We start from the raw sequence: 72,089 nt of genomic DNA, 5'->3' as shown, positions 1-72,089 counted from the left end.
ATCTTTATAGAACTTTTGGAAGAGGTGAGTCTGTATGCGGCTTTCAAAGATTGTCAATGATGGGGATTTCTTTATTCCCAAGGGAAGATCGTTCCACAGAGTTGGGGCCATGTAAGCAAATGATCTCTGTCCATACTTTTTGAGATCTATTGTGAAGTTAGTGAATGAATTCTTCTATGTATTACACCCGTGAAGGTCCGGCTTAGAATATTGATCTTCAGTAACCCATACTTGTCGTAAAAGGCAACTAACGTGATCGTGTGGTCAAGCTCGCTGACTTGAATTGGTTGACACATGTCATCCGTTCCCGCGCAGATCGATGTTCATGCCGTTGATCACTGGCTTGTCTGGTCCAGACTCGATTATTTACAGACCATCGCCATATAGCTGGAATATTGCTGAGTGCGGCATAAAACTAAACTCACTCACTCTATGTATTCCAAAATGCAGATTATAGATGTAATGGTATTTTTCTAGGTCCACTGAAGGATTGATAAATGGATTCTGTTCGCCAAATTATTATTGATTCGAATTCGTCGGTATCGTTAAATAGATTAGTGTAATGTTGGACCTGAAGCACTGGCCCATAAAGACATGTATGTGTTTGTGTAATTTTTATTCCTTAACCATTGCATCTACTATGATGAAACTGTCATTATGGTTAGGTGTATATTTTATGGTGGCTGATTAGGGCCATCGCTTTCTCGCCTTAAAATTCGGAGGCGAGAAAGCGAGAAAGCGATATCACGAGACGAGAAAGCGATAACACGAGACGAGAAAAAGCGATAGCACGAGACGAGAAAGCGATAGCACGAGACGAGAAAGCGATAGCGCGAGACGAGAAAGCGATAACACGAGACGAGAAAGCGATAACACGAGACGAGAAAGCGATAGCACGAGACGAGAAAGCGATACCATTACGCGAGAAAGCGATAGAGCGAGAAAGCGATATACCAAGGCGAGAAAGCGATATACCAAGGCGAGAAAGCGATATAGCGAGAAAGCGATAGAGTGAGAAAGCGATAGAGCGATAAAGCGAGAAAGCGATAGAGCGACAAAGCGATATACCAAGGCGAGAAAGCGAGAAACCGATAGAGCGAGAAAGCGATACAGCGAGAAAGCGATGGAGCGAGAAAGTGATATTTCACATAATTCTGCCCTGTCTGCACATGACGTCTAACCTGCGTATGATTTAACCCAACAGGAGGCTGTATTGTCATTTGGTTTAATCGTATAGAAACAAAATGAACATGCTTTCGAATTCTGTGGCATTTTTGTAATTAATCCTTTGACTTGTCCAAATAATAATCCAACAATAACACCAGAAACCGAGTGTGTTTTCGTTGAAATAAATGAGCGCTCTTAAAAAGTCTGTAAAAAGGAAAACAATCATTTAATTTATCACTAATCACTAATTAGGCTTGGATTAATTCCTGGCTTGCATTTCTTTATTGTCATTTCCCTTGTTAAATGCTGCCATTGTTATATCATTATTCATGCCGGGATTAACAATCCCTGGCTTCCATTTGTCCATCCACCCTACCAATTTAGCGTTAATTAAGTACTGGCTTCCCTTGTTATCTTAGCACTGTTGTTTCAAATGTACGTCTTTAGCTTTCTCTTCCTAGTTTCTAGTCTCTTCATTTACCTGATGAAGGATAAGAATATACTCCGTAACATCGTGTTTCAGTCCGGTGTTAAACAACAAACCAACCAAACGAACTCCCCGTCGGGCTTTATTGTATCAGTGATGGAATTTCATACACTCTGTGCCTTTCATCTGGTCTTTTTATGTGTGCCTATTTCACACATATATATTTCCACTATTATGTGAAAAAGGTATTGTTCTAAATGTATGTGCCATCGTCTCCCATACTTCTACAAGAATGGCTTGTCTACATACTTATATGTCTGTCTGTCCCCATATCCCAACTATATACTTGAGACAGTGCCACAAGTCATCGACCGACGTGATAGGTGTGTTTAACAAAAACGTAATATAATTATTACTTGGGGAATAAAGCACTATATCATAAAACACCTGTATATTGAAGATAATTTACAACATATGTTATATTTGGGATTACACTTTCTTAGTAAAGTACAAATTCTAACCCACTCAGCTACCGCGACTTCCACAAAAATGGAAGTCGGACAACTGGTAGTCTAGACTGCCGGCTTTGTGTACCCCTCTGATAAGTTTTAATTGGCACGGCTCCCACGGCCGAAAGCTATGATTACACAATGCCATTTAGAAAGTGGGTTAGGCGGCTGACTTTGTGTGCTGGCGATTAGGTGCCTGACTCTGAGGGTGTGAGTTCGAATCCCGGATGGGGCTCAACTCAAAAAGTACTAGAATTTGTACTTTACTAAGAAAGTGTAATCCCAAATATAACATATGTTATCAAACAGAAACAAATATCAATATCGAGTTTAACAAACTGTCATTGTAGCTTTACACTCTGACGGATTCGTTTGACCGCGTAATGATACACTGACCGACTTCGAAGTTGTGCGGCGTGGCGAATTGGAAGCAGATCTCGTTGTTGAATTCTATTTATTTGTGATTGTTTATCGTGAAATTTATGGAGCAGTTGTTAACACACCACGGGGCAGAAAACCGCCAGACGAACCCGCAAACTGCGAGAGATTGAACTCTTGTGAAAACGAGCAATTTTCGGATATTGGAAATCCGTTGGGTAGTGAAGTGACATTGCCAAAATTAAAGACTTGAAACAGGTTCGGTCGCGAAATTGGCATCACCGCTTGCAGCAAGGTCATTGGGGTTCCTTGAAACCGAAGCGGAATTTTGAAAGTTAGGGCACTTGTCGGACGCGTTGTCAGTGAGATTTTGCAAAACTGTGCTCAGTTGCTGTTTTTAGTCATTCGAAATGGACCTATTGTACGAACGAATACTGGCTTCGTTCCTGTGGCCAGATAAATACATGATGTGCCTCAATTCAACGTTTGCATCAGCAAGTGCCTGGATGGCTGTTGCTCGGACACAGTGTGGGGTGTATACGCGACTGAGGCCACATTCTTTTGATACTGTTCGGATTATTTGACCCAGTTGGCGCTCGGACATGGGTTTTCCCGAATACCAAACTGGGTCATTAAGCGTGGCATTTGATTTTGGAATGCAGAATAACTTGTCTGCTTGTGGTGGCAATTTGGAAATCAACAATTTCAGATTAGCAACAGGGCATCGCGATGTATCGGACGCGTACATACGTTTATCAGGAGTGTTGTTCAACGGATCATGGAGCCCTCCCTGAGAAGTTTTCTGAATGGTCTCGTGAGTAATAGCCGCGTACTCCCTACCCTCATCATCAACACGAAATTCAAACGAATTGGGCTTTAGTTGACTGTGAAATTCTAAACCTCTGGATACGAAATGGATTGACAGATCAAACCAACATTTGTAAAGTGAACAAGTTGGAGATTCATGGTCAAGATAAGCTTGAATTTTAACCATATCACCATTGTCAATAACCGGCTTGTGTTTAGATCTAGTTGGTTTTGACTTTCCTTCGCGAACAGAAGCTTTTAATTTTCCATTGAGCAAGTCGTTTGCTCTCTGGAATTCTCTGTTTTTTGACAATGTCAATTGGACTACCCAGCAGTCGGAGGTGTCTGTTCAAAGCTGCTCTCAGATTTTTCAAAGTGTTGCGATGGTAATCCTCGGACGAGGAAACTGTGTTAGCCTTGCCATTGGATACTTGTGGGCGTGTCTCTGCGTAAAAATACCTCAGGAGATCGGCCAATGCAGTAGGAAGGATAGTTTCCCAATTCACCTGGATATTCCTCGTTTGGAATGACCAATCTGTAAAAAGTTTTAAAAAAGGTACGTGGTTATTGCTGTTTCTTGTGGGTTGTCATTTGAGGTGTCATATTTGTGGATATAGGTATGATGTATACTTTCTCATTGTTGTATTTTCAGTTTAGGTTTGACGTAAGCATTGCAAAATTTTAGAATTAATCTATAATTTAGGCCTAATCCATTGATGTAGGGTAACAAGGGTTTATTGTACTTAGTCACAATGTAGGTCTACTGTGTATAGATAGGCCTTATACCGTATGTTTATACCTCTGAGGTTAGATTTTTAAGGCTACAAAACAACTTACCATTGAACATTTTTAGTCCCCACCTTGTATTTTTCATTGTCGACTGGCTGTGGCGTTGTTGTTCAAGGCTTTGAAGTTTTTCTTCCGAAGAAATTACAAATCTTGATGTAGATGTGGCCTTTTGAGGACCGATTTTGTCATCAGTGGTCACGGGCGTTTCCATTTTTATGATCTGGTCATTTAATATCGAATCCGCAGATGTAGGACAGGTCCCCTCATCAGTCATCTCGGAAAATAGTTGCTCAAGATTCACATCTTGCAAAAAATCCATATCCACAATATTTGCGGTGCCAATAGAAAAATTGCCGTAGTCGACGCCGATGTTGTCAGCCATGACTTTGCAGTAGCAGACGACAAACGAGCGAAAAACATTGTTTTTTAATAAAGAAATATTAAAAATATCATTTTATTTGATTTATGAACTTTGTTATATACAAGAACAACTAAGTGATATGTAGAAATTAAAAGGAGTGTGAATACAAATAATTGTTATTTTGTTTACGTGAAGCTGGACAGAGAGTATCCTGGGAAAACCCGGAAAGTAGTTCCGGCAAAAGTTCACATGACCTAGATCGGCTGGAAAACGTTCACACACGTATGAACGATTTGAAGGGTTCAAGAGATATGAACCTTGAATTTTAGATCACATGACCGCTCTCTCAACCAACCAACGTTCGGGAATCTGTGTAAACTTCAAAGCACGAAATTATTTAAGAATTGAATGTCAGTTTGTGTGTTTGCACTGAAAAATGAACGATGTCAAAGCGGTGTTCAAACTATGCGGATCATCTACATAACATCTAAGGCGGAAAAGAAGGAAAATACGTTTTTTAATAAATATGTTCAAACGTTGGAGCAAACAGTTGTGCAGAGAGTATAATGTTGATAATACCCCAGCTATTGACCTCTTTGGCAAGTACAATAAAGGCAAACCTTATGGATAGCAGGTTCTTTATTTCGCGAGAGTGACGTTGAAAGCGGCAAGTTAATTTATATGTTTGAACTCGCTCGTTCACACGAGTTTGAACAACGCTTTGACATCGTTCATTTTTCAGTGCAAACACAAAAAACTGACATTCAATTCTTAAATCGTAAAATCAGGCAGATTTGACGCCCTTTTCTCATTTGTCTGCATCCCAGTGAATGTCACCTATTGCTCTCATTCGATTTGAATCGTTTTGACATGAGTTGACCAACTTATAAACAAGATGATACAGGTAGATAGTTCCATGTATTGAACGAGTTTCAAGTCCTCCTCTGGAAACGAAAATGTTACGAAAGGTTAATTGGATACACGCGTAACCAATCACTTTTTTCAAAACCTATGCGACCACGTCCAGCTGTAGCCTTTACTTTACTTTTATTCTCAATAGACCACCAATGGTGGTATAAGAGTACATATCACACACATCAATTATTACATACAGTCAAAATGGCGGCGGAGGGTAACAATATATTGTAGAAAACCAGTTGTTGGTATAACATGTCTATTATCTAACTTTTGTCAGAAGAAAACATGGCGGAAAAGATGGGTTTTGATAGATATTTTGATGGCAGAACAGGTTTGAAATTGGCGGACCAAAATGTCGCTTACATTATAATAAAGGAGTTGTATATCCATATAACTTTCCCCGTTGTTAAGCACACCAACTTCTAAATGCCATCCAAAGAAGTTCACTATATATGGCTAGACCAGCGTTTAACTGCGTACTATTTTCAGCTTTGATTAGACGAACGTTTGACTGCATCCTTTTATTTGCTTTGATTACACCATTGACTGTGGAATGGTTCTGTTACTACATTGAGGTACCAAGGTGCTTTACTGTCACGTGAGTCTCCACTATCTTTGGGTAGGAGCGAATTGGGTTCATGTAGGTGAAGTTCTTCAGTTAATAAATTTCATCGTCTTTATTAATTCAAAGAAACTACAGCTGTATTTTGATCACCCTGAAATACAATAAAGTGACATAAACATAAACGGTTAAGTTCCCATGCCTCATTTCTAATTCCTCCACCTATAACCAAACAGCGAGAACTGATAATTATTTTTGAATTGTCTACATACGGCTCATTTATAGTGCCACATACTTCAAAACTCTCTGAATGTGATGTATATGTAATAAACTGAGCTGCAAAAGAAACGCAAGTTTCAATTTGTTTGAAATGTAAGTGTAATTCACCATTCCATTAAGTAGGAATTGAACTGATGGCGTACAATATGGCGTCACAAGACCATCAACAATGAACCTAAAACATGAATATTGCTCTTAGGCGACATATGTTTCAATTCACACACTCATTCAGTGATTTTATTTTAGGATGATGGTTTGGATGTGGTTGATTGTCTTAGTGGTGGCCACTCGTGATGGAAATCACCATGAAAAGATACTCGTCACAGTGCCTTATTTGTCATAGGTCCGTCCCTTTCATCTGGCACTCCCGACACATTTGTCACACAACATCATAATTCAAAGAAAACCATAGAAAAGAACCAGTCAGACTACAAAATTCGTAAACTTTTGGAAGCAGTACACATCTTTTGTATATACATCCACCTGGCCTCCTATAAATTCTAATTCAGTCCTTGTATATCACCATTCTGGCTTCCAATCAACTTACTCAATCTCTTCTACAAGCGTTGTACATCAACCTCATTTAATGTAGAAACAACTCATTCCCTATCTACTGTAATAACAACTCATGTATATTTTCTCTCAATTTGTTACTCATGTATCACTTGCTTGACAACGACATTAGAATCTATGTCGAAACGTCGCCTCCACAGAATAAAAGAAGTTGTATATCCAATATAATTGTCATTATTCTTCATCAACTCAACATCTAAAATGCCCATCAAAGAAACAATTCAATTGGTTGGTGTGATTAAGTTGGTTAAGACAATTCGAATCCAGTCATGTCAAAAAATATGTAATTCCTTAAGTCACATCACAAAATGAACGTTTCCGTTATTTCACGATATGACTATTGCATACGTGCAAATTGCATGTCAAAGGAAAGTCTACATCTCTATTAGATATTTTCTAAACGTCAAGTCATACACCGCCATTCGTGGGCAAGAACATTACTGAAAACCATTTAATACTATCCAGAAATTACGATGGCGACTGAGCTCCCGTTTGCAGTCGATCATGCGCAGACAGCACTGAATTGTGGGTAATATCGCTTTCTCGCATAATGGTATCGCTTTCTCGTCTCGTGCTATCGCTTTCTCGTCTCGTGTTATCGCTTTCTCGTCTCGCGCTATCGCTTTCTCGTCTCGTGCTATCGCTTTCTCGTCTCGTGATATCGCTTTCTCGTCTCGTGATATCGCTTTCTCGCCTCCGAATTTTAAGGCGAAAAAGCGATGGCCCTAATCAGCCACCATAATATTTGTGTTTTTATGTATTATTATGCAAACTAAATGATGACCCCTGTAGCGTTTGATTAATATGGTGCTATGGTACTTATCGTATTACTATATTATATTATATATTAGTATATTACTTATGATACCATTCATGACACATTGTACTCGTATGTGCCCGGTCTTTGCTACCATGGATATTTTGTTTGCATTGAATACGTGTGTTTTTTCTTCTCCACATAGTCATTATTTCTTTTCTCTTAGCCTATTTCCACTTCATTGAGCAGAGATTACGTTAACTGTGTTAGTTTTCTTTGTCAGGTTTTGTGTAACGCCGCACTCACCAGTCTTTCAGCTTTATGGAGGCGGTCTTACGACAAGCATGGGTTGCTGAGAATCGATTCTAACCCGAATTTTGTTAGTAATTAGTATAGGTGAATGTATGTGCATTGTTATTGATGTACCTATGTATAAAGTAATGTATTGTTTGAAGTGAAGTGTTGTACACACTGACATGTCTTTTTGTGTGTAGAACAAGACAAGTGACAAATTTAAGATATAAAAACGAAGAAAAAGATTTTTCAAGTAGTGGTTTGGTGGTACCGGGTATTTTAGTCGGCCCTGAGTTTATCCCTGATGATATAGGGTACAATTACTGACTGTATGACTTAATTGTTTCAATAGTTTTATTGCTATTGGGGCCCGTGAAGGCCCGGGTTAGAATATTGATCTTCAGTAACCCATGCTTGTCGTAAGAGGCAACTAACGGGATCGGGTGGTCAGGCTCGCTTACTTGGTTAACACATGTCATCGGTTCCCGATTGTTAAGATCGATGCTCATACTGTTTATCACTGGATTGTCTAGTCCAGACTCGATTATTTCATCCCACCGGATACCTATTTTCTGCAGGGTGAACAGAGGCATTTTTTTAACAAACTCACTAAGAATAAGTTGGTTCGAGGATGTTTTGTTCTTAATATCTTATTTTCATCAATACATGCTATGCGGATCATCTACATAACATCTAAGGCGGAAAAGAAGGAAAATACGTTTTTTAATAAATATGTTCAAACGTTGGAGCAAACAGTTGTGCAGAGAGTATAATGTTGATAATACCCCAGCTATTGACCTCTTTGGCAAGTACAATAAAGGCAAACCTTATGGATAGCAGGTTCTTTATTTCGCGAGAGTGACGTTGAATGACAACGGTACAAGAATCTGTATCGAAACGTCGCACTCAAGAAATATAGTTATCCATAGAGTTTGTCTATATCCCAGGATATAGAGGTTATAGTGTGACCCAATTTCACTGCCAAGTAATCTCACTATTTGTTTTGTATGCTTCAAATGTCTATGTAACCAGCTTGCGAGTACATTATGATTACAAATATTCATAACCCTTTATCGTCAATGCGAATCAAGCTGAAACCATGTGTACCAGCGAACTCATACGTCATTATAAATTCTACCATGACTTCACTAAACACTGGATTGTGATTGGTTAATTAAAGTCATTCAGAGGTATATAATCACGTTATACAGGTCTCTGTTTTCCGTGCGCAATCATACATGGTTTACGGTAATGCACTATTTGTGTCTGCCCACCAACATGGCGGACACCAAACAACCTACCGATGCATCAATAAATTACGGCGATTTTACTGTTGGAAATTACACATATGTCTTTAAAGATGGATTTAGCGATGACGGGCTCGACTTACTACTTGCGTAAATCACAGCAATAGGTGTTTATACATACAAAAGTACTTCGAAAGCATGGAAACAAATATTCAGTCGAACAAGATCAAAACATCGTCTGCTTTCCGAATAAAAATTCAGCAAAAAACAAATATGTTTGCGTTGATTCTATATTATGTCAGAATAGATCCAGCAATAGACTGCTACATAATTTCCGTGTTAAATTTATTATCAGCTTTCGTCAACGATATCGCCACTGATCTAGATCCGGTAACGGAGGATGCATTAACATCGAACGCCGAAGACTGACTGACTGAATTTGGTTTTACGCCGCTTTTAGCAATATTCAGCAATATCACGGCGGGGGACACCAGAAATGGGCTTCACTCATTGTACCCATGTGGGGTACAACGCTTTAACCACTAGACTACCCTACCGCCCCCGAACGCCGAAGAAATTCCGTCCACATAAATAAACAGTTGGGTTATCAATTCAAACAAAATGATATTTTGAAATTTGTACTGTTTCAAATTTAGCGGTAGTACAACACAATTACAGAATCTGCAAACCGTTCTGTTTAGCCCAACATATTCTTTTTCTAAAAGTATAATATCGTTGAAAAAGTTATTTAGCTTAGTCATGATCCCTCTTATCCATTACACTGCTTGATCTAAAGTAGTCTATTAAAGTATAATTAATTACCTTACCGTGTTTATGCCAGAGGTACACCCTTATGTCCTGATCCATCCTTTCGGAAATATCACCACAAATCTGGCTCTTTGTCAACAGACTCGCGAACATGCCAGCGAATCCGATTCAATTTGAATTCACTACACTTTGAAGCCACTAGGTCACAAAACACTTTCCAAAATGTTGAAAATAATATCCGTAGAATCGAATTTGAGCACAAAGTACACACATGAGTGTGTAAGAGTCACCACAGCTGTCGCACGCAGACGTAGAGGTGCGTGAAATCGTCAAGTTGACAGGGCGCAAAATTCAACAGTATCTAAATTCGCTACAACACGGACTTCTCGTTACAGCAAAAGCGCCTCTACTCTTAAATTTTGTACCAGTACCAGTAATTAGATATCAAAGACTATCTCAGTCATACAATCAGGTTAACCTTGCGCAAACTGTCAGATGCTCTCCTGTCGCATCTTTCCAAATTTGCACGTAAATGTAAACAATGACTTCCGAGAAAAGGTCAAGGCCATGAGGTTGCTGCCATTATTCTGGTGGGGTTAGGGTCTACGGTGGAATTTTCAAATGTGAACCAAGCTTTTTAAACTTATTTGATATATGTTTTCCAACTTATCAGTTAATGATTGATGATTGATGCATTGAAAAAACAAAACGTGATTTGTTATTACTGAATCTGGAGTTTGTTAGTCATTGGCGATTTGCCACCAATCACCCCGTTTCGGGCGATGCCACTTGAGATTGGAATGCAAGGCCGCTTCACGTATTGACTCGTAACCAAAGAAAGAGCTCCACCTTAAACTGTTCATAAAATTATCATGGTAGAATGGAGATAAACCTACTGTGTTGGAAAATCAGAGGTATATAACGAAATTATAATAGCTCTAAATTTGTTCATTTAAAAAATTATAATTTCGTTATATACCTCTGATTTTCCAACACAGTAGGTTTATCTCCTAAATCTACACGCGTGAGCAACTTGTTAATGTTTGAGGATTGTTAATTTAACTACCACGTTAGTTTTACGCCGCTTTTAGCAATATTCCAACAATATCATGGCGGGGGGACACCAGAAATGGGCTTTACACATTGTACCCATGTGGGGAAACGAACCCGGATCGTCAGCGTGACGAACGCTTTAACCACTAGGCTACCCCATCGCCCCTAATACCACGTTAGCGTAATCCCCACAGTGCGAGATGATTAAATAAATAGGCTATGTCCATGTAACTGACTAAATTCAAACATTTATTTAAAACATTATCGCCGATTTGGGGATTCTTAAGTGACTTTGCATTCCTCAACGACAAACAACTATTTATTTAGATGTAGAAAGAGGCTGAAAATGATAACAGCCTAGACCTTGGTTGTCGGGTAAATGATAACAAACACCCTTGCTATCAGATACACGAGTCAGTTGGTGTGACGACGCTTTCAAAACGAAACTATAGATAAAGTTGTTCGTAGCAGTTGGTTTGTAGATGTAGCCACAAGTTATATACAATATAAATTAATTAGTTTAAATCAAAGATGTTACAGTTTGAGACCTGATATGCTCTTTGACGTAATATTTTATTAGATCTGAGTAAAGCAATGCATGAGAGATAGATAGATAGATAGATAGACAGATATAGATAGATAGATAGATAGACATATATAGATATAGATAGATACATAGATAGAGATAGATAGATAGAGACAGACAGATAGATAGATAGACAGACAGACAGATAGATAGAGATAGATAGAGAAAGATAGATAGCCATAGATAGATATATATAGATAGATAGATAGCTAAAGATAGATAAATAGATAGATATATAGATATAGATTGATAGATTTTATACAATTTTATAGCTAAAATACATGGGATTATCATGAAATGGCCCTCCCATTATCAGAAATTTGCGGGCCGCTTCTAATGATATTGGACCGCTCAGCCTTAACGACGGGACACTATCAGTTCTGTTGCCAAGTGACGCCATAGTGGGTGCGTGGGCTTACGGTTCATTCGACATTGGCTTTGGACTGGCAGATATTCTGGGTCAAACAAGTCAAAGCAACCCGAATTCCCTCTTTAAATAGCGATAATATTGGCTTTCTTGCTGGTGCTAACCTTAGCAATTGCACTATTAACGTTGTTGTTGGACCAAAACCGAACACTGACATAGTTTGACATGTTGCAGGCTATGGCCTTGTCAAAGGCCAAGGTCGAATATCGTCACTTTCTGTTGTGACGTCACTTGAATTGTTCGATGACGTAATTGTATTCGGGCAGTCAACCCCGTCAGAAGTTGGTTTTTAGTAAACTTACAGTCAAATTCCTTCATTGTTTCCTTTTTCTTTTCAACACAAATTCAATGTATTTTAGCAATAATAACGGTAATGCTATTTTCGAGGGCATTATCATTTGCAAAAGTCCTCGGGCAGTTAATGGAAAACCTCGGGCTTCTGCAAATGATAATGCCCTCAAAAATAGCATTACCCTTATAATAAACTGGTGATGAGGTCAATACCTGTTTTTATTACCCACGTGGTCAACGTATGGGTAGTTGCATACTAATCTCGTACGTCACACGAGTGTCGTATCGCGTTGACCTGTGTCGTAACGACTTGACCTGAGATTCTAACGATTTGATTGGATAACCGATGACCTCTCAATTACGTCACATTCTGACGTAACTATTCTTCCATTCATAACAAACACGTGAATTCATTCATTCTACAACTTAAATGCATTGTGGGAATGTAAACATCGTTGCCGTGTCGCTGTTTAATTGTGAGTCGAACAGAGACATTATATCCGTCGAAAAACATAAACGCAATGTTTCCACCAGTGATGTTAGCCGAATGAAGCAACTGCAAACCAAGACACGGGGTGCTACGGAGTAGTTTACTGTAGGAGGCTGTACGAGGCGATGACAACTGACATGCATCGTGACGTCGGTTACCAAGGCAGTGACGTCATTGCAGTGTGACGTCATGCAAATATTGTTTAGGAAATAAAGTTCGCTCTACCCCAATGTGTTTTGTAATAAAGTATAGTTTTGCCCTGAACTATTAGCACGAGGACGGTAGTCCGAGTGCTTTGATGTTATAATAGTTCAGGGCAAAACTATACTTTATTACAAAACACATTGGGGTAGAGCGAACTTTACATCTTTTCTAAGATGCTAAATTTAATACTTTCTAAGGATAATTACGATTAATTTAAGGCAGAAAACAAACGACGGTGTCGGTGACCTAAATTAAGAATCCTCGCACAGGGCTAACTGGCGCGCTGTTCTATTGATATGTCTGCCCCCCTACGTTAAGACGAACGTTACCAGAAAAAACCTAAATGATAACAGTTTGATGACGGTTTACGTTCGGATTAAATATCTTCTCTGAATTATTTTAATTACATCTGTCATTAACGTAAACCATATGGGGCAATATGAACGTTGCATTTCTACTACCAACGTAAGTTTAGATCAGTACATCCAGATGAAGCTGAGTAGTCAAGCGACATTCCACGATTGCATTGTGGGAATGTAAACATTACGAACGTTACCGTGTCGCTGAAAACTTGTGAGTCGAATTGACACATTTTAACCGTCGTAAAACATAAACGTAATGTTTCCACCAGTGATGTTAGCTGCGTGAAGCAACTGCAAACCAAGAAACGGGATGCAACGGAGTAGTTTACTGTAGTAGGCCGTACGAGGCGATGACAACTGACATGCATCGTGACGTCGCTTACATTGTGACGTAATGTAAAATGGTTCGATTACGAGGGGGCACACTAGAATGGCGCAGTGACGGGAAAACGTCATCCAATTGTTACGTCATCAAAAAACTATACCTTTATTGTCTGATAATGTTTGTTTTCTTCGATTGTTCTAACCGCTAGGCATCTTAGAAACTACAGTGCAAAACTCTTCCGCAACCTCTTTATGAAACCGGTTTCGCTTTGAAACCAAAATATTAACAAAAGTACGCTATTTTGTCAATTTAATGCATGTAAGACGTGGGTAATAAATAAAATACCACACTCGGTCTCATTACATACGAATTATACGAAACTCGTGACCTTCCTATGGTATCTGACCGAGCGAAAGCGAGGTCAGGCCCCGATTTCTCGAAACAAACTTAAGTCAGAGTTTTGACTTAAGTTCGAGTTTTTACTCAAAAGAGAAAATGCATTTAGCAGAATGAACTGAAATTGATATTAAACTCAAACATAGTAGACAATTTAAGTTTGGTGGATGGATTACTTAAGTTGTTTGGGCTTTTTTTATTTTAAAAATGCAGTTGAGTTAAAAATTCAGATGTTTCAAATTATCAAACTCAGTTTGATATTTGACCTTAAGTTTGTTTCGAGAAATCGGGGCCAGATACCATAGGAAGGACACTCGTTTCGTATAATTCGTATGTAATGAGACCTCGTGTAGTATTCTCTATTTGTGGACCCGCGCAAAGCAATATTGATCGAGGACGAAGTCCATAAAAACAGGTATTGAGCAAGTTCGCCAGTCTGTAATTGTTTTATTATGTAATTTCCGAAAAAAAACTTCTAAAATCCAAAACATGTCCATTTAGTCAAGAAAAGTAATTTTATTTTGTCTACAAACCAATAACGTTATGTCAACAATACCCTGACATGTAAACAATAGAATGACGTCATAGCTTGACGTGAATGACGTCTTAGCTTAACGTCATAGTAACTCAGGGTGCCGTTGTACAAAGCGACCTTAGCGCTAAGGTGACCGTAACTCCCATAACTTAGCAATAAACGCAAGGTAGCCTTAGTGCTAAGGTTGTTTTGTACAACGGCACCCCGGTCAATATCACTTTTGGTGGGACCTGGGTTGGAGTCAATATGCTTTTCTGTCGACGGTCACGTGACCGCCTCTAGACCAATCAGGTGGCCGGAAAATTATTCTGCATAATAATATTATACAATTATAGACTCTTGTAGAGGTCGATATCGGTTTTTATTGACCTGAGTAAAACAATATCGACCGAGCTTGCTCTGTCGATATTGTTTTTCTCAGGTCAATTGGTTTATTTTTGCATTACATCCCTATGCTGCTTCAGTATGTATAATTCTAAGATGCCTAGCTGTTAGAACAATCGAAAAAAAAATACATTATGAGACAATAAAGGTATAGTTTTTTGATGACGTAACAATTGAATGACGTTTTCCCGTCACTGCGCCATTCTAGTGTGCCCCCTTTTATCGAACCATTTTACATTACGTCACAATGTAAGCGACGTCACGATGCATGTCAGTTGTCATCGCCTCGTACGGCCTCCTACAGTAAACTACACCGTTGCATCCCGTTTCTTGGTTTGCAGTTGCTTCACGCAGCTAACATCACTGGTGGAAACATTACGTTTATGTTTTACGACGGTTAAAATGTGTCAATTCGACTCACAAGTTTTCAGCGACACGGTAACGTTCGTAATGTTTACATTCCCACAATGCAATTGTGGAATGTCGCTTGACTACTCAACTTCATCTGGATGTACTGATCTAAACTTACGTTGGTAGTAGAAATGCAACGTTCATATTGCCCCATATGGTTTACGTTAATGACAGTTGTAATTAAAATAATTCAGAGAAGATATTTAATCCGAACGTAAACCGTCATCAAACTGTTATCATTTAGGTTTTTTTCTGGTAACGTTCGTCTTAATGTAGGGGGCAGACACATCAATAGAACAGCGCGCCAGTTAGCCCTGTGTGAGGATTCTTAATTTAGGTCGCCGACACCGTCGTTTGTTTTCTGCCTTAAATTAATCGTAATTATCCTTAGAAAGTATTAAATTTAGCACCTTAGAAAAGAAATACAGTTCCTCGTGCTTTAACTATAATAGTTCAGGGCAAAAGTGTGTTTTATTACACCATACATGGTGGTAGAGCGAAGTATACGATATAGTCTGAATTGTGCAACCCGCTCATACATATGGCATTAGTTTGTAAATAATGGAGAAGACATAAATCAGAAACACTACACTAAAAAGCATCATGGAAACAACTGGTTCATGTATCTGTTTACACCTACCAGCATCACAAATGCATAAAAAACCATATCACACAAGTCACGGTTGTTTCTGTAATAATAAAAGATATTGAGTTCAAGGGAATTGATAACGTGCAATAATCATAGTGGTATAAACTCCAGAACAGGTGTGAGTCCTGCAGCGATGGTGCCACGTCTGTATCAACTCACCAACGCTCTCTGGTGAAGCCCACTACGTATCAAAGGGGGGCGGTGGGGTAGCCTACTGGTTAAAGCGTTGGCTCGTCACGCCGAAGACCCGGGTTCGAATCCTCACATGGGTACAATGTGTGAAGCCCATTTCTGGTGTCCCCCGCCGTGATGTTGCTGGAATATTGCTAAAAGCGGCGTAAAACCAAACTCAGTCTGTCAGTCAGTCGTATCAAAGGCTAAGCTCACTGACTGACCTCATGCAAAAATGGTGATGGGACACCCAAGTTGGAAGAACCGACATTTTGGACTAAACAATAATAACAAAATCATGAAAATTTGCAATATTGTAATTTACAAAATGACGATGTTTTGTCAACAAAATGTATCCCTGTACAACTATGGAGTTGTTTGATCAGCATTCTAGAAGTTGGCGAGTCAACGAATGAAACATACAACTCTATGGATGACAACTTCTGGTTTATTTGCGTTGAGCGACGTTTCGATGTAGATTCTTACATCGTTATCAAGCTAAAAGTGAGTACATCCAAATGGCGAGGAGCATATATACATGGTATGTTGTGACAAGCAGTAGATTAACATTAACAACAGCATGTAATAGAAATAACAAGTGGTACATATTTGGAAGAGGCCAGTAGGAACTAAAAACAACAAATGGCACTAGTGATGAAGCCAATAAACAGGGGGATTAAGTAGTAACAACAACCAGACAGGGTGCTATTGATGGTCTATAGCTTGATTAGTTTTGCATAGGCTGATGGGATGTAGTATCCTTGGTCACGGTTGATCAAAGGTTTGTGGCGGCGGATTTCAATGGCTTCCGCCGGGATGTGTTTTGACTATTGATTTAGCAAAACTCCTAAACAATATTGAAAGGGAAAACAGTAAAAAATAGTAGTCATCGTTACAATTCAAGATTTATCATTAGGTAAGTCACTAACTTAAAATATGTTAAGGGGTGCTTTAACCCGAATGAACTTAATGAACCATTTTGAACAGTCAAACGATTATCCTTTCAATAGTCAAATTTCTGATTGGGGAATTACTTCTGTGTATTACAACAGGAAATCGGAAAAAATTTCACATCAATAAGAAGTCTCTGCTAACAGTAGCCCGTTTCTGGTTTCCCCCGCCGTGATATTGCTGGAATATTGTTAAAAGCGGCGTAAAACTAAACTCACTCACAAGTTTCAGACAGTTACATATTGGCTGACATAGCGTTGACAATGAAAAGGGATAATTTGATATCGTTTACTGATTATTCAACGCGAATTGAATATGGCGTTTCGATGGGCATAAAGTAAAAGTATTAGTATGCCACGTGCAGGTTTCAGACACAAATGGAGCTAGGATGGACTATGTTGTGTGTTTAATGAACAACTCGTTGAAACTGTTTTGCATATTTGTGAATGCTGATCGGGATTTCCGCGACCGTGTAACCAGTCATGTGCGTGATTGGACTTATTAGAACATTGTTGCATTCAACATTTGGACATGGTGAGTACAGTCAAAATCCTTTGTTTGTCGTTTCATAGCCTCGATCTTGTTAGACTAACGCTTAGTCTCTGAATATATATCATTTTGATTGTAACAAATAAACCCATTTAAACTGACAAGGAGCCCTTGAAATAGGGAAATCTAGACTTGCCTCATTTAGGGCTTTAGCATTGTAGGTAAGGCAAGGCTGTAGGGGAATAATATGGTTCATGGACTGTGAGACAGACTACGATCTAGTCTGCCTAACATATTTTCTACGAGAGTCAACCGGTTGCTTAATTTCGGCTTTTTTTGGTACATTAATATGAAACAACTCGTCGTCAAGACATGTCATGAACATGTTACCAACACCGTCTCTCTGTAACACTCAAGCAACATTCACTACCAACGATCTGTGACCATCAACAATTCGGCAACATCCTCTCTCTGTTACACTCAAGCAACCTTCACCACCAACGATCTGTGACCATCAACAATTCGGCAACAGCGTCTCTCTGTAACACTCAAGCAACCTTCACTACCAACGATCTGTGACCATCAACAATTCGGCAACAGCGTCTCTCTGTAACACTCAAGCAACCTTCACTACCAACGATCTGTGACCATCAACAATTCGGCAACAGCGTCTCTCTGTAACACTCAAGCAACCTTCACTACCAACGATCTTTGACCATCAACAATTCGGCAACAGCCTCTCTCTGTAACACTCAAGCAATCATCACTACCAACGATCTGTGACCAGCAACAATTCGGCAACAGCGTCTCTCTGTAACACTCAAGCAACATTCACTACCAACGGTCTGTGACCATCAACAATTCGGCAACAGCGTCTCTGTAACACTCAAGCAACATTCACTACCAACGGTCTGTGACCATCAACAATTCGGCAACAGCCTCTCTCTGTAACACCCAAGCAACCTTCACTACCAACGATCTGTGACCATCAACAATTCGGCAACAGCGTCTCTCTGTAACACTCAAGCAACCTTCACTACCAACGATCTGTGACCAGCAACAATTCGGCAACAGCGTCTCTCTGTAACACCCAAGCAACCATCACTACCAACGATCTGTGACCAGCAACAATTCGGCAACAGCGTCTCTCTGTAACACCCAAGCATCCTTCACTACCAACGATCTGTGACCAGCAACAATTCGGCAACAGCGTCTCTCTGTAACACTCAAGCTACCTTCACTACCAACGATCTGTGACCAGCAACAATTCGGCAACAGCGTCTCTCTGTAACACTCAAGCAACCTTCACTACCAACGATCTGTGACCATCAACAATTCGGCAACAGCGTCTCTCTGTAACACCCAAGCAACCTTCACTACCAACGATCTGTGACCATCAACAATTCGACAACAGCGTCTCTCTGTAACACTCAAGCAACCTTCACTACCAAAGATCTTTGACCAGCAACAATTCGTCAACAGCCTCTCTCTGTAACACTCAAGCAACCATCACTACCAACGATCTGTGACCAGCAACAATTCGGCAACAGCGTCTCTCTGTAACACTCAAGCATCCTTCACTTCCAACGATCTTTGACCAGCAACAATTCGGCAACAGCGTCTCTCTGTAACACTCAAGCTACCTTCACTACCAACGATCTTTGACCAGCAACAATTCGGCAACAGCGTCTCTCTGTAACACTGAAGCAACCATCACTACCAACGATCTGTGACCATCAACAATTCGGCAACAGCGTCTCTCTGTAACACTCAAGCAACCTTCACTACCATCGATCTGTGACCAGCAACAATTCGGCAACAGCCTCTCTCTGTAGCACACAACCAACCTTCACCACCAAAGATCTGTGACCATCAACATTCTGCAACACTGTTAACATTATTTAAGAAGTACAGTTCGCGCTAACCCCAAGTATATTGTAATAAGTAACACTTATGCCCTGACCTATTATAGTTAAAGTACGAGGGCGCTTAAGTTATCTTGATGTCATCTTGCGAGAGATGACATCCATCTGATCAAAGGTTATTGTCATTTTTCATCTTTCTAGGGGCCCTAAGGCATTATCTTCAATTATTTTTGCATTTGAAAGATACATGTTTTACACTTGATTTCTTTGATTTGTATCGTTTTTGTCTTTTTCGTTGATGAATTGTTGATCCTCTGATTTTTAATATTAACATGTTAGTTATACATGTAGCATATTTTCTGTGTGTAGAAGTTATTTTTTTCTCTTTTTCTAATGAAAATCTTACGGTATCGTTTACCATTTATATATACTTTGGATCGTGTGGTATTGAATTTGTTAAATTTCCAAAAGCTTTTGCTTCATATAAAGACAGCGTTAGTGAAACTAAGGATTGATCTGATCTGTTAAAGTACGTCAAACGCTCATTATCATCTGTTCAAGCCACCAAACTAACCTGACCACAATGCACTAACCATGTCTTTATATTGGGGAAATCTATGTTCATGCTGCCAATCACAGGGTTGTCTGACTCAGACTTATTCATTTACAGACGTCCATACTGACTAAATGCTGAACATTGTTGATATTGCTCTCACGCAGATGGTTCACCACCGCTATAAGATTAAACGCACACAGTGGAATATATGGTCGTTTTATATCACAGTTAGATGCACTTATATTTATACAGGCCAGACAAAAAGGCGTAGACATTTTTTAGCTGAAGCTGTAGTTCTACATGGCTATATCCAGACCATCGACGGTTGTCATTCAGTACCAGCAACGGTAAGGCGAGTAACGCAGTAATGTATTCACAAACATTGAAATGATTATTTGTATTTATTAATTTCAGTCAACGCAGCTCTAGCGTCAAGCGAGATGAAATAGACCAAACCGTTCTGTACATACGTGTGGCTTTCAGCTTGTTCGGGAGGAAAGAAACACAAGCGCCACGTCCATCAGTTCATCTCACTTAGAGGGGTACGTTGTGCCGTTGACATTGTATCTCTAGGATGGAAACAGAGGCTGTCGGCTCAGATCGACCAAACAATGGTGGGATTTCATTTAAATATTCATACTTAACATTATGTACTGTATATTCGCTTTGGAAAGAATGTTCATGTTCAAAGTTTTCCGACGGAGGACAACATCATTATGTACGCCATACATTTGCAGAAATGTAAAATGTTCTGTTTCCAGAGTACACAGAAAATATAAAAATCTTCCCCGTTAGGGTGTGGTGTAGCATATATTGCCACCATGTCACAGTGTATACATGGCAACAATGAGATTCATATATGGTTCCTTGAAACATCATATCCAGACACGTGTTTAGGCTTCTTGACGTATCTAATGAAGATAACCTGAATTGTACTAATATCTTCGAAACTTTCTACACACATACAGTATGATGATATTTCTGATTATGCTGCACCTAAGCTACGCAAATTCAAATTGTAACCTAGATGTTAAACTAGGTCATTTACTCCCTGTGCAAAAAGCTCAAGTGTCAGAATTAATTTATGTTTTCTGTCTCTATGCACGAGACTGACCAAAGTTCACGGAGTTTTGAAATTTGAACAATGTCTACAAGATCAATATCAGTTTCATCACCAAAAAGAGAAAGCAGACAAGGATGTGAGAAGATTTTTACAAACTGATATCTAATGCATCGTGTGTAAAGACGATGAGGATGAGGAAACAAATTAATATCAGATCAGGATTTTTTTTTCTTTAAATGAGACAATCAGTTATTGAAAGTATTTATTGAAGTTTTATTTCTCAAAGGGTGTCAGATGAAGAAGTCCTAACAAACATAATATAAGTGGAACTTTCTGCAGATAGATAGGTCTGAAGAATCTAAATATTCTAATCTAATCTAACCCGCTTGTGAGATCACGAAATGACAACGCGTATCTTGTTCAGTCTATACATGGAGACGCTTAATATTCTGACAGTGGCAAAATGAAAGAAACCGTGTATCAGGATCGGTGTGATGATTTATATGTTATAATGTTCATATTCTTAAAACATAACATTGTTAATTTCATGAAACGATATGATATGCACAACAATGTTGTCATCAGTCTGGAATCCTAAACAGAATTGTCATGATAAGGCTAATGTAAAATTAAAATGCTACATAAAACCTCACATTTACCTAGTATGTATATATGGCAATTGTACATGTGATGACTATAGATCCATGTGTGACAGTTTAACCGGGAGGCTATGTTCTCATATGTGACTGGCCTACATGACGCTTTTGCAAATAATTTCATCTGTCAAGTTGCACCGGCACTGGGGAGTTAGCAGAGGTTAGTTTTATGTGTGCAGTGAGTGGTAATGTTGACTGTTGTGTCCTGATAAATATCAAAATATCTCTTTTGGTTAGTCATTTTAGTTTCAAGACCTAATACCTAAGCTTAAAGCTTGTTTTCTGAACTGACAGATTCAAAACTGGAAGTGCTCATGCTTTAAGGATTTATATTGTCACTGATGAAGTTACCTCGTTTCTGATAAAGTGAATTAATTTGAACAGATAAAAAAAAACAATTAAAATGTTTGGTCCAGTGATCACATGTTCTGTATAACCAGAAAAGGAGAAGTAAATGGGCATCCATATACTGTAAACTGGTAGCTCTATGTTTCTGTTTGCAGCTTTACTTTTTGTTTAAGATCCAGGGAAGACATTGTACGGGGAGTACAATGGTAATTGCTGCGACGTGAAGAAGAGGTTGGACTTCTTGGACTTGCGTAGGACAGATCCTTTACACCTTGCAGTGTCGTCCAATAACAACACGACGTTCCGCACCCAGCCTGCCGGGCACGAGGACTTCCTGCGTGACATCTTCAAGGTCATCATGGAGGACATTGTCCAAAAGGCCGGAGATCGAGAGGGCAAGGTCAACGAATGGATGGCTCCTGAAGAGTTATCAGCCAAGATGGACCTGGAGCCTCAGCCTATGAGCGAGAGCCATGAACACCTGTTGGGCAGGGTCAAGGATGTTATCAAATATAGCGTCCGAACCGGCCACCCTCATTTCGTCAACCAGCTCTACTCCAGTCTGGACCCATATGGTCTTGCTGGTCAACTCGTGACGGACGCTCTCAACTGCAGTCTCTACACCTACGAAGTCGCTCCCGTCTTTACCGTCATGGAACTGGCGGTGTTGGCGAAGATGAGACAACTGATTGGCTACGAGGGCGGGGACGGTATCTTTGCTCCTGGTGGATCCATTGCCAACATCATGGCGTTGAGCTGCGCCCGACAGATGGCGTTCCCCGAGACAAAGAAACGGGGTCTGTTCGGGCTGCCACAGTTGGTGTTGTACGCGTCTGAGCTGGCCCATTTCTCCATCACTAAAGCGGGATGTCTTCTCGGATTCGGGAAGGATAACGTCAGACTGGTCAAGACCGACCCTCAAGGTCGGATGATTCCTGAGGACCTCGAAGCCCAGATTGAGGAGACGAAAAATCAGGTACGACTTGTTGTTGCTTGGTCCTAACAAGAAATCCGAACACTCAGAAATACCATGCTTACACATAATACTATTTTGTGTTTCAATGAGTTACCAGCTGGATCTATCAAAATAACTTGAGAACCATTACGTCTATGACCATTTTCAGATCAAGAGTTAGCTTCCTTATATACCAAAGAAGATGAAAGACTCCCAGGATTAGAATATAGTGAGTGAGTGACTTTAGTTTTACGCCGCACTCAGCAATATTCTAGCTATATGGCGGCGGTCTGTAAATAATCGAGTCTGGACCACACAATCCAGTGATCAACAGCATGAGCATCGATCTCCGCAATTGGGAACCGATGACATATGTCAACCAAGTCAGCGAGCCTGACCACCCGATCCCGTTAGTCGCCTCTTACGAGAAGCATGGGTTACTGAAGGCACATTCTAACCCGGACCTTCATGGGTAGAATATAGTGGAAAGGCCCAAAGGGTTGTAGTACCCAGTAGTACCTTCCAGAAGTAAATATAGCACACCACTGCACATCACTGACTATCCACATAAACAATGTTTTACACATGGAACAGTTTTACGCAATAAATCAACAACGCTGACACATAACACAGACGTATGGTGGGTACGAGCGTTACGGTCTTGAAAGACAAAACATGGGTCAACATAGTGTGCAGAGGGCTTTAACTTTGGCACCAGTATATTGTCTCTGTAGAAATGTCTGTTATACCCTCCTTGGACAATATGCAGTGTCGTTCGGAGAGGAACTTTGGTGCCCATGTCCAGTGTTTGGGATGTGTTTTGACGTTAGGTTTCTATCAATGGCGTTCGTTAAGTTCGTTTTTCACGATCCTCTACTATTTGGGGATGACATATAGTAAAAAGCGTTGTAAAACGTTACTTCTTCACTCCTGTGTTCTGAGGGTAATCGGTATGGTTCATTGTCACCACTGGGATCTAAACTATTCCAGGGTGCACGTCCGTTCTTAGTTGTGGCCACAGCAGGAACAACAGTGTTTGGCGCCTTCGACCCCATCAACGACATCGCCGATGTGTGTGTCGCTAATGGTTTATGGCTTCACGTGGATGGTGCTTGGGGAGGTGGCGTCCTCATGTCCCGACGTCATCGTGGGTTGATGGAAGGCGTGGATCGCGCAGATTCAGTCACTTGGAACCCTCATAAACTTCTAGGCGCTCCACAGCAATGTTCAACCTTTCTCACCAAACACAAGGGCGTGCTGCAGGAGGCTCACAGCGCCCACGCGCCTTACCTTTTCCAGCCCGATAAGTGCTACGACGTCAGTTACGACACTGGCGACAAAACGTTCCAGTGTGGCCGTAGGGTCGACGTCTTCAAGTTTTGGCTCATGTGGAAAGCTAAGGTAGGCAATAGCATCTTAAGAATCTTAAGTTACAGAAAGGGACAGATTTGTCAAGATTTTTATTACAGTATTAGAGGCCCCCAGCCCAAAGTACATGTTTTGTCTGACAAACCTCCTTTCACAGAAGGTTTACATAAAAGTGAATGAATACAAACAAATGGTACAAATACAATATAAATAGTGAAAAACAATGCAAGAGAACATTTCAAACAGCTTTAAGCAGCATATGGAAAATAATCTATTTTATGAACGCTTTAGTCACTTTTGATATTAAATTTATCTCCCTTGAAAAGACTGTTCCTCTCCCCCACCCCCCACCCAGAAGTTCTGCTTTGCATGGATAAATAGTTATTTCTCTTTCTTGTGGCAGATACGATGAATTTTGAGCTTTCAAATGGAAAGTTATATATAGCTTTGGTGAAGTTTTCAATGCCTATGTGCTTATTTCTCAGATTTGTGTGTGGTTTGGAAGGGACGGGTTTGTGTGTGGTTTGGAAGGGACGGGTTTGTGTGTGGTTTGGAAGGGACGGGTTTGTGTGTGTGGTTTGGGATGGGACTGGTTAGGAAGGGGCAGATGTGTGGTTTGGAAGGGACAGATTTTGTGTGCTAGTGTGTGGTTTGAATGGGACAGATTTGTGTGTGGTTTGGAAGGGACTGGTTTGTGTGTGGTAGTTTGGAAGGGCATATATGTGAGCGACATGATTGTGTGTGTTTGGGAAGGACAGATTTGTGTGTGGGGCAGATTTGGGTTGGAAGGGACATGCTAGTGTGTGTTTGTGGACAGATTTGTGTGTGGTTTGGAAGGGACAGGTTTGTGAGCGGTTTGGAAGGGACATGTTTGTGTGTGGTTTGGAAAGGGCAGATATGTGAGCGGTTTAGAAGTGACATGTTTGTGTGTGGTTTGGATGGGACAGGTTTGTGTGTGGTTTGGAAGGGACAGGCTTGTGTGTGGTTAGGAAGGGGCAGATTTGTGTGTGGTTAGGAAGGGGCAGATTTGTGTGTGGTTTGGAATGGACATGCTAGTGTGTGGTTTAGATGGGACAGATTTGTGTGTGGTTTGGATGGGACAGGCTTGTGTATGGTTAGAGACAGATTTGCAATGACAACATATGGAACCTAATTAAGCTATGGAACCTAGTTAACCAAGACCGTGCGTAACCGTCTCAAGGCTGTCGGTTTGTGGTCAAGAAGAGTCTTCAGGCGTCCAACTCTGACTGATCGACATCAAAGGCAACGTCTGCAGTGGTGGTGTGGTCGATGGCTATGGAACCTTCTGACCTGGAGACGGATCTATTGGTCAGACGAAAGTAGGTCCCTGCTTCATGTTACGGATGGTCGTCTGAGAGTTGGAGGCACATTAACACTACCTATGTACCGAGTAACATGTGTCCTACTGTTCCCTACTGGTGGAGGCTCTGTTATGGCGCTACTGAAACTCTCCCTTGGCCTGCAATGAGCCCTGACCTGAACCCCATCGAGCACATCTGGGACATTCTTGGTCGTGGTTTGCAGGCAAGGGTACCTCCCTCACAAAATGTGAGTGAATTGAAGACATCATTGCATGAGGATTGGCGGCAGTTGCCTCGGGGACGTATCCGTCGGCTCACTGGTGGCATGGGGATGCTGTCAGTCAGGTAGGTGGCATCCTCGGTAATCCCCAGGGTATACGTTCCGATACTATACCCTGGATGCATGTACGGCTCGAGCCGATGGTTTTATTACCTCCCATTGCTGGCTCCGCATTCTCACAGTAGCCAATCAGATAAACCGCCGTTACAACCATGCTTGCCAGTGTCAACAAAGATAGAGGTCGCAGCCGCGAAAGTTTGTTCACAGTGCGACTCAGATTTTTTGGGGAAACATACAGACAAATTGACAGGTCAGAAATCTTAAAACAGATATGCAAGAATTCCTTCTACCTCTTTCAGAGTACCTCTGCAACAATATATTATTGTGTTGCCAAGTTTAATCGGTTAGATAATTTAAAATGCGAAAGTGGGTTGTGATTGGCACGCTCGACTTCCCAGCGTAGACACCTGATTGGATAAAAGCCAACCAAGGGAGGTAATGAAATCATCGGCTCGAGCCGTAGATGTATCCAGGGTATAGTGGAGATTTATCGGAACGTATACCCTGGAGATTATCGAGGATGGCAGGTGGAGGATACACGAATAACTGATGTCAAACACCTCGGTAGATTTTCCTATACTGACAGCGAAATCCGACTTGCGTAAGTTGCGTCGTAAGTTCCATGTGTACACGTGTGTGGCGTTATTGGTTCAAGTTCCACTAAAACATCGATGTTTTCAATATGTAATTTGGAGGAAACAGTAACTGCTATTATACATGATTTATTTTCGACTCAAACTGCAGCTTTCACTTATTTTTCAGGGTACTTTAAACTACTTTAGTGGATTGCACTTACATATCGTGTGTTCACGACTGACAATGCGTGTACGAAATGTAAGATTTCATCAGATGTGAAAACGTGTGTGTGTTGTGCATGTGTGTGTGTCGTGCGTGCGTGTGTGTGTGTGCGTGCGTGCGTGCGTCATGCATGTGTGTTAGCTGACTTTGCTTCGGTTTAACACGGTTACTCCACCATGATACAGTAGTACTGATCATGACTCAAAGCCATCCAGTCCTTGTTTTAACCCCAATATGTCAGGGCAAGGTAACAACAAGAACCGTGTTTTAACGTATTTTAGTTCATTACTTCATGATTGTATTGTTTCCAGGGTACACAAGGTTTGGAGCAACACGTCAACACTCTGTTCGACAACACCAAGTATTTTGTAGAAAGACTTAAAGTGCGAGAAGGCTTTCAATTGGTTGTCTCAGGACCACAACTGACCAATGTCTGCTTCTGGTACATCCCGCCATCACTGAGGAAAGTCCCGGAAGGCCCAGAATTCCGTGCACGACTCCACAAGGTGGCGCCACTAATCAAAGAGCGCATGCTCCGCACAGGGTCCATGATGATTACCTACCAGCCACAGAAAGAGCATGTCAACTTCTTCCGGTTGGTGCTGCAGAGTTCAGGGACAACGTTTGAAGACATGGACTATTTTCTCGACCAGATTGAGAAGCTTGGACATGACATAATTATGTGAACTGAAAGTATTCTCCTAATCAGAGGCTCTTGTGGTCAACGTAGTACCTCAGCAAAGGTCAGCGAGATGGGCCGATTCTTCATATTTTCCTCAGCCGATTTATTAAATCACACGTTTCATTTTTGAAAAGTCTATACATTTCGACTCTTGCTTGTCATGAAATGGTTAACTTTCACTGACAAATGTCCTATTAAGGTGAAATACTACTTCCGTTTTCTTATTTAGGCCTTGTTTACTGTAGTTGTGTAGTTCCCTTGAAGACATCAAAGTCCCTCAAATATCCAACGAGGCTTCATACAATAGTGATGTATTGTCACATTTATTCCTGTGGCGAGGAGGTGGCGTAGCACATTGATTAAGGCGTTCGCTCGTTACGCCGAAGTCGTCATATGGGTACAACGTTTCTGGTATCCCCGTCGTGATATTGCAAGAATATTGCTAAAAGCGGAGTTAAACTATACTCACTCACTAACGTGATGTGGCCATTAAGGCAGCATTTGTTAAGAACTATGTAAGACAATCCTTAAACTGTTGTATACAATCAACATAAATTAGCTCGTGGCACACAGATGTTGCGAATGGAATCTGATTGGTTCTATCTATTAATGTTCATAGATTGCATTAACTTTGATTATATCCTGGTTTTTTATTATTCTTCCTGTTTTGAATGATTAAGACCTTTAACAATATAAATGGACTTTATTAAAATGCATTCTTAGCTGAAATTCAAACAAGTATTGTTATTTCTAGCTTACTGGAAAAAGTACACGAACTTAATCAAAAAGCTTTCTACGGAAGAATTTTGTATGCATTAAGCACAAAGAATCTTGTGAACGTTAAGCACAATGCATTTTCCCGAACATTATGGGGAACAGGGTGTCTTTTTAAAACTAAAACCACTGCTACGTTGACAGCTGTCTCAGTACTTAAGCATGGCTACCCTCGCTGTCAGTATCACTCATCTGTTTATGTTTGTATTACATGACTGAGTGGAGGTTCGTGAGGGAAAATAATCGACATCGCGAGAAATAAATGATAAAATAATCAACATCCAGAGAAATAAACGCCAAAATAATCGAAATCACAAGAAATAAACGAGAAAATACTCGAATTTCGAGTTTGGGGAAATCGAAAAAACAACAACAGAAATTACGAAATTATGACTTCATAATATTGCCAGAAAATATTTCAAGCAAAGGTAAGTTGCTGAAAGTTGCGAAAAACTATGTGGAATAACGTGTAAATAATCGAAGCAACATTAAAACATTTAAAGTTTTTGGAATGTACTTAAAATATTGAAAAAAATAATCGAAACTATAACTGAACTATAACAAATATGAAAATATTTGTTGACGAAACCAACACTGGCTAACAGACCTAGAAACAATTAAGGAGACTCTGGGATTCGAACCTCCAATATCACGGTCAACGGAATACAAGTCCGCAGTGAAGTGTAGCACCTTAGACAAGTATGCACCCTTGACTTTGAGTTAAACATCATGCGCCAGAGAGGTCGTAATCATCAATGGAATTAGATTTGGGAACATCAAGAGTCCTCGTCATTCAATAGTCGACAAGGTAGATGTGGATCTGTGGTTGTCTTTCTTTGCTGGCATACACGTGAATGAATGAGTGAGTTGGTTGGTTTGACGCCAGTGTTACAGTTGGGCACCAAATATACGCTTCACAAACACTTGTTGGAAATCGACTTGACTCGATGTGCCAATTCTTCTATCACTCGACTACCAGATCGCCCCAGACTTAATCAAGACACGCTGCTTGTAAATACTTGTAAATAGTATATAACGCCAGAGAACTACCTGTCTCGATGGTCGGACCAAACAAATCCCATTGTGCGTCAAAGCCAAACTAGTGGTGAAGATTATATGAATGGTTCGTTGAATATCAGCGATGTCCTTTTCATGTTGGACTGAAACACCCGTGTTTTCAGAGCCAGCTGAAAGACACCAGGTACACTGAACAATAAAGCAATTCCGCAATGAGATCAAGCATGTTTTATTTTTTAAAAGAGAAACTTGCTGTGGGTTTTGGGGTTTTTTTCCTTTTTTGCTATTTGTGTATACAATTCAAGCTTCCTTATTAGCTGTAGGCGCTGGGGTGATGAAGGTTAAAAGTCCTCATTTTAACCTACCGGGTATTCGTTCCCTGCTGGACCTTGAACAAAGTCATTTACCTACTAGGGAGACCAATCATGTTTAATGTGTTTCAAAATGCTGATCTCTCAGGAGTCGATGAGAATTACCCATCCAGCTACTCTCCGCAACCGACGGTTGCTTCATTTGCCTGATCACAGTATGTTGATCACAGTATGGATGAGTTTAAGTCAAAATACCAGCAAAGTAGTTATTCTGGCAATAACAAACGCAAAATGTTTATTTTGAATGTGAATAACAGTTTTGTGTTGACGCTTGTTTTCTGCTAATAGCCAACAACGTGACGTGACAGCACCCGCTTCATCAATCCACGTTCATAAATATAGACCCAGCAACCATTTGCAAAATATCCTCAAAAGACAAACGTTATTGTGACACTCAAACAACAACAGATGCAGTGTTAAACTTCGAATGAAATGTTATGACATGGATAGGGAAACGTTCCTAGGTATGGTAACGCTCAACAGACCATAAGAACAGCGCACCTGACATATGCAAATGAGCCAAAACACAAGACGGTGTTCCCATGACAAGTTCGAGTATGTTCACCTTATGCATTGATGCAGGCCATGAACCTTCGCCTCGTAAACGTCGATGAAAGTCCCGGAGATCATTCCATATCCGACTAATCATTTGGCAGAGATCCTACCGCATAGTTATAGAATTCGGATGACATCGTAAACGTCGATCCTTTTCAGCCCCATACGTGTTTTAACAAATCAGGGGACAAGCAGTTCCAAAACAAGCTCATTTTGAGTAAAGTGAGCTGAAAAAAGATAACCTACACAACCCGAGGTCAAAGATCAAAACGACGAAAATTGATTCACTGGTGAAAATATACAATAATATATTGTTCGACTTTATTAAATTTAAAACCAGTAAATTTGGTACAAATAATTATAGAATGAAAATGAAAATCGTTGTTTCAATAACATTTTGCTGTTGCTGAAACGAATATACTCTTAGAATATTCCAACGTGTTTGTCTCTTGGTTTGGTTCGGTGTTTGGATAGGGTAGCCAGGCTCGCTGACTTGGTTGGCACATGTATGTCATGGTATCCCAATCGATGCTCATGCTGCTGATCACTGGATTGTCTGGCCCAGACACGATTATTTACAGACCGCCGCCATATAGCTGGAATATTGATGAGTGCGGTGTAAAACTTAAACTCACTCACTCACTGTTTCGATGTTTGTGATACACTGTGTCAACACCACTTTGAGGTAAAATGTTCCCATCACCGCTTTCATAACGAAAACAATCACATGACCTTTGTCATAAGTTTGAACAAGCAGGTCAATGGTATGATCTCTGTCATATTTCCCATGGTGTTTCGTTGGATAGCTGTCTATTTAGGACAGGAGTCTGTCAGTTGGTCCACATCACTGTATTCGTGAGTTTTACGCCGCACTCAGCAATATTCCAGCTGTGTGGCGGCGGTCTGTAAGTAATCGAGAGATGGACCAGACAATCCAGTGATCAACGGCATGAGAGAAGAGGACAATTTTTTACTTCTTTATTCTGTATAGGCGACGTTTTAACATAGATTCAAATGTCGTCGTCAAGCAAGTGGTACATGAAAAGTAATTTGGGTGATATATATATACATGAGATGTACAGAATATAGAAGTTGTATATCCATAAAAAAGTGTCCTCATCCTTCATCTCCTCAACATCTAGAATGGCAGTCAAAGAAAACAGCATGAGCGCCGAGCTGTATTCGAAATTTTGATATGTGTCACTACATACTGGAACAGGAATGGTCGTCCAGCCGATTGCCAGCCAACCTGCCCAGCCACTGCCCAACAGTCAAGTCCCGACCAACGCAAAACTTTCTTAGTGAAATTCACTGTCGGGTACTCCCGTATCGTATATCTGTGCATGTATAGACAGCCTGCAGTGCCCAGCACCTCATACACAATCTACCCTTATGGCTAGCCGGTCTTTATCTGAGGTTAATTACAGTTAACTGACCGACACGTGACTGCGCTGCTGACCATAGTCATAACGGTCAAGCTGCTGTTAATTCATTTGTATTGCAGCCATGTCATAACTTTGACAGTGAGTGAGTGAGTTTAGTTTTACGCCGCACTCAGCAATATTCCAGCTATATGGCGGCGGTCTGTAAATAATCGAGTCTGGACCAGACAAACCAGTGATCAACAGCATGAGCATCGATCTGCGCAATTGGGAACCGATGACATGTGTCAACCAAGTCAGCGAAACTGACCACCCGATCCCGTGGGTTGCTGAAGACCTTTTCTACCCCGGATCTTCACGGGTCCATCACTTTGACAGATATAGTTAGTTGAATATAAACTCAGAGATTGATAGGACTTATACGATACATACTCACGTATTAAATGTGAATATTAGCAGAACATAAAACCTCTACTTGAAAGACAGGTGAATAGTTAGTATTTTGTCAAGTCACCATGGGCAGCAATGTAGGCTTCAATGAGGTTGGGCATACTACTTATCAAAGAAGTTAGAAAGTCGTGGTCCGTGCTGTCCCAATATCGGACCACCTCAATTTCATTTCAGCAATATTTGTCAGATTTTTCTTATTTACACTTTCCTTCATAAGTCCCCAAACAGTTTCCATTGGATTTAGGTCAGGGCTATATCTTGGCCAATCTAATAATGTGATATTTTGGGTCCGAAAACAGGCCTGTGAATGCTTTGAACGATGTTTTGGGTCGTTGTCCTGCTGGAAAATCCAAACATTTCCATAGAACACGAGAGCAGATGGAAGTAAATGTCCCTCGAGAATCTGTGTACCGCTCAATGTTCATATTCCCCTAGAATACACAGAGGTGCGTTTCCCCTAACACAGATATGCCACCCCACACGTTAAATTTCGGACTGTACCTCTTGGCGCTGATACAAGGTTTTTCAGTTTGTTTGGTCTCGAATTTCAGTGTATTAGGAAACAGCCACACAGAACTTTCATCTGAGAAAATCACATTGTCCCAGTTAAAATTTCTATGCTGTAAGCACCAGTTCAACCTTCGCTCCTTTTGTTCAGGTTTCATGATCGGTGATGGAATTCCTCGACTTTTCTGCCAACCCATTGCATGCAGCTCAGTTCTAATTGTCTCCTTACATACAGCCACAGCTCCTCTATCAATCATATCCAGCCTTAAGTTTGCTAAACTCCTTCGTTTGTTTTTAGAAACAAGAATACCAAGCCGCCTCCTGTCACCGACAGTCAATTTTCTGGGCCTACCTGAGCCTCCCTGGTGCTCAATGCCATATCCATTTGCAATATTTTTCAAACCACGATAAACAGTGGACAAACGGATGCCTGTTCTACTTGAAATCACTTTAGCTGATCTGATGTCCTTGTTATAATACTCTAAAATCAACTTCCTCTTCTCTAAATCATCCATACTGAGGATCACTGAAAATGTCGTCTGCTAGCCAGTAAACAAAGGGGGATAACTCTTCAAAAACTAATGAAAACGGATTAACGGAGTTGTCTCGTTTGAATGAAACCAACCACTTGATAGCTGGTCAAGGTTTTTTATACTAGAAATCCAATTAAACATATTCCTAAAATTCTCAATAATTTCTGGTCATACTATATTATTGTAAACAAGTGCCTGCTGGTACAACTGGTGTCATTACTGTTAACAAGTACCTACTGGAATGACCGATGTCATTACTGTTAAAAAGTACTTGCTGGCATAACTGGTGTCATTATTGTTAACAAGTATATGCTGGTATGACCGATGTCCTTACTGTTGACAAGTATCTACTGGTATCATTACAGTTAACAAGGACCTGCTGGTGTGACCGATGTCATTACTGTTAACAAGTACCTACTGGTATGACTGGTGCCATTACTGTTGACAAGTACCTACTGGTATCATTACAGTTAACAAGTTCCCGCTTGTGTGGCCGATGTCATTACTGTTAACAAGATCCTGCTGGTATGACCGGTGTCATTACTGTTAGCAAGTACCTACTGGTATGACTGGTGTCATTACTGTTAGCAAGTACCTACTGGTATGACTGGTGTCATTACTGTTAACAAGTACCTGCTGGTATGACCGGTGTCATTACTGTTAACAAGTACCTGCTGGTATGACTGGTGTCATTACTGTTAACAAGTACCTGCTGGTATGACCGGTGTCATTACTGTTAACAAGTACCTGCTGGTATGACCAGCGTCATTACTGTTGACACGTACCTACTGGCATGACTGGTGTCATTACTAGTGACAGGTATGTGCTGGTATGACCAGTGTCATTACTGTTAACAAGTACTTGCTGGCATAACTGGTGTCATTACTGTTGACAAGTACCTACTGGTGTGACTGGTGTCATTACTGTTGACAAGTACCTACTGGTATCATTACAGTTAACAAGTACCTGCTGGTGTGACCGATGTCATTACTGTTAACACGTTCCTGCTGGTATGACCGGTGTCATGGCTGTTAACAAGTACCTGCTGGTGTGACCGGTGTCATTACTGTTGACAAGTACCTGCTGGTATGGCCGGTGTCATTACTGTTAACAAGTACCTGCTGGTGTGACCGATGTCATTACTGTTAACACGTTCCTGCTGGTATGACCGGTGTCATGGCTGTTAACAAGTACCTGCTGGTGTGACCGGTGTCATTACTGTTGACAAGTACCTGCTGGTATGGCCGGTGTCATTACTGTTGACAAGTACCTACTGGTATCATTACAGTTAACAAATACCAGCTGGTATGACCGGTGTCACTACTGTTAACAAGAACCTGCTGGTATGACCGGCGTCATTACTGTTAACAAGTACCTGCTGGTATGACCAGTGTCATTACTGTTAACAAATACCTGCTGGTATGACCAGTGTCACTACTGTTAACATGAACCTGCTGGTATGACCGGCGTCATTACTATTAACAAGTACCTGCTGGTATGACCAGTGTCATTACTGTTAACAAGTACCTGCTGGTATGGCCGGTGTCATTACTGTTAACAAGTACCTGCTGGTATGACCAGCGTCATTACTGTTGACACGTACCTACTGGCATGACTGGTGTCATTACTGTTAACAAGTACCTGCTGGTATTACGTTTGACATTACTGTAAAGTAGTACAGGACTGGTGTGTCATTATTGCTAACTAATACCCCATGTTGTAACTCCCAACTTTCCGCCTTATTATTATTATTTGCTGAACGATGTGGGACCTTTCCCCCGAGTTCCTGAGATCTTATTTGTGATAATTCGCGATATATATAGATGCGAAAATAAAGCCATGATAACTTTGCTCTGCACTTATATAGATATTTAAGGCGATCCCCAAATGTGAAAACAATCCAATCCAATTCAAACTAAAAAACACTTGAATTTTTATTAAGTGTAGCTGTTTTCCAGATGTGAAAACATTTTTACCAACGCTTTTCAGTTTATTGGTTGAACAAACTTTCCTATGTTTAGTTCTTTTATTTGCTGTAATTCTTCAAAAGAAAACATAACGCAATTGAAATTTGCACAGTACCTCTCCCTTAGACCAAGTTGGTGGTCCCCAAAACGTGAAAACAATCCACTCAATATTTTTTTAATTATTTAAAAATAGAGCAAACTTTTGAAAGTTTACATTTTCAAATTGCTGTTATTTTTAACAAGTTAACTATCACAATTAAAAAAAACCCCACAATTTAAATTTGCATTGGAAATCCTTTACTCAAAGGAGATGGTCGCCAAATTTGAAAAACACCCAACCAATAGTTTTCAAGTTATTAGTTTCTACAAAAATCCGGAATCTTCGGACGGACGGAAGGACGGAATTCCTTCGTATAACTTTATACCCAGTACCTGTGTAGGTCGGCGATATAATAACCAGAGAGGACATATGTGAAACTATTTGTTGATATTCTAGCCGGCAGTGGTATACGTACATTTGGGACGCGTTCTTACACGAGGGTGTTTTGGGGCTTGCCATTCATCTTTGTATTTTTAGAAGGGGTCAGATACCATGGAGAACAATCGATGTGGGAGTAAGCCAAGTCGGTCGCACCTGGGGCAACAGGTAATACAACTCTTCTTCTGTTAACATAAAGGTCGTTGTAGTCCATTGTGACGTCAACAGTGCGCGATATTTCCTTTTAACATCAAGGTCGTTCCATTCCACTTTGACGTCATCAGTATCACGTGCAGAATATGTATAGGCCAGAAGCTCTCTCTCTCTCTCTCTCTCTGTGTGTGCGCGCGTGCGTGCGTGCGTGTGTGTGTGTGTGTGTGTGTGTGTGTACCTGGATAAGAAAAAAATAGTATATGTATATTAGCTCCCATTAATAATCCCTTTAGCCCTATGAATATAGTTGGAACCGTAATATTAAATATATTTCAAACAAAAGTGCTTTCTTAAACTACCATTTGCTTTGATTACACAATGCCATTTAGAAATGTAACATAAACTACAAACAAAAAGTATGGGAACACCCTAAAATTTTATAGTCATATATAAACGTAAACGTGGTGCGGTCATTTATACTCTAAGGTAAATGTTACTTTTTGTGTGCTTAATGGGCACTTTAAACATGTTGGAACATGCAGTGAAGCAACTGATTCAATATTCGTGCAGTGAAATGAAACAAACTAAAAAATATCGAAAAACAAGGGTGCTGAAACACACCAGCACCATATCTGATTCATCGCAAAGATATTTTGACAAGGTCAAAGGCAAATTTAATAGAAAGTACATTTGCTGAGAAGAATATGAGTTAAACTTTTCAAATTAAATGTAATTTTACTAAAATTATGTTTTCTAATTCAACTATATCATTTGACGATACGTTTGGTTGGCACTGTATGCTCGAAAAAACATTACAAGGAAACAAAGGTTGGTACTATGTATTTTGATCAGCAAAATATTAGATAATATCAGCTCTATGCTTTAAAAAGTATCAGCAATGCTAAATATGTCGAAGATATTGTTAGACTATCATACAAATTTCCGTTTATTGACAGTCTGGCAGACACAACAATTCAGCTGATGTCAGAAGGAGATACCTTTTGATGAGTGTCAATGATGTTATAATTATTTTGTGTTACTTCACCCTCCAGATGCACTGCACCGAGATGCTGTGAAACCCTTAAAGCTGATGGATAATAATACGACACCTAATGGAAGGTTTGTAGGTGACATTATGTTATGACGGTGTGGACATGGCTTTTGGTTTACAATGTGAACTGTTGTGACTTTGGTGTTCTTGACGTATTTTACACCGCCCACCATTAATACCTTGTAAAAGATATGACACACTGATCAGAAAGGCTTATTGGTATCTGCCACCAAATATATACACCCCACATATACCTAAAATGCTTAATCATACAGTAGTTCCACATTCCTTTTTGATTGTTATAGTTGATGTAATTTTCGATTCTTTTCTAAGTCTACTTGGGTTCGAAATACGAATATTTCCTTAGGTGAGTAAACATTTGTAAATAAGTTGTCTAATGTGGGAGAAGTTAAGAAATATAGGTATGGTCTTGAAAAACCAATAAGCATATCCGGGGCTTGTTTCCATCCCAAATTACAGGATCCTGACACGTTATACAAAGAAGTAAGTCTGAAAATAGAAAATGTTAATAGAAATATATAACTCCGTATATACTGAATTATCCCCAGTGAGCTCGGAGATTCAGAACCAGTGAGAGTCTAGACTTGCTCCATTTTGGACTATTGCATTGCAGAAAGGGTTGGGCGGAAAGTTTGGAGTATAAGACAGACTTCTGGCATGTCTAAGGTCTCAGCGATACATAACGAATTTGGTTCTTACAAGGAGGGAAACGCATTTCAAAAAACTTAGTCTGCTAGTAATATTAGCATTCGTATTTTGGAAAATAAATATATAGATCTGGGCGAGTAGAAGATGTCCTTCATTTAAGGCATGCTCTACTGATCACAGCTGGCGGCTTCATAATGTCTGTTGGAACAATGCAGTTGACTGCAGTCGACTTGGTAGTGTTCATGTGGGTGGGGTCATCAGTATTTTAGGACTGACGTAGTATTGTTGACGTTCATCAGCTGATGGAGATAGTGATTCACGTGAACCAATTCCACCCTAACTATTGTCAATTCATTAACCCTCTGCTTGGAGGACAACGTAGCCATGCGACATACTGAAATCGGGAAATGAACGACAGTTGGTCTTTTTTGTATCCATCTAGGCGAGATCACCCACTACTGTCAATATGCCATGACTTAATGAACCTATTGTTTCACTTCATAGTCCCTCAAATCATTGAAACTGGCTTTAAATCAATCTGTCAAATAAATCGACTAATTTTTCAGGCAATTTGTAAATTGTTTGCATCAGGTGAGTTACACTGACTGACTGACTGAGTTTGGTTTTACGCCGCTTTTAGCAATATTCCAGCAACATCACGGCGGAGGACACCAGAAATGAGCTTCACACATTGTACCCATGTGGGGATTCGAACCCGGGTCTTCGGCATGGCGAGCCAACGCTTTAACCACTAGGCTACCCCACCGCCCCTAGGTGAGTTACAGCAAAATAGGAGTACCCTAAAGTGGCTCCCATCTGTATCATCTGGGCCGAGCTAATGTATCAGGCCGTAGCATTGCGCATGGTTGTGATTGGACGAGGTTTTGGGCTTCACACGTTGTACCCATGTGCGGAATCGAACCCTGGTCTTCGGCGTGACGATTTAGTGTATGAAGGTGTGTTTTCAATTTTTTTTTTTGCAGTTTTATTTTAAAATAGTTTCCTTTCGCCGTCAGTTTGAACATGTAGGGTATTTACGTGAGCATGATTAATCAGCATATCACGTTTGTCAATTTGTGTCAGAAAGGGATATGGTGCAGTAAGATAAATAATACCTCTGTGAAAATTATTCAAACATAGGAAGTTTGTCCACGTTGACATTTCACAAAAGGGTTACAAACAGTCATGAACTGACAACATTTGCCCCAGTCCAGGACATACAGGGTAGAGGTTACTGGCACAGCAGTTAGCCAGGTGTCATCTGCCCTTGAATCAGCCGCGCATCGTTGATGAAGTGAAGGAAAATCCCCATGGCTGCCTCGACCGCCAGCAGCACGATGCAGCGCTGTAATGGGCGGGATGTCAGAGAACGTCGTGTTTACTCCCGAGGTCAGGTGTACACAGCGGCAGAATGCGCCGCTGTCACGGCAGTGTGGGGAGGCGAATATACGCTATACTTCCCATTGATCCTCGAGCTATTCGCCTCCCCACACTGCCGTGACAGCGGCGCATTCTGCCGCTGTGCATATATCAGGACACTTCCTTAACTTTGACAAGAGGGAGTTTCACTGACTTCATATGTAACTTCAGTGTGTATGCGTGCGTGCGTGCTTGTGAATGAGTGTGTGTGCGCGTGTGAGCGTGGGCGTGTGAGTGTTGGAGCTTCCACCCAAATGAACTCCCTAAGTATCGTAGACATGATAAGTAAACAATTATTAAACTTATTGCGTGTGTGGATGAAATATTATTTATTTAAAGATGAATGTGCCTGTTTTGAATGGTCAGTGTGCAGATCATGTTTCTAACACAAAAACTGAAGGATATATACTAAATGTATAATAAATGTAACAGCATCAAGGATCGATGGGGTACGCTCGGGGTTAAAGCGTTCGTCAAGTCGAAGGCCTGTGTTCGATTCCCGCGACATGGGCACAATTAGGCGAACGCTTCGTCGCTGAAATATATCATTTTGATAAAATTTAAAAAGACGACCCAGTGATCTGGAAGATTCAGAGACTAACAACATCTACAATGGGGCTACATCTGCTGGAATCATCCTCAATTAAAAATCGCATTCCACAAACATCAGATTAAGATTTAAATGACAGGTATATTTATTGGTATCTTGCCAAACTCTGTAATAATAATAATAATAGTCCGTTTATATGGCGTTCATATCCAGGCACATTGCCTGCTCACATTACTATCTCCGGTCATGGGACACTATCGTACTTTCCGATACTTTTTCAACACCCATGCTGCCTGTTAAGCGCAATGAACTAAACACTCACATTGCCAGCACATTTTCACGGGTACCCATTTTACAGCTGGGTGAACTGAGACAATGTGGATCTAGGTATCCTGTCGAAGGATACTACGCAAATGTGCCCAACTCGGGACCCGAAGCTAGCTGCCTCCATCGGGGATCGAACCTGGACCTTCAGCGTGATAGGCAGACGCCTTACCACTGCACTATTGCGCTCCTGTCCTCTCTCTCCACGCAGCTTAACCAGAGTCGTGTTGTCACTACCTCAGGTGACCGAATTCAGCCTTACATGTATATAGAAAGTTGATCTTTAGGGGTGTGGATAGTAAACTTTTAAGGGAAAAGAACACATGCACAGATGGGATTGTTCTTCATAAGCATCATATATATATGGTACAAAAGTCATGTATCTTACATTTAATAGTCACCTATCACTTTGTGCAACCAAAGCATTACAAAAGCCTTATTTTCAGACAACATCACATCACTCTTGGCTTAAGTTCCAAACATTTGACACCGAAATTCTGTGTCAGTTCACTCAAAGGAAGCCTAGTGGTTAAGGCGTTCGCTCGTCACGCCGAAGACCTGGGTTCGATACCCCACATGGGTACAATGTGTGAAGCCCATTTCTAGGTTATATTGCTGTAATATTGCTAAAAGCGGCGTAAAACCACACCCACTGACTCGAAGGAAACAATCCTTGCTTTACAATGGCGTCTTAATCATAGGGGCGGTGGGGTAGCCTAGTTGTTAAAGCGTTGGCTCGTCACGCCGAAGACCCGGGTTCGAATCCCCACATGGGTACAATGTGTGAAGCCCATTTCTGGTGTCCCCCGCCGTGATATTGCTGGAATATTGCTAAAAGCGGCGTAAAACCAAACTCAGTCAGTCAGTCAGTCAGTCAGTCAGTCTTAATCATAGTCACGATGAAGCATATGTGGCGATGTGTTTCCGAATAAGTCAGAATATAATTAAGGCAGTGAAATACACATGTACTAGTATTTCCCAAATATATTCTTAAGAAGCCTTTTTCCAAGCAGTGACTTAAAGTCATGTGTAGCTAGATTTGTTTAGATTACAGACTGCATACAAGGCATCATAGATATTTCACACACATTGTTGATATGCTTCATGTATAGGAATTGGCAGAAGGGAAAATATCATCATTCTGAGACTGTCACAGACTGGGACAAGGTATAGAAAACATGACATTCGGACAACAGGCCAGTATTAGACTCTCTTAATTATAAACATACTTCAAATAGCTGAAACTAGAGTTCGATGTCCTTCGAATGCACATTTGGTTGAAACTGGACAATACACATTAACTCAGAAACAAAAAATCGAAATCTTACCTAATTTCTCATGAAAACGGGTTTTTTTAATGTAGGGGGCATGAACAAAGCCCATATGTTCGACAATACTATGCTTGAAATGTAAAACTATGCGACATTTGCCTAGCGATCTGGATTCATAGATCGTCAATTTAAACATGTAGAGAGTATAGTTCTTGACATTGCTTCTCAGCGTTTGGCCAAACCACAAACATACTCTGCTGAATCAGACAAAGACCGCTTGTTCCTGAATCTGAAATTTGCAAACAAGAGAATTGATCCTTTGAATTTAAGCAACATTCTGAGGCATAAAATCAGTTTCCCTAAATGTGCCCAAATATATCAAACTTCAGGAATACCAATAATATCAATTTTCTATACGAACACAATTTCAGTCAGGTTTCAATTATAAAAACGTGTTGCAGAACGTGGATGGCAGATCACGATGTAAATTCCACCTCATGTGCCAGCCAAGACTCAAAGTTTTGCTACCAACCTGCAAGACATATAATCACAGGTGACTTCTCCATTGTTGACAATAACAACATTCATCAACTATTTATATATGGACCGAAATATCGTGAACAGCCTCCTACCAGTGGGGACCGCCTCCGTGGTGTAGTGGTTAGAGCGTCCGCCCGGAGAGCGGAAGGTCGCGGGTTCGATCCCCGACTACGTCATACCATAAGACTATGGTACTTGTTGGTCCCTTCCTGGCGCTCGGCATTAATGGGTACAACAAGGACTGGTCGGCTCGGAGTCTGAGTGGGGTATTCCTGCTTCACTGCGGCATGGTATCTCAGTGGGCTAGCACTATGAAACCAGCTTAAGTCTGGGCTAGTACAAGCAGCCGCACATACACATACACATACACACGCGTGCACGTCGTCATATGAGCAAAATATTCTCAAGCACGACGTAAAACCCAACTTCACCCCACCTCACCTACCAGTCGGGACTACAGCTTTAAAATCATTATGGATGCTGTGGAAACATATGCCAAAAAATGGACCAAAGAGAGATAAACCTGCAGAATGTGTTTAAGAGTGGGTTCAGTCAGTGCGAGATGGTGTCTTTGGTTGACTGCACAAACTGAAAAAGAATAAACCCATTCTGTCCCAGCCAGCTGTCATCCAAAGTCTGCCCTGCATGAATAGTTTGTAGTTATTCCCACTAACAAGGCTTCAAATAACATAGCCATTATATGTAGACATTATTACATAAATTGTTTGATCAAAGAGCTTGGTTTAGGTGACATATCAAATAATACTACACATATGTCCAGCATGTTAACTGAGGAAGAGATCTACCTAAACCATTCGACAGTGCTATCAATGTTTGGCTTGACTTTGAAACCTGAAGACATGTCCATCCCTTTGTTTTAACTGGATTCCAAAGCTACATACAAATCCGTACAAAGAGAGATATATTGCTGGGTCGAGTAAATGTACCCCGAAATGTCTGTCTCAATTATTAACCATAATTCTTAATACTATCAAAGAAGGACTTTCTCGATATTCACAGAACGTATATGAGACAAGCAGAATTAACACCATGTGGATTCTCAAAAACTCGAAAGATTTGCTGACATATTAACAATCTCATACTCCTTGAGATCACATACTCCTGGAAGTATCAATGTGTACCACACTTTTCTATTCAGGTAGCCCCTAGGGTACACTTGTGGACCAATTATGGTAATGTGGCAGCCGTCTATTACTCACGTACAGTTTGGGGAAATCCACTTTTTGTCGAAAACCCGAATGAAAACTCTTCATGTTTAAAGATCACATATACCCTACGGGGTACAAATACATAAATCACTAACTGGCATCGTTATAAATGAAACCCCGTCATTAAAACTACTCATTTCGACCTTTAATTGACTTAAATCGACCTTTTTGACAACAGTGCACAATTCTCACCCGCGAACGAAATTTCAACCAATCAGAGCGGCGCGTCTCTGTGACGTCATATGAGGAATAGCTTTGAGGGCCGATGCAGAATTCATCTACATTTTAGGGGGTAAATTATCTTGTTTACAGGCTTGTATAAACCTGAAATCGTGACAATTGTTGTGGAAAATGAAAGCTATATGTTCTCACAAACTACTGTCATTTAATTTTGTCTCCTGCTTTGCCTAGTTTCTGAGTTACAACTTGTTTTCATAGACGATTCTGTCAAAATCGATTGGTGTCGTTAGGCCCTATTTGTATAATGACTGATCCAAATTGATCCCATTTCTGTGTTTTTTGTACCTCGATATTTAATCATGTCATGTAAAAATCTGTTCGTATTCTCAAAACAGTGTCGGCCCATAAGTTTTCACATGCAATACAGCAATTAATACTCCCTTGTTGTAACCCGTGTTAGGTGGTATAAACCTACACATGTTATTTGTCATCATTCACTTGATGGTCAGTTAATGAATTTATAACAGGTATAATTAGTGGTAACACAGACTCGTCCAGTAGAACATCTTCAACAAACAGGAATACTATCAAAGACCGTTGTTTTACCAACTCTAAATTGATTTGCAACCGTTCTGTTCTCATTGGTTGAACGGAACACATAGATGTCTTTTGGTTTGGGACACTCTGCACTTTGGTATGAACCAACTCAAATACCAATTAAGTCATCCTAAAATTGTGCTATCAATCTTTGTCGTCGCCTGATCTAATCATGTCGTCCCACCATGACGATTGCCTGTCTTTCTTCCACACTCACTGTACAATCCACAAATTAATGAGGTTGCAAGTTGGTAGCAAACTTTTTTTTTAAGTTTTCTCCGATAGCTCTGCAGTCGGTCCACTTCAACGTCAAGCTCATGACGGACTCGTTACTGAATACTTGAATATAAATATTTACATACCCTATTTACCTACCTTGTTTAATTATCATGCGAACGCACAATAAATGTACATCTACACGTGTTTGTATATTTGCATATATGTAAATATACTCACATATGTAAATCATCTGCATGCAAACAGGGTATAATAACCTAATATTTTTGTTTTGGGTTTTTGAATGGCATTTAGAAGTGATACACAAAAGGAAGAGAGTGTTTTTATAGTATGACCAGAAATTATTGAGAATTTTAAGAATATGTTTAATTGGATTTCTAGTATAAACAACCTTGACCAGCTATCAAGTGATTGGTTTCATTCAAGTGAGACAACTCCGTTAATCATTTTTCATTAGTTTGTGAAGAGTTATCCCCCTTTGTTTACTGGCTAGCAGACGACATTTTCAGTGATCCTCAGTATGGATGATTTAGAGAAGAGGAAGTTGATTTTAGAGTATTAAAACAAGGACATCAGATCAGCTAAAGTGATTTCAAGTAGGACAGGCATCCCTTTGTCCACTGTTTATCCTGCCTGGCGCTCGGCATTAATGGGTACAAGGACTGGTCGGCTCGGTGTCAGTATAATGTGTCTGAGTGGGGTATTCATGCTTCACTGCGGCTAGTGGGCTAGCACTATCAAACAAGCTTAAGTCTGAGCTAGTACAGGCACCTGCTCATACACATACACACGCATGCACGTCGTCATATGAGCGAAATATTCTCAAGCACGACGTTAAACCCAATTTCACCTCACCTCACCTCACCTCACCTCACCTCACCTCATTAGTTTGTGAAGAGTTATCCCCCTTTGTTTACTTGCTAGCAGACGACATTTTCAGTGATCCTCAATATGGATGATTTAGAGAAGAGGAAGTTGATTTTAGAGTATTATAACAAAGACATCAGATCAGCTAAAGTGATTTCAAGTAGAACAGGCATCCGTTTGTCCACTGTTTATCGTGTTTTGAAAAATATTGCAAATGGATATGGCATTGAATACCAGGGAGGCGCAGGTAGGCCCAGAAAATTGACTGTCGGTGACAGGAGGCCGCTTGGTATTCTTGTTTCTAAAAACAAACGAAGGAGTTTAGCAAACTTAAGGCTGGATATGATGATAGAGGAACTGTGGCTGTCTGTAAGGAGACAATTAGAACTGAGCTGCATGCAATGGGTTGGCAGAAAAGTCGAGGAATTCCATCACCGATCATGAAACCTGGACAAAAGGAGCGAAGGTTGAACTGGTGCCTACAGCATAGAAATTTTAACTGGGACAATGTGATTTTCTCAGATGAAAGTTCCGTGTGGCTGTTTCCTAATACACTGAAATTCTGGACCAAGGGGCAACGCCCCTCTGTGTATTTGAAGGGAATATGAACAGTGAGTGGCACACAGATATTCTCGAGGGACATTTACTTCCATCTGCTCACGTGTTCTATGGAAATTTTTGGATTTTCCAGCAGGACATCGACCCAAAACATCGTTCAAAGCGTTCACAGGCCTGGTTTCGGACCCAAAATATGACATTAGCAGATTGGCCAAGCTATAGCCCTGACCTAAATCCAATAGAAAATGTTTGGGGACTTATGAAGGAAAAGTGTCAGTAAGAACAATCTGACAAATATTGCTGAAATGAAAGAAGAGGTGGTCCGATATTGGGACAGCATGGACCACGACTTTCTTACATCTTTGATAAGTAGTATGCCCCGCAGCATTGAAGCCTGCATAGCTGCCCATGGTGACTTGACAAAATACTAACTGTTCACCTGTCTTTGAATCTGGAGTTATGTTCTGCTAATATTCACATTTAATACGTGAGTAATGAGTGAATTTTTTTTTTAAGAATTACAATCTTAAATTCTCAATAATTTCTGGATGTACTGTATGGATGTCAACTTCTATATTATGAGAAACACAACGTTTCGGGGTATGTCCTGACTCCTTCATCGGGTGATTGATAAAGAAGTTGACATACATAAAACTCTCTTCCATATTATTTTTTGCATAGTAATTCCTATGTATTTATAACAATGTATGTTCTTTAAAATATGATATTTAATTCGGAATCAGAATTTCTAATCATTTTGGAACCATCAAAATAAATATAAGTACATTTGTTTTTGATACATATATATTTAGTCTCCATGTTGTACAATATTTATCAAAGCAATCTAACATGTGTTGTAAATCATGTGGATCGGTGTCGTCGGCATGCAACTTAAGAAATAGAACACTTTTGCATTATTTATTTAATGTTAATATATGAGTGAGTGAGTTTAGTTTTACGCCGCACCGAGCAATATTCCAACTCTATGGAGGCGATTAATATATGAAGATATTACAGCTTTTGGCTGTGCTCCAAGAATAACTGAGGATATATAGAAAATCTCGCACAAGTGTCTACTGATATCAATTATGACCTGTGAAGGTCCGGGTTAGAATATTGGCCTTCAGTAACCCATGCTTGTCGTAAGAGGCGACTAACGGGATCTGGTGGTCAGGCTCGCTGACTTGGTTGTCACATGTCATCGGATCCCAATTGCGGAGATCGATGTTCATGCTGTTGATCACTGGATTGTCTGGTCCAGGCTCGATTATATACCGACCGCCGCCATTTAGCTGGAATATTGCTGAGTGCGGCGTATAACTAAACTCACTCACTGATATCAATTATATCAACACGAGTGTATAAAGTTACAAATATCTTGACGAGGATATTTATACTTTTATCAACGAGTGTATGTAAATATTTTCATTCAATTATTCATTAACGATTCAGTCATAAGCACAGGGTCGTGTCGCGCTTAAAAGCAGCGTTAGAAAAACATAAAGGTATATAGACCCTACCCTAGTACTATATAAAAGGAAAGCCTTCGAATATTTCGAAATTATTTTACGCGCTGAACTCTAGCTTTGATTGAGGAGGGGGTGGTTTCGTCGTTACATCCCTTTCCTTTTATATAGTACTAGGGTAGGGTCTATCAGGGAGACTATATTGTTGTAGAGTATCCCTGGGTCTATATACCCTTATGTCTTTCTAACGCGGCTTTTAAGCGCGACACGCCCCTATGGTCTCAAGCTTGACGTTGTAAAGGGTAGGCTGCAGAGCTATCGGAGAAAACTTAAAAGTAAAGTTTCCTACCAACTCGCAACTTCATTAATTTGTGGACTATACAATGACAAGTCATTTTGGACGAAGACACTTGCACTTTCCTTGCATCTGGCCTTGGATTTGTTAGCGTGTCCTACTGTGGGGCGGTGTCATCACTGTTTCTGATTCATTCCTGAGGGTTTGAATAAGTGCAGATACCTATTACGATTATGGAAATGATTTTGTCGGCTTTGTTAACTGTTGAACATTAGAGATCCTGTTTTCGGTTCAGCCTCATGAGCAACAAGAAAAGAGACACAAACATTACCCAACTTGTATGTCTCTAATGTCAGGATAATCATTGCGTAACAAAATGTTGAGAGGTAGGCCAAGGCTGCTCTAACATAGGATAGTAATTATGTAGGTATGTGTACGAAATGCACTTACGACCTTCAAATCTTCAGCACAGAGGTCTCAGGCGGAATGCGAAAACATTTTAATGTTTCCCACGATTAGAAAGATTGCACTTAACATTGTCACTGCATATCTGACAAAAAATAAATTTTAATTTAATTCATTTAAAATTCAATTAAATTCAATTTTAAATTTGTGATTGAAAGATTACGTAAAAGCGACCTATTGACATTACATGATTTGCAAACGCTTGTTTACAACATAAGTAAGTTAAATGTGTTTGTTGATAAAGTAAGCGAAATGGAGACGCATATGTGTACATGTATATCACAGTAAAACGCTAACTGAGAATGTCATCCGTTTTGTAATCTGATACTGGGCATTGAGCGTTTCAGGACCCAATAATTTCATTCGGAAAGAAACTTTGTACTTGCTGTAGATACTATTAAGAAACACTGAACTAACAATCTTTTTTTATTCCTTTTCCAAACATTTCTTTTTTTTGTAAGTGATATGTTAAAATATAAAGTCAGTTTCATAGAGAAGAAATCTAGATTTGAAGACATGCTAGGAACTTACTTTGGTATCAAAAGACGACTATGTGAGTCTTTATTGATGGGTTTGACATATAGAAACTTCTTCTTGAGCCGGGTGGTAATTGGAGGTGGAAGAACGTATTAATTAAGGGATGTGCCACCTGGTAGTCTGTGTGTCATCAAACTGGACAGTGTCTTTCACTGACTGTGGCATAAAACACTCACTCATGGGAAACCGCGATCGATGGATCAGATCGCTGGCATAGTGTGCTGGCGATTAGGTGCCTGACTCTAAGAGGTAGGTTTCGAGTCCGAAGTGTTGAAGATTAATGTATAAATTAAATCGATTGTACAGCAGCATGCTCATCACGATCAAAATAGAATATAGATGCAACAAATCGAAGACTGTTGATCCTAGTTATCTCCATCTCATGATTATTAGTTATACCTTCGAAACAGAACGTATGCAAATCCTTCTTCAACTCGTGGGGCAGTCTAGTGATTAAAGCGTTCGCTCGTCACCCCGCAGACCCGGGTTCGATACCCCACATGGATTCAATGTGTGTAGCTCATATTGCTAAAAGCGACGTGAAACCAAACTCACTCACTCTAAATTCTCTTGAGATTGTCAGGTACTGTCAAAATGTGAGCGAACGTTCAGTTACACGTTACGCTAGCCCACTAGAATGGTTGATTCATGTTGGTCAGCCAGATGTGCCTGTTTTCAGGGCATATTAACTTAACCCAAGATGTGGTCATTACTTGAGTGTCTAAACCAAACATAATACAAGGAACCTCTTTTGAAGTGTGATAGAAGCAATGCGTTTGTAACTGAAGGCATCTATACTTGCATTACAGGTACTTGTCGTCGTTATATTCCCGGGTCTGTATGGCAGACATGTCAGGTCAAGTGATCGGGCTACAATGTGTGTGGGGAGGTGGTGGTATTGTTTTGGTTGGTTGGTTGTCGTTATATTCCCGGGTCTGTATGACAGACATGTCAGGTCAAGTGATCGGGCTACAATGTGTGGGGAGGTGGTGGTATTGTTTTGGTTGGTTGGTTGTCGTTATATTCCCGGGTCTGTATGACAGACATGTCAGGTCAAGTGATCGGGCTACAATGTGTGTGGGGAGGTGGTGGTATTGTTTTGGTTGGTTGGTTGTCGTTATATTCCCGGGTCTGTATGACAGACATGTCAGGTCAAGTGATCGGGCTACAATGTGTGTGGGGAGGTGGTGGTATTGTTTTGGTTGGTTGGTTGTCGTTATATTCCCGGGTCTGTATGACAGACATGTCAGGTCAAGTGATCGGGCTACAATGTGTGTTAGGGGGGTGGCATTGTTTTGGTTGGTTGGTTGTCGTTATATTCCCGGGTCTGTATGACAGACATGTCAGGTCAAGTGATCGGGCTACAATGTGTGAGGGGAGGTGGTGGTATTGTTTTGGTTGGTTGCTTGTTGTTATATTCCCGGGTCTGTATGACAGACATGTCAGGTCAAGTGATCGGGTTACAATGTGTGTAGGGAGGTGGTGGTATTGTTTTGGTTGGTTGCTTGTTGTTTAATGCTGTGTGGTGTGTATATATTTGAGTCTGGACAAGTCAATCCAGTGATCAACATCATGATCTTCGATTTACGCCATAGGGATACCATGACATATGTCAACCAGTGGGGCTGGAGTTTCATCGATGGATGGTTTGGGAAATATCTGGAAGCATACGTAAATCCACTCATAGCGTGTATTTCCTTCAGTGTCTGCGTATATTTCAGTATAGACTGTCTCACAGTCCCTGAACCACATTATTTTCCCTACTGCCAAGCTCTCTATGCAGTGCTAAAGCCCTAAATAAAGCAAGTCTAGATTTCCTCAAGTTCTTAATGTCTGGTCTCCCTGGCGCCCCTTTCAATTTAAATGGGCTTGTTTGTTACTATCAAAATTATATATATATTCAGAGACTAAGCATTAGTCTAATTTCAAGGGCGTATAATCCGGCTTCTGGTCCTGTGCTCTGACATCGTAATCAGTTGTGCAAATTGCGCAGGTACAGTTGATAATCCATGATCGACAATACGGGACGTCGTCAACATGTCTTGATTACCGTCGTACACTCAACATGTTAAAAATGTACAATTTTGTAGAATGTGATTTTCTTTAAATATAAAACATGCATTTCATCCGTTCAGCCTGCAAGATATCTCAGTAGTACACAGAGGAGACAATTGTACAGTATAGAAGAACCAGTTAGCCGTTTCATCATGGAGTCTTTAATCAGTTAACGAGTGAGTATTAATTCAATATTGAACAATTCCTTTATTCAGCACATCATATCTAAATATAGCACAACAATACATTAGGTGACATAGATAATGGATAATAATGGATAATGGAAACAAACATTATACAAATGAGAACACATTTCAATACTAGCACAATAAAATACAAAATATATTTACCTCTTAAAATCCATGAACAAAATCTATCGGCAATCGATAGATATACTTGTACATGCCGCCATCTTGAATCTTATTAATACAAAAAGATGAACTCACTTCTGGAAAAAGTCTGACATTAATGTTTGTTTCTGTGAATTTCCCTTACATTTATCCACAAATTCACGGACGCTTGCCAAGTGGGAAAAATGTTCGTTGTTTGTACCTGGAACCGACTTGAGAAATTCCTCCAGTCCTTCACAGAACTTTATCGCTTCCGATACGGATGGTGGTGGTTTGACGGCAGGGTGTGTCTCGTCTTCATCATCAGACGAGTCGTCGTTGTGACAGGTGCTAATTCTTCCGTTTCCGTAAAATCACTAATCTGCCTTTTGAACTCACCCGACAATAGCGGAAAGGTGCGAGCCGCGCTGGTTTGTTAATTGGATCAGTTACATGTAGTTGGATCACCAATTAACTTCTCATTGACTGACTTCGGTTTATGTATACAAGATTACTATTGTTTAAATCTCAAGGGACCAAATTTCTATTTCGAGTCATCGTGTGTATTTATGAGACGAATTCGTGTAACCGGAAATCAAATGATGACAAAAATAGCAGGGAATGGTCGGGACCGACAGGTACTTCGTGTTATGCATAATATTCGAGACACCGGCATTCGACTCATCGGGATTTGACTGTATATAAATAAATGTAAGTTTATATAAATTACATAGATATGTGGGTACAATGTGTGAAGCCCATTTCTGGTGTCCCCCCGCCGTGATGTTGCTGAAATATTGCTAAAAGCGGCGTAAAACCAAACTCAGTCAGTCAGTCAGACATAGATATGCGCACTGATAATGATAATGGCACACAGTAAGCTTCGATGTGTATAACACAACCCAAATGTTGTAAACTTAGATTTTTCCAAAATGCTAAGTTTCATGTTACAGATATGAGGTTTAGAGGTTATCGGAATGTTCTAGATCCTTTTCATTGCGGCAATGTGCCGCTTGACCCCGGATGTTCACGTTATCCAGTGTTTTCATTTGAGCGTGCAATGCTATGATGATATACATTTTCATTTTAAAAGAAAGTTTAAAAACTTGAGTAATTCAGGTAAATTATTTTTTGCTATAAATGTAGATTCATTACAGGTTATTATAGCTATATGTTTTTATTCGTATATATAAAACGTGCAATCTCAGAAGAGTACAATCTTACAAGAGTACATCCTTACAAGAGAACAATGTTAGAAGAGCACAATCTACTCAGACACGCACGAGGTGAACGGAGTTTCCTACTCAGACATACACTAGGAGTTTCTTACTGAGACATACACGAGATAAGCGGAGTTTTCTACTCAGATATACACGAGGTGTGCGGAGCTTCCTACTCAGACATACACGAGGTGTGCGGAGCTTCCTACTCAGACACACACGAGGTGGGGTGGCCTAGTGGTTAAGGCGTTCGCTCGTCACACCGAAGATCCGGGTTCGATTCCACACATGGGTACAATGTGAGAAGCTGCGATATTGTTGGAATATTGCTAAAAGCGGCGTAAAACTAAAACTAAACTCACTCACTCCCCTTAATGCAGAGCGCATGGCAGGATAACAAGTACCACTTTTAAATGAATACATGGAGTTCGGGGATCGCATTCCGACCTTCCGCTCTCCGGCTGACAAACTACCCACCAGACGGACACATCCCAAAGAGGAGAGCCCGATTGACCTAAGCTGATACACACTGAGACTTGAGTATCAGGGTCTGATCAGCAAGGAAGCACAATACCCCGTTGAAGCTAAAACTCTTGAAGAACCTACACTATGGTGGCTTACTAAACACACACCCTAAAATTATTTTCGCTTTGAGTTAGTCCCATTAGATTCCTCTATGCGGGTTCTTACAGTACTGATGACGTGAACTAGAAAGTTTGTTCTTTAGAAGTGAGTTAGTTACGTTTTACGCCGCTTTGAGAAATATTCCAGCAATATCACGGCGGGGGACAGCAGGAATGGGTTCCACAGATTGTGGGAGTCGAACCCAGGCCTTCGGCGTGACATGCGATCGCTTTAACCACCAGGCTACCACACCGCCCTTTGTTGTTTTAAGGAATAGACCTGAATGACGTTTGCTGAAATGCAGAGCTTACCTCGAGCTCGCCCACGGGAATATGCCGAAGTGTTTGTTTGTACGAATTCATGAGTCGAACTACACTGTCTGACCGCAGATAACGAACTCAAGTACCCAGGCAGGTCATCGTGATAAAAAGAAATGTCAGACTGACCTACGGTCTCAGTAAGACATGTGGTGATTTTTCGTGCTGATGCAAATAGTTTTAGATTAAATGCAAAATCAAAATACTTCGTGTCATGAAACAAAGAACTAAGCATATAAGCATTTTCCACTGAATTTGATAAAGTGTGTTTGCTTGTTGTTTAACGCCGCACTACGCAGTATTAAAGCTATATGGCGGAGGTCAGTAAATAATCAAGCCTGGACCAGATAATCCAGTGATCAACAGCATTAGCATCGATCTACGCAGTCAGCGAGTCTGACCACGCGATCCCGTTAGTCGCTTCTTAAGTGGGATATGGCGTTTTACCGATGGCGGTATCTCATGATATGTACGTTTTATTGCAGGTTATATGGAGTGATATATTTATTACTGAAGGCTTTACCTGCTGATATGTTATTGCAGGTTATATGGAGTGATATATCTGTTACTGATGAACATACCTGCTGATATGTTATTGCAGGATATATGGAGTGATATATTTATTACTGATGGCGATACCTGCTGATATGATATTGCAGGTTATATGGAGTGATATATCTCTTACTGATGGCGATACCTGCTGATATGTTATTGCAGGCTATATGTAGTGATATATCTAACACTGATGGCGATACCTGCTAATATGTTATTGCAGGTTATATGGAGTGATATATCTATTACTGATGGCTGTACCTGCTGATATGTTATTGCAGGTTATATGGAGTGATATATCTCTTACTGATGGCGATACCTGCTGATATGTTATTGCAGGCTATATGTAGTGATATATGTCTATTACTGATGGCGATACCTGCTAATATGTTATTGCAGGTTATATGGAGTGATATATCTATTACTGATGGCTGTACCTGCTGATATGTTATTGCAGGTTATATGGAGTGATATATCTATTACTGATGGCGATACCTGCTGATATGTTATTGCAGGTTATATGGAGTGATATATCTATTACTGATGGCTGTACCTGCTGATATGTTATTGCAGGTTATATGGAGTGATATATCTATTACTGATGGCTATACCTGCTGATATGTTATTGCAGGCTATATGTAGTGATATATCTATTACTGATGGCTGTACCTGCTAATGTGTTATTGCAGGTTATATGGAGTGATATATCTATTACTGATGGCTGTACCTGCTGATATGTTATTGCAGGCTATATGTAGTGATATATCTGTTACTGATGGCTGTACCTGCTGATATGTTATTGCAGGTTATATGGAGTGATATATCTATTACTGATGGCTGTACCTGCTGATATGTTATTGCAGGTTATATGGAGTGATATATCTATTACTGATGGCGATACCTGCTGATATGTTATTGCAGGTTATATGGAGTGATATATCTATTACTGATGGCGATACCTGCTGATATGTTATTGCAGGTTATATGGAGTGATATATCTATTACTGATGGCGATACCTGCTGATATGTTATTGCAGGTTATATGGAGTGATATATCTATTCCTGATGGCTGCACCTGCTGATATGTTATTGCAGGTTATATGGAGTAATATATCTATTACTGATGGCTGTACCTGCTGATATGTTATTGCAGGTTATATGGAGTGATATATCTCTAACTGATGGCTGTACCTGCTGATATGTTATTGCAGGTTGTATGGAGTGATATATCTATTTCTGATGGCGATACCTGCTAATATGTTATTGCAGGTTATATGGAGTGATATATCTATTACTGATGGCTGTACCTGCTGATATGTTATTGCAGGTTATATGGAGTGATATATCTATTACTGATGGCGATACCTGCTGATATGTTATTGCAGGTTATATGTAGTGATATATCTATTACTGATGGCTATACCTGCTGATATGTTATTGCAGGTTATATGGAGTGATATATCTATTACTGATGGCTGTACCTGCTGATATGTTATTGCAGGTTATATGGAGTGATATATCTGTTACTGATGGTTATACCTGCTGATATGTTATTGCAGGTTATATGGAGTGATATATCTATTACTGATGGCTGTACCTGCTGATATGTTATTGCAGGTTATATGGAGTGATATATCTATTACTGATGGCGATACCTGCTGATATGTTATTGCAGGTTATATGTAGTGATATATCTATTCCTGATGGCTGCACCTGCTGATATGTTATTGCAGGTTATATGGAGTAATATATCTATTACTGATGGCTGTACCTGCTGATATGTTATTGCAGGTTATATGGAGTGATATATCTGTTACTGATGGTTATACCTGCTGATATGTTATTGCAGGTTATATGGAGTGATATATCTATTACTGATGGCGATACCTGCTGATATGTTATTGCAGGTTATATGGAGTGATATATCTATTACTGATGGCGATACCTGCTGATATGTTATTGCAGGTTATATGGAGTGATATATCTATTACTGATGGCTGCACCTGCTGATATGTTACTGCAGGTTATATGGAGTGATATATCTATTACTGATGGCTGTACCTGCTGATATGTTATTGCAGGTTATATGGAGTGATATATCTATTACTGATGGCGATACCTGCTAATATGTTATTGCAGGTTATATGTAGTGATATATCTATTACTGATGGCTGTACCTGCTGATATGTTATTGCAGGTTATATGGAGTGATATATCTATTACTGATGGCTATACCTGCTGATATGTTATTGCAGGTTATATGGAGTGATATATCTATTACTGATGGCTGTACCTGCTGATATGTTATTGCAGGTTATATGGAGTGATATATCTATTACTGATGGCTGTACCTGCTGATATGTTATTGCAGGTTATATGTAGTGGTATATCTATTACTGATGAACATACCTGCTGATATGTTATTGCAGGCTATATGTAGTGATATATCTATTACTGATGGCTGTACCTGCTGATATGTTATTGCAGGTTATATGTAGTGGTATATCTATTACTGATGAACATACCTGCTGATATGTTATTGCAGGCTATATGTAGTGATATATCTGTTCCTGATGGCTGTACCTGCTGATATGTTATTGCAGTTTATATGTAGTGGTATATCTGTTACTGATGGCTATACTTGCTGATATGTTATTGCAGGCTATATGTAGTGATATATCTGTTACTGATGGCTATACCTGCTGATATGTTATTGCAGGTTATATGTAGTGGTATATCTGTTACTGATGGCTATACTTGCTGATATGTTATTGCAGGCTATATGTAGTGATATATCTATTACTGATGGCGATACCTGCTGATATGTTATTGCAGGTTATATGGAGTGATATATCTATTACTGATGGCTGTACCTGCTGATATGTTATTGCAGGTTATATGGAGTGATATATCTATTACTGATGACTGTACCTGCTGATATGTTATTGCAGGTTATATGGAGTGATATATCTATTACTGATGGTTATACCTGCTGATATGTTATTGCAGGTTATATGGAGTGATATATCTATTACTGATGGCGATACCTGCTGATATGTTATTGCAGGTTATATGGAGTGATATATCTATTACTGATGGCGATACCTGCTGATATGTTATTGCAGGTTATATGGAGTGATATATCTATTACTGATGGCTGCACCTGCTGATATGTTACTGCAGGTTATATGGAGTGATATATCTATTACTGATGGCTGTACCTGCTGATATGTTATTGCAGGTTATATGGAGTGATATATCTATTACTGATGGCGATACCTGCTAATATGTTATTGCAGGTAATATGTAGTGATATATCTATTACTGATGGCTGTACCTGCTGATATGTTATTGCAGGTTATATGGAGTGATATATCTATTACTGATGGCTATACCTGCTGATATGTTATTGCAGGTTATATGGAGTGATATATCTATTACTGATGGCTATACCTGCTGATATGTTATTGCAGGTTATATGGAGTGATATATCTATTACTGATGGCTATACCTGCTGATATGTTATTGCAGGTTATATGGAGTGATATATCTATTACTGATGGCTGTACCTGCTGATATGTTATTGCAGGTTATATGGAGTGATATATCTATTACTGATGGCTGTACCTGCTGATATGTTATTGCAGGTTATATGTAGTGGTATATCTATTACTGATGAACATACCTGCTGATATGTTATTGCAGGCTATATGTAGTGATATATCTGTTCCTGATGGCTGTACCTGCTGATATGTTATTGCAGTTTATATGTAGTGGTATATCTGTTACTGATGGCTATACTTGCTGATATGTTATTGCAGGCTATATGTAGTGATATATCTGTTACTGATGGCTATACCTGCTGATATGTTATTGCAGGTTATATGTAGTGGTATATCTGTTACTGATGGCTATACTTGCTGATATGTTATTGCAGGCTATATGTAGTGATATATCTATTACTGATGGCGATACCTGCTGATATGTTATTGCAGGTTATATGGAGTGATATATCTGTTACTGATGGCTGCACCTGCTGATATGTTATTGCAGGTTATATGGAGTGATATATCTATTACTGATGACTGTACCTGCTGATATGTTATTGCAGGTTATATGGAGTGATATATCTATTACTGATGGTTATACCTGCTGATATGTTATTGCAGGTTATATGGAGTGATATATCTATTACTGATGGCGATACCTGCTGATATGTTATTGCAGGTTATATGGAGTGATATATCTATTACTGATGGCGATACCTGCTGATATGTTATTGCAGGTTATATGGAGTGATATATCTATTACTGATGGCTGCACCTGCTGATATGTTACTGCAGGTTATATGGAGTGATATATCTATTACTGATGGCTGTACCTGCTGATATGTTATTGCAGGTTATATGGAGTGATATATCTATTACTGATGGCGATACCTGCTAATATGTTATTGCAGGTAATATGTAGTGATATATCTATTACTGATGGCTGTACCTGCTGATATGTTATTGCAGGTTATATGGAGTGATATATCTATTACTGATGGCTATACCTGCTGATATGTTATTGCAGGTTATATGGAGTGATATATCTATTACTGATGACTGTACCTGCTGATATGTTATTGCAGGTTATATGGAGTGATATATCTATTACTGATGGCTGTACCTGCTGATATGTTATTGCAGGTTATATGTAGTGGTATATCTATTACTGATGAACATACCTGCTGATATGTTATTGCAGGCTATATGTAGTGATATATCTATTACTGATGGCTGTACCTGCTGATATGTTATTGCAGGTTATATGTAGTGGTATATCTATTACTGATGAACATACCTGCTGATATGTTATTGCAGGCTATATGTAGTGATATATCTGTTACTGATGGCTATACTTGCTGATATGTTATTGCAGGTTATATGTAGTGGTATATCTGTTACTGATGGCTATACTTGCTGATATGTTATTGCAGGCTATATGTAGTAATATATCTGTTACTGATGGCTATACCTGCTGATATGTTATTGCAGTTTATATGTAGTGGTATATCTGTTACTGATGGCTATACTTGCTGATATGTTATTGCAGGCTATATGTAGTGATATATCTGTTACTGATGACTATACCTGCTGATATGTTATTGCAGGTTATATGTAGTGATATATCTATTACTGATGAACATACCTGCTGATATGTTATTGCAGGCTATACGTAGTGGTATATCTGTTACTGATGGCTACACTTGCTGATACATACGTGTTATTGCAGGTTATATGTAGTGATATATCTTTTACTGATGAACATACCTGCTGATATGTTATTGCAGGTTATATGTAGTGATATATCTATTACTGATGACTATACCTGCTGATATGTTATTGCAGGTTATATGGAGTGGTATATCTGTTACTGATGGCTATACCTGCTGATATGTTATTGCAGGTTATATGTAGTGGTATATCTGTTACTGATGGCTATACCTGCTGATATGTTATTGCAGGCTATATGTAGTGGTATATCTGTTACTGATGGCTATACCTGCTGATATGTTATTGCAGGTTATATGTAGTGGTATATCTGTTACTGATGGCTATACCTGCTGATATGTTATTGCAGGCTATATGTAGTGGTATATCTGTTACTGATGGCGATACCTGCTGATATGTTATTGCAGGTTATATGGAGTGATATATCTGTTACTGATGGCTATACCTGCTGATATGTTATTGCAGGTTATATATAGTGATATATCTGTTACTGATGGCTATACCTGCTGGTGTTATTGCAGGCTATATGTAGCGGTATATCTGTTACTGATGGCTACACTTGCTGATACATACGTGTTATTGCAGGTTATATGTAGTAGTATATCTGTGTTACTGGTGGCTATATATTAGTCTGTCTCACAGTCCCGGAACCATATTATATATGTTCCCTACTGTCCAGCCCTGACTGCAATGCTAAAACTCTAAATGAAGAAAATCAGTTTCTGAATCTCTGGTCTCCCGGGGACTCTTTTTCAATTTAAATGGGTTTATTTGTTACTGTCAGAAACATGCATATTCAGACACTATGCGTTAGTCTAACTATATATACATTGTGACATATACACCCGTTATACCACATTGTTGCCACAATGCTTCACGGCTAGCCATGGCCTCATCTACCAGTCATCGCCACTGGTCAGCAATGAGGAAGGAACCCTTCAATCCGCCTCATAGGAAATTTTGTAAGCATATTTGGCAATAAATTTCGAGATAAGAAAGAAAAATCCGGCGCAGTAAACCACGCACTTCGTCAGCTGAGGGCTATGTCAAATGCCGCAATAATGGACATAACACGTGATATGTTACAGTTGTTGTCGTGACTGGCGAGCCGGTATCCACTTTCAGTTGGACACAGGGTAACATGCGGGTGGTCTCCCTTTATTGCTTCGAGATCGCCTGAACAGGAGAGAACCCACATCATGTAGAAGTTACCGCTGATATAATACACACGGCCGAAGGAAACGACCACATCAATAACAATTGTGTTCTTAATTATTTTTTTTAATGTTTTGCATTTGCTTGATTGACAGTTACTCGACTACCCAGATCTTACCGAGGGACGAGATGAAAATGGACTTAGTAACACACAGCGAGGTGCGGGAAGGCGGCTTAGTGACGTCACCGCGTGCACTCGCGTTCATCAATACATATATTTGAACGATCTCGAATGGGGAATTCCCCGCGACCTTCACCCTTTATTCCAGGGAAACCGATTGCTTCGTAGCGGAGTAGTTTTCCGATGTGGAAAATTATCTAATTAGCATTTTGCCGGTAGTATAAAAGACGAACAACCCTCCAAGATGCGCATAAGGGAAGAACGAACACCAGAAATCTTTTCACAAATCTTCACAGCCAAGAATGGAATCAGAATCTGTCACCTCAAGAGATACCAGAAATGGTAAGATTTTAATTTTATTATCCAAATATCTCTTTTAATTCATTTGAAGTACAGATTATTTTATTGTCAGACATATTGTAAGACAAATACCTTATTATGATAGAATAAATATTCTAGAAATAGAATACATTGTAATAAGCTTATTCTTATTGATTTTTAATGTAAAAGGTTGTGGCGTGTGGCGTAGACAAGATTTTTCAAGATTTACGTCATATCATTCTAATTATTAGCTGTAATTTTACAGAGGTTATAATACTGATGATTGAATGTGGGACATTCCTTTATGGAGACAGAGACATTGAATGTATATTTGAAAATAATTTAAATAGCGTCTACGTTTCAGGACGTCTATATAGGTAACGATACAGTGTTGGGTACATTTTATTTCCTTCCTTGGTTTTAGTCGGCTCAGCTGCGTGGGTTAGTTGGCCTTGTTGTTTCGCGTTCGCACTTCACACATAGCCCTGGGTTCAAATCCATGCGTCATTTAATTCTAATATTGTATGATTAGTGCTGAAAGTCCCATAAAACTGATCTCTTTCTGGTCTCGTAGGATCGAATATCAACAAACGTAATGCTATCTTACTGTCAGTTTATACTTTAGAAGCTGTAGGTGGCCTTGAAGCTGAATTTTGATTGATTTCCCATTGTAATCGAAATATTCTCCGGGAAAGTCTGATCATGTGAAGTGAGCGATACATTCCCACTACCGTGTTAATGATAATGGTCACTTGTCACTACATTATCCCACTACCGTGTTAATGATAATGGTCACTTGTCACTACATTATCACACTACCGTGTTAATGATAATGGTCACTTTTCACTACCTTATCCCACTACCGTGTTAATGATAATGGTCACTTTTCACTACATTATCCCACTACCGTGTTAATGATAATGGTCACTTGTCACTACATTATCGCACTACCGTGTTAATGATAATGGTCACTTGTCACTACATTATCACACTACCGTGTTAATGATAATGGTCACTTGTCACTACATTATCCCACTACCGTGTTAATGATAATGGTCACTTGTCACTACATTATCCCACTACCGTGTTAATGATAATGGTCACTTTTCACTACATTATCCCACTACCGTGTTAATGATAATGATAATTATCACACTACCGGTCACTTTTCACTACATTATCCCACTACCGTGTTAATGATAATGGTCACTTGTCACTACATTATCCCACTACCGTGTTAATGATAATGGTCACTTGTCACTACATTATCCCACTACCGTGTTAATGATAATGGTCACTTGTCACTACATTATCACACTACCGTGTTAATGATAATGGTCACTTGTCACTACACTACATTATCCACACTACCGTGTTAATGATAATGGTCACTTGTCACTACATTATCACACTACCGTGTTAATGATAATGGTCACTTTTCACTACATTATCCCACTACCGTGTTAATGATAATGGTCACTTGTCACTACATTATCCCACTACCGTGTTAATGATAATGGTCACTTTATCCACTACCGTCACTACATTATCCCACTACCGTGTTAATGATAATGGTCACTTGTCACTACATTATCACACTACCGTGTTTATGATAATGGTCACTTTTCACTACATTATCCCACTACCGTGTTAATGATAATGGTCACTTGTCACTACATTATCACACTACCGTGTTAATGATAATGGTCACTTTTCACTACATTATCCCACTACCGTGTTAATGATAATGGTCACTTGTCACTACATTATCCCACTACCGTGTTAATGATAATGGTCACTTGTCACTACATTATCGCACTACCGTGTTAATGATAATGGTCACTTGTCACTACATTATCACACTACCGTGTTAATGATAATGGTCACTTGTCACTACATTATCCCACTACCGTGTTAATGATAATGGTCACTTGTCACTACATTATCCCACTACCGTGTTAATGATAATGGTCACTTGTCACTACATTATCCCACTACCGTGTTAATGATAATGGTCACTTGTCACTACATTATCCCACTACCGTGTTAATGATAATGGTCACTTGTCACTACATTATCGCACTACCGTGTTAATGATAATGGTCACTTGTCACTACATTATCCCACTACCGTGTTAATGATAATGGTCACTTGTCACTACATTATCCCACTACCGTGTTAATGATAATGGTCACTTGTCACTACATTATCCCACTACCGTGTTAATGATAATGGTCACTTTTCACTACATTATCCCACTACCGTGTTTATGATAATGGTCACTTGTCACTACATTATCCCACTACCGTGTTAATGATAATGGTCACTTTTCACTACATTATCCCACTACCGTGTTAATGATAATGGTCACTTGTCACTACATTATCCCACTACCGTGTTAATGATAATGGTCACTTGTCACTACATTATCCCACTACCGTGTTAATGATAATGGTCACTTGTCACTACATTATCACACTACCGTGTTAATGATAATGGTCACTTGTCACTACATTATCCCACTACCGTGTTAATGATAATGGTCACTTGTCACTACATTATCCCACTACCGTGTTAATGATAATGGTCACTTGTCACTACATTATCACACTACCGTGTTTATGATAATGGTCACTTTTCACTACATTATCCCACTACCGTGTTAATGATAATGGTCACTTGTCACTACATTATCACACTACCGTGTTAATGATAATGGTCACTTTTCACTACATTATCCCACTACCGTGTTAATGATAATGGTCACTTGTCACTACATTATCCCACTACCGTGTTAATGATAATGGTCACTTGTCACTACATTATCGCACTACCGTGTTAATGATAATGGTCACTTGTCACTACATTATCACACTACCGTGTTAATGATAATGGTCACTTGTCACTACATTATCCCACTACCGTGTTAATGATAATGGTCACTTGTCACTACATTATCCCACTACCGTGTTAATGATAATGGTCACTTGTCACTACATTATCCCACTACCGTGTTAATGATAATGGTCACTTGTCACTTCATTATCCCACTACCGTGTTAATGATAATGGTCACTTGTCACTACATTATCGCACTACCGTGTTAATGATAATGGTCACTTGTCACTACATTATCCCACTACCGTGTTAATGATAATGGTCACTTGTCACTACATTATCCCACTACCGTGTTAATGATAATGGTCACTTGTCACTTCATTATCCCACTACCGTGTTAATGATAATGGTCACTTTTCACTTCATTATCCCACTACCGTGTTTATGATAATGGTCACTTGTCACTACATTATCCCACTACCGTGTTAATGATAATGGTCACTTGTCACTGCCTTATCCCACTACCGTGTTAATGATAATGGTCACTTGTCACTACATTATCCCACTACCGTGTTAATGATAATGGTCACTTGTCACTACATTATCCCACTACCGTGTTAATGATAATGGTCACTTGTCACTACATTATCACACTACCGTGTTAATGATAATGGTCACTTGTCACTACATTATCCCACTACCGTGTTAATGATAATGGTCACTTGTCACTACATTATCCCACTACCGTGTTAATGATAATGGTCACTTGTCACTACATTATCCCACTACCGTGTTAATGATAATGGTCACTTGTCACTACATTATCGCACTACCGTGTTAATGATAATGGTCACTTGTCACTACATTATCACACTACCGTGTTAATGATAATGGTCACTTGTCACTACATTATCCCACTACCGTGTTAATGATAATGGTCACTTGTCACTACAATATCCCACTACCGTGTTAATGATAATGGTCACTTGTCACTACATTATCCCACAACCGTGTTAATGATAATGGTCACTTGTCACTACATTATCACCACTACCGTGTTTAATGATAATGGTCACTTGTCACTACATTATCACACTACCGTGTTAATGATAATGGTCACTTGTCACTACATTATCCCACTACCGTGTTAATGATAATGGTCACTTGTCACTTCATTATCCCACTACCGTGTTAATGATAATGGTCACTTTTCACTACATTATCCCACTACCGTGTTTATGATAATGGTCACTTTTCACTACATTATCCCACTACCGTGTTAATGATAATGGTCACTTTTCACTACATTATCCCACTACCGTGTTTATGATAATGGTCACTTGTCACTACATTATCCCACTACCGTGTTAATGATAATGGTCACTTTTCACTACATTATCCCACTACCGTGTTAATGATAATGGTCACTTTTCACTACATTATCCCACTACCGTGTTAATGATAATGGTCACTTGTCACTACATTATCCCACTACCGTGTTAATGATAATGGTCACTTGTCACTACATTATCCCACTACCGTGTTTATGATAATGGTCACTTTTCACTACATTATCCCACTACCGTGTTAATGATAATGGTCACTTGTCACTACATTATCACACTACCGTGTTAATGATAATGGTCACTTTTCACTACATTATCCCACTACCGTGTTAATGATAATGGTCACTTTTCACTACATTATCCCACTACCGTGTTAATGATAATGGTCACTTGTCACTACATTATCCCACTACCGTGTTAATGATAATGGTCACTTGTCACTACATTATCGCACTACCGTGTTAATGATAATGGTCACTTTGTCACTACATTATCCCACTACCGTGTTAATGATAATGGTCACTTGTCACTACATTATCCCACTACCGTGTTAATGATAATGGTCACTTGTCACTACATTATCCCACTACCGTGTTAATGATAATGGTCACTTGTTATCACTACAATATCCCACTACCGTGTTAATGATAATGGTCACTTGTCACTACATTATCCCACAACCGTGTTAATGATAATGGTCACTTGTCACTACATTATCGCACTACCGTGTTAATGATAATGGTCACTTGTCACTACATTATCCCACTACCGTGTTAATGATAATGGTCACTTGTCACTACATTATCCCACTACCGTGTTAATGATAATGGTCACTTGTCACTTCATTATCCCACTACCGTGTTAATGATAATGGTCACTTTTCACTACATTATCCCACTACCGTGTTTATGATAATGGTCACTTGTCACTACATTATCCCACTACCGTGTTAATGATAATGGTCACTTGTCACTACATTATCCCACTACCGTGTTAATGATAATGGTCACTTGTCACTACATTATCCCACTACCGTGTTAATGATAATGGTCACTTGTCACTACATTATCCCACTACCGTGTTAATGATAATGGTCACTTGTCACTACATTATCACACTACCGTGTTAATGATAATGGTCACTTGTCACTACATTATCCCACTACCGTGTTAATGATAATGGTCACTTGTCACTTCATTATCCCACTACCGTGTTAATGATAATGGTCACTTTTCACTACATTATCCCACTACCGTGTTAATGATAATGGTCACTTTTCACTACATTATCCCACTACCGTGTTAATGATAATGGTCACTTGTCACTACATTATCCCACTACCGTGTTAATGATAATGGTCACTTGTCACTACATTATCCCACTACCGTGTTAATGATAATGGTCACTTTATCCCACTACCGTGTTAATGATAATGGTCACTTGTCACTACATTATCCACTACCGTTTATGATAATGGTCACTTTTCACTACATTATCCCACTACCGTGTTAATGATAATGGTCACTTTGTCACTACATTATCCCACTACCGTGTTAATGATAATGGTCACTTGTCACTACATTATCCCACTACCGTGTTAATGATAATGGTCACTTGTCACTACATTATCCCACTACCGTGTTAATGATAATGGTCACTTGTCACTACATTATCGCACTACCGTGTTAATGATAATGGTCACTTGTCACTACATTATCACACTACCGTGTTAATGATAATGGTCACTTGTCACTACATTATCCCACTACCGTGTTTATGATAATGGTCACTTTTCACTACATTATCCCACTACCGTGTTAATGATAATGGTCACTTGTCACTACATTATCACACTACCGTGTTAATGATAATGGTCACTTTTCACTACATTATCCCACTACCGTGTTAATGATAATGGTCACTTGTCACTACATTATCCCACTACCGTGTTAATGATAATGGTCACTTGTCACTACATTATCGCACTACCGTGTTAATGATAATGGTCACTTGTCACTACATTATCCCACTACCGTGTTAATGATAATGGTCACTTGTCACTACATTATCACACTACCGTGTTTATGATAATGGTCACTTTTCACTACATTATCCCACTACCGTGTTAATGATAATGGTCACTTGTCACTACATTATCACACTACCGTGTTTATGATAATGGTCACTTTTCACTACATTATCACACTACCGTGTTTATGATAATGGTCACTTTTCACTACATTATCCCACTACCGTGTTTATGATAATGGTCACTTGTCACTACATTATCGCACTACCGTGTTAATGATAATGGTCACTTGTCACTACATTATCACACTACCGTGTTAATGATAATGGTCAGTTGTCACTACATTATCCCACTACCGTGTTAATGATAATGGTCACTTGTCACTACATTATCACACTACCGTGTTAATGATAATGGTCACTTGTCACTACATTATCCCACTACCGTGTTAATGATAATGGTCACTTTTCACTACATTATCCCACTACCGTGTTTATGATAATGGTCACTTGTCACTACATTATCCCACTACCGTGTTAATGATAATGGTCACTTGTCACTACATTATCCCACTACCGTGTTAATGATAATGGTCACTTGTCACTACATTATCCCACTACCGTGTTTATGATAATGGTCACTTGTCACTACATTATCACACTACCGTGTTTATGATAATGGTCACTTTTCACTACATTATCCCACTACCGTGTTAATGATAATGGTCACTTTTCACTACATTATCCCACTACCGTGTTAATGATAATGGTCACTTGTCACTACATTATCACACTACCGTGTTTATGATAATGGTCACTTGTCACTACATTATCCCACTACCGTGTTAATGATAATGGTCACTTGTCACTACAATATGAGGGTTAGGTTACGCTTTACTTTAATAATATACCCTGTGTGGAGTAAGCATACCTATGTACAGGAGGTTGGGTGGGCGGTGGTTGGCGTTCACCTCTGTTATCACTGAATGTCCCTAAGAGACCGTTCATAATCTATGTCTAGCGGGGTTGATGATTTTAAAGGGGAGGGGGGTGTCACCCCTTTTGTTGTGGGGATGTGTGTGGGGTAATCAATTTTGTACACATGTACTGGGGGCGGGGTCCAGCAATTTTACACGAAATTGTTTTTAAATTATGCCTAAAAAAATATTGATTTTGTACATGACATGCGTGGGGGGGGGTCCGCTTACTTTGTACATAAATTTTAGGGGAGGTCACTCACATTGTACATGCTTCTCCATAAAAATCATCATCACCCTCCTAGCCAAAAATTATGAATGGTCCCTAGAACAGCGTGAAAAAGCACGCTCCCACTCTCACCATTAATGGGCACGAATTTTGAAGTCGATAATTTTTAATTGGTCTTAGTTACTCAAAAGTTAATAGGATGTCAGTATATATTGTATAATATAATTTATGTCTTACTCAATATACTGTGCGTATTGACACTTAAGGCTGACATTAAGAACTATAATGGTTGCTTGCTCAAACATTGAACAAGGAACACTCGTCTATCCGTCATCGCCTCGACTGACGTCGTCGCCTTATATAACCATGCACTCTGCAAACATGTGGTCGATAGAATGAGACATTATGTGGAATAGTCTTAAGATATTGCTGACCTGGTGAACTACCAAGTCCTAGAGGTCTTTAATTTCACATGCAAACATATGCAAGTGTGTATTTCGTAACCTCGTATCGTTACGGGCGGTGGGATAGCTTAGTGGTTAAACCGTTCGCTCGTCACACTGAAAGCCCGGGTTCTACTCCCCACATCTAGTTTCCACAATGTGCGAAGCCCATTTCTGGTGTGCCCCGCGGTAATATTGCTGGAATATTACTAAATCCGCGTAAAACCATACTCACTCACTCACTTGTATCGTTACGAAGATAAATTTGATTATTGATGGCTGTATTGATCTACGGACACGTGAGATCTTCTTTTAATTTTTGTTAGCTATAAGGACTGCATAACATAAATCACTTAATTTCTAGTGGGGCAAGCTACATTTCAGAAACGATTGTTATCAGTTAACAATTGTCATTTCGATTGGTTTCGTACAGTTTTACTAACTATTTCTTTTTTTCATTAAGGTTTGGACAGACGTAACTTCTTGGCTCCACCCGCGAAGCTTATGAAATTTGGGAAGTCTGAAGACACAACCATGGTGTCTGTAGACGACAACAGCAGTTGTGGCGACGTGAGCGAGTTGTCGGACGACAGTGCTGTCTGGGGTCTGAGAGATATGGAATCTCTTGAAGAGGAGAGCTGCGATTCCGTCATTTCCGGTAACAGCACGACCTTCCGCACCCAGCCTGCCGGGCAGGAGGACTTCCTGCGTGACATCTTCAAGGTCATCATGGAGGACATTGTCCAAAAGGCCGGAGATCGAGAGGGCAAGGTCATTGAATGGATGGCTCCCGAAGAGTTATCGGCCAAGATGGACCTGGAGCCTCAGCCAACGAGCGAAAGCCATGAACAGCTTATGGATAGGGTCAAGGACGTTATCAAATATAGCGTCAAAACCGGTCATCCTCACTTCGTCAACCAGCTGTTCTCCAGTCTGGACCCATATGGTCTTGCTGGTCAACTCGTGACGGACGCTCTCAACTGCAGTCTCTACACGTACGAAGTCGCTCCCGTCTTTACCGTCATGGAACAGGCGGTGTTGGCGAAGATGAGACAACTGATTGGCTACGAGGGCGGGGACGGAATCTTTGCTCCTGGCGGATCCATTGCCAACATCATGGCGTTGAGTTGCGCCCGACAGATGGCGTTCCCCGAGACAAAGAAGCGGGGCCTGTTTGGGCTGCCACAGTTGGTGTTGTACACGTCTGAGCTGGCCCACTACTCCATCAGGAAAGCGGGATGTCTTCTCGGATTTGGGGATGATAACGTCAGACTGGTCAAGACTGATGCTCAAGGTCGGATGATCCCCGAGGACCTCGAAGCCCAGATTGAGGACACAAAACAGCAGGTATGGCATGTTCTACTGTTCGACAATACGACAAATACCTCTAATGCTGAAATATCGTATCTATTTTCTGTTCAGGTATTTTACCCTTATTGTTTGTACCTTCTGACTGACCTAACTAGTGTACAAGGTCCCAAGGTTACTGTTCAGTTTATAAATAATTTTCGTTTTCCAGGGTGGACGTCCGTTCTTAGTTGTGGCCACAGCAGGAACAACAGTGTTTGGCGCCTTCGACCCCATCAACGACATCGCCGACGTTTGTGTCGCTAATGGTTTATGGCTTCACGTGGATGGTGCTTGGGGAGGTGGCGTCCTCATGTCCCGACGTCATCGTGGGTTGATGGAAGGCGTGGATCGCGCAGATTCAGTCACTTGGAACCCTCATAAACTTCTAGGTGCTCCACAGCAATGTTCAACCTTCCTCACAAAACACGAGGGCGTGCTGCAGGCGGCTCACAGCGCCAAGGCATCTTACCTTTTCCAACCAGACAAGTTCTACGACGTCAGTTACGACACCGGCGACAAGACGTTCCAGTGTGGCCGTAAGGTCGATGTCTTCAAGTTTTGGCTCATGTGGAAGGCCAAGGTAGGCAGTCACACCTGAGTGTCATCGTAAATACTATCCTAAAAAATCAATTCTGCTTCTGACTGAAAGAAACATTAGATTACTGCAAGCTTCTTTGTTTCCTTTTGGGGGTTCTTTTTTGATATCTCCAAATATTTTTGGCATCTGCAAAACAAACTAAATTCCCCGCCCCTGGTTTCTTAATGTGCATTCAATTTAATAGTACCCGTAAAAGTTCATATTTTTCATTTCATATAAACAATATGATGCAATGGAATAAATGTATGAAATGGACTACAAGTGTGTAAGAAATAGTAAATCATCCTATGTTTCCTTTTCCAGGGTACACGAGGTTTGGAGCAACACGTCAACACTCTGTTCGACAACACCAAGTATTTTGTAGAAAGACTTAAAGTGCGAGAAGGCTTTCAATTGGTCGTCTCAGAACCACAACTGACCAATGTCTGCTTCTGGTACATCCCACCATCACTGAGGAAAGTCCCGGAAGGCCCAGAATTCCGTGCTCGACTCCACAAGGTGGCGCCGCTTATCAAGGAGCGCATGATCCGCACAGGGTCCATGATGATTACCTACCAGCCACAGAAAGAGCATGTCAACTTCTTCCGGTTGGTGCTGCAGAGTTCAGGGACAACGTTTGAAGACATGGACTATTTTCTCGACCAGATTGAAACACTTGGTCGTGATATAATTGTGTGAACTGTGAAACAAGTGATATAACATTTTAGAGACGAGCTTTCCCGGTGCTCTGTGATGATTAGTTGCTTGACACGTGACATGAAGTGATCACGTGGGGGCGACAGTGACAAGACACAAACAAATGTTACTTCATTGTCTAAACATTTGGGACACTACTTAATGACAGGGTACAAAGATGAGTTTATTTTAGAGAAACTTATTTGCTTCCATTTGAATTTTTGCGCTAGTGGAAATTATGCTAAAACGATGAAATTATCATAGTATAACATTAATGGTATTGAATTTATTATACGTTGAGTATATCACACTGGTGCCGATAAACGTTTTGTAACAGATTGTTAAGAAAGCTATTCCCTCCCTTGATACGTGAATACGTCTGTGATAATCAATGACAAAGAAGTAAAATGACATTAACTCCGTCTCTAGGGACAATCCATGACAAAGAAGTAAAATGACATTAGGTTCGTCAAAAGTGGAACAGAATCTCCAAGGCTTCAAAGGAAGTCAGTGGTTTCATGTGCAATCAATTGAATGCTGGTTTCACTGGCCTTGTTACGTCACACTGTATATACTGTTATTGTTTATATATTTTCATTCCAAATAAAACTATTTTACAATAAATCTGTTTACCCTTAATAATGTATTGTTTGAGAGGAGGGCGGGAGAGTGTGCCGCAGTCTGTAATATTCCGGATTTATCATGGCTCACGACTGCAATTGCCGTGACATTGCCTGGAGCTCGGCATTGCGGAAACAAACACTGATTGGCTCTGAGTCAGTATAATCTGACGCTGTGAAACTGTTTGGTACCTCACAAAAGTGGGACAAGAACACACAGCCAAAGACACGTGCATAATTAGCGTGGATTATATCCTCAAGGTCGTGGTCTTTTATGGCACCTGCTTGTCGTAAGAGGCGACTAACGGGATCGGGTGGTCAGGATTTCTGATTTGGCTGTCATCGTATCCCATTTGCGTAGATCAATGCTCATGAACTATACACCTTGTACCGAGACACGCTTGGGAAAAACATATTTTGATCAGCAAATGAAACACTTAATTGCCGACACATCAAACTGGATTATTTACAAGCTGTCGTAGCACTCCTGTAATTCTCCCAGTTACAACATTAAAGAACATTTTTTTCATCTTTGCAAAATATGCCAATAAAATATAAGATTTATTTTAGATGATATTTTGCCACTTTTTTATATCACAACACCGCGGAAATATTGCCAATGAGACTGTCTTGTCCCAATCACCCAAACTTTAATCACACTGGCGCAAATATATTAAATAGTGTCTAACAAAATCTACTCAGTTTTAAAAATAATTTATTCACAAAGACATGATACATTATCACCAAACATGGACTTGCCAGGGCCTGTGTTTCAGGCAGCAGGTTGTATCCTCGCTCACAGTGGACACTGTTTTACTCTTTATTCCCTCTTTATGATATCAATACTTCAATAACTGATATCATATTTCTGACAATGAACTAATGTAGTTTAAATATAAATACATGGAATCACTGATATCACAAAATGATAAAGTGATTTTTAAATTAGTGTGATCATTAATTTGAAACATAACATTGATGATAAGAAACTGAAAACATTT

General features: G+C 39.9%; 3 protein-coding genes and 1 long non-coding RNA gene across 7 annotated transcripts in view; 2 read left to right on the top strand and 2 right to left on the bottom strand.

Annotated features, from left to right (window-relative positions):
- The first annotated feature begins 20,367 nt into the window (after positions 1-20,367).
- LOC124269555 (acidic amino acid decarboxylase GADL1-like) lies at positions 20,368-28,242 on the top strand. Of its 3 annotated transcripts, none has more exons than XM_046704587.1 (4): positions 20,368-20,595; positions 22,222-23,024; positions 23,994-24,404; positions 27,143-28,242. In XM_046704587.1, the coding sequence occupies exons 1-4, from the start codon at positions 20,556-20,558 to the stop codon at positions 27,515-27,517; spliced, it is 1,629 nt and encodes a 542-aa protein (XP_046560543.1). In that variant the 5' UTR covers positions 20,368-20,555; the 3' UTR covers positions 27,518-28,242. The 3 variants fall into 3 exon arrangements, with proteins under 3 accessions (XP_046560543.1, XP_046560542.1, XP_046560544.1); XM_046704586.1 differs by lacking the exon at positions 20,368-20,595 and adding an exon at positions 21,785-21,860; XM_046704588.1 differs by lacking the exon at positions 20,368-20,595 and adding an exon at positions 21,888-21,932.
- Positions 28,100-46,387, bottom strand: LOC124269557. Its single transcript, XR_006896535.1, has 4 exons — positions 46,377-46,387; positions 45,276-45,280; positions 43,932-43,944; positions 28,100-28,171 (listed from the first exon to the last, which is right to left on the bottom strand). It is a non-coding gene; the product is annotated as an uncharacterized LOC124269557 (long non-coding RNA).
- Positions 46,388-59,785: 13,398 nt separating this feature from the next.
- Positions 59,786-71,092, top strand: LOC124269553 (cysteine sulfinic acid decarboxylase-like). The gene is made up of 4 exons (XM_046704583.1): positions 59,786-60,006; positions 68,309-69,192; positions 69,365-69,775; positions 70,097-71,092. The coding sequence occupies exons 1-4, from the start codon at positions 59,967-59,969 to the stop codon at positions 70,469-70,471; spliced, it is 1,710 nt and encodes a 569-aa protein (XP_046560539.1). The 5' UTR covers positions 59,786-59,966; the 3' UTR covers positions 70,472-71,092.
- Positions 71,093-71,786: 694 nt separating this feature from the next.
- Positions 71,787-72,089, bottom strand: part of LOC124269554 (vacuolar protein sorting-associated protein 37B-like) — a 12,576-nt gene continuing 12,273 nt past the window's right edge. For both annotated transcript variants that reach the window (XM_046704585.1, XM_046704584.1), the window contains exon 5: positions 71,787-72,089. This exon is cut by the window's right edge and continues 4,437 nt beyond it. The gene's annotated coding sequence lies outside the window, so the exon portion shown is untranslated.

This window comes from Haliotis rubra, unplaced genomic scaffold (assembly GCF_003918875.1).
Source record: "Haliotis rubra isolate DU_JTF1 unplaced genomic scaffold, ASM391887v1 Scf1455, whole genome shotgun sequence".
NCBI classification, from domain to species: domain Eukaryota; kingdom Metazoa; phylum Mollusca; class Gastropoda; order Lepetellida; family Haliotidae; genus Haliotis; species Haliotis rubra.
This window is presented reverse-complemented; position numbering and strand designations above follow the sequence as displayed.

Coding starts and splice junctions, on each gene's coding strand:
- LOC124269553 (XM_046704583.1), top strand. CDS start 59,967: ATGGAATCAGAATCTGTCACCTCAAGAGATACCAGAAATG. Junction 60,007..68,308: donor CTCAAGAGATACCAGAAATG/GTAAGATTTTAA, acceptor TTTTTCATTAAG/GTTTGGACAGACGTAACTTC. Junction 69,776..70,096: donor GGCTCATGTGGAAGGCCAAG/GTAGGCAGTCAC, acceptor TTCCTTTTCCAG/GGTACACGAGGTTTGGAGCA.
- LOC124269555 (XM_046704586.1), top strand. CDS start 21,800: ATGACGCTTTTGCAAATAATTTCATCTGTCAAGTTGCACCGGCACTGG. Junction 23,025..23,993: donor TTGAGGAGACGAAAAATCAG/GTACGACTTGTT, acceptor AAACTATTCCAG/GGTGCACGTCCGTTCTTAGT. Junction 24,405..27,142: donor GGCTCATGTGGAAAGCTAAG/GTAGGCAATAGC, acceptor TATTGTTTCCAG/GGTACACAAGGTTTGGAGCA.